The sequence below is a fragment of the Prosopis cineraria genome, unplaced genomic scaffold (assembly GCF_029017545.1).
Source record: "Prosopis cineraria cultivar Desert tree isolate PC_DT_omini unplaced genomic scaffold, ASM2901754v1 PC6, whole genome shotgun sequence".
NCBI classification, from domain to species: domain Eukaryota; kingdom Viridiplantae; phylum Streptophyta; class Magnoliopsida; order Fabales; family Fabaceae; genus Prosopis; species Prosopis cineraria.
The window spans coordinates 2,878,748-2,945,331 of record NW_026555337.1 but is presented as its reverse complement, the minus strand read 5'-3'; the positions used below and the strand labels follow the sequence as shown (position 1 = coordinate 2,945,331).

General features: G+C 34.7%; 4 protein-coding genes across 6 annotated transcripts in view; 3 read left to right on the top strand and 1 right to left on the bottom strand.

The window, feature by feature from the left end:
- Positions 1–7,889: 7,889 nt before the first annotated feature.
- On the top strand, positions 7,890–37,833 carry LOC129313424 (uncharacterized). 3 transcript variants are annotated; one of them, XR_008593939.1, is made up of 17 exons: positions 7,890–8,184; positions 9,054–9,569; positions 9,920–10,095; positions 12,517–12,659; positions 21,313–21,506; positions 21,681–21,814; positions 21,929–22,213; positions 23,564–23,710; positions 23,885–24,139; positions 24,354–24,494; positions 24,583–24,891; positions 25,986–26,159; positions 26,806–27,724; positions 27,859–27,879; positions 28,006–28,127; positions 31,898–32,059; positions 34,588–34,695. XR_008593939.1 is itself a non-coding variant. In XM_054956507.1 (17 exons), the coding sequence occupies exons 2-17, from the start codon at positions 9,062–9,064 to the stop codon at positions 37,831–37,833; spliced, it is 4,314 nt and encodes a 1,437-aa protein (XP_054812482.1). In that variant the 5' UTR covers positions 7,890–8,184; positions 9,054–9,061. The 3 variants fall into 3 exon arrangements, 2 of the variants coding, with proteins under 2 accessions (XP_054812482.1, XP_054812483.1); XM_054956507.1 differs by lacking the exon at positions 31,898–32,059 and adding an exon at positions 37,156–37,833; XM_054956508.1 differs by lacking the exon at positions 31,898–32,059 and adding an exon at positions 37,156–37,327 and having other exon boundaries at positions 34,588–34,703.
- Positions 37,834–37,841: 8 nt separating this feature from the next.
- On the top strand, positions 37,842–42,003 carry LOC129313425 (uncharacterized). The gene is made up of 4 exons (XM_054956509.1): positions 37,842–38,548; positions 39,058–39,933; positions 40,049–40,262; positions 40,978–42,003. Exons 1-4 carry the CDS (start codon positions 37,895–37,897, stop codon positions 41,760–41,762), a joined length of 2,529 nt encoding a protein of 842 aa, XP_054812484.1. The 5' UTR covers positions 37,842–37,894; the 3' UTR covers positions 41,763–42,003.
- A 785-nt stretch (positions 42,004–42,788) lies between these two features.
- On the bottom strand, positions 42,789–46,182 carry LOC129313365 (phenylalanine ammonia-lyase-like). The gene is made up of 2 exons (XM_054956389.1): positions 45,568–46,182; positions 42,789–44,643 (listed from the first exon to the last, which is right to left on the bottom strand). Exons 1-2 carry the CDS (start codon positions 45,963–45,965, stop codon positions 42,894–42,896), a joined length of 2,148 nt encoding a protein of 715 aa, XP_054812364.1. The 5' UTR covers positions 45,966–46,182; the 3' UTR covers positions 42,789–42,893.
- A 19,806-nt stretch (positions 46,183–65,988) lies between these two features.
- The window catches only part of LOC129313348 (E3 ubiquitin-protein ligase WAV3-like), a 5,439-nt gene continuing 4,843 nt past the window's right edge, over positions 65,989–66,584 (top strand). The window contains exon 1 of the mRNA XM_054956351.1: positions 65,989–66,584. This exon is cut by the window's right edge and continues 73 nt beyond it. Coding sequence (XP_054812326.1) covers positions 66,427–66,584 — 158 coding nt within the window. The 5' untranslated portion in view covers positions 65,989–66,426.

Below are 66,584 nucleotides of genomic sequence, written 5' to 3'. Positions count from 1 at the left end.
TTCCCCGATGTCCTCTGTAGCTTAGAGTCTTTCCTTTTCGTTATTCTCCTCATTTCATCTATGTTTTCTATAGGGACGTTTTATACTAATGCTATGAGTTGTTGCTACACTCATAGTCAAAGTAAAGGGTAGTCTGATTGGATGGATTTTGCTCTTTTATTATTTTTTTTTTCTTATTAAACTTAATATTTTGTCTATGAGATTTTGATGTTTTTATTTATATTTGTCTCTTGTTTTAATTACTTTTCATATAAATGGCCACTATATAGATTGTTGAGGATTGTTTTGATGAATTGAAAAATGAAAAACTTACTTAAACTTAAAGAGATAGACATGGATAACTAGATTATAAATAATTTATGAATCTGTGGTGGTTTAGATCATAACTTTATAGTTTAGTTAGATGGTAAAATTTAGTAAGAACTAAATTTAACTTTTATTAAATACATTTTAATTTACTAAAAAGTAATTAGGCCATCTTAAAAACAGTTGTCACTATGAAAGAAGGGATGACAATTAACTGAATTAGAATAATCTATCTTATTAGATAAATCTTGATTTTTGACATTCGTTTGATTGGTTGGGTCATTATTTTCATCACTTTTATTATTTTTTTCTTACTTGCATTATTTAAATTAGTTACCATTTTTAAAGGGAGAAATTACACCTAGGTCTCTTCTATGGAACCTGGGTGTAATTTTTTCCTTTTAAAACTATTTTTTGCCTAGGTGTAATTTTTCCATTTTAAAACTATTTTTTGCTTTCGTGAAATGTTAACAAAGTTAGTTGCTTTCCTCTGGGTCTAACTCTTGAGATATTTCAAGATTTACTATTACATTAATCTCATGCACTTGTGAAGCCGATCAGCTATATAAAGTATGTTAAAAAAGATCATTTTTTTGAGACGTGAGGTAGCATTCATAATAGAATCGAGCATGACTGCAAGGCATGCAAGTTGATTAAACGGTGTCATTTCAGACACGGAATTTAATGTTGATGGAGGCCATTTTGCACTATATTTCCAAACTCGTATCATCTCCCTTAACCTGCATTACCAAATATCTTCCATCCTAGAGGTGTGTGTAGGCAGGGTTAGCCTGGGCTGATGACAAGCTCGAAGCCTAACCCTAAAAATGAACAAGCTATGTTTGTTAGTTCAATACCCAACCATGCTTAAAGATTACCCGAGATTTTTAAGGTCAAGTACCAGAGCATGGTAAGGTTGATAAGTATGTCTAGTCTAGCTTCTATTTTTTTCTTCTATTTTTAAGAAGTTTAGTGCTTTAGGCTATAAAATCATTGGACCAAAATCATATAAATGGAAGGGAAGTGGACCAACTTAGGCCGTATGCACTATACTTGTGATTGGACTTGAAAGAGAAGCAACAAATTTAAATAAAAAAAGCAAACACTAAGCTTAAAAATATAATGAAAATCTAAACCTTAAAGCAAAAACAAAAAAAAAAACTTTGTTGGCATTTATGACATTAAAATTTGCGAATGGCATGACAAGTTCCTTATTTCCATAAATTTTCTAGATGTGCTTGTACAACAGAACTCCTTTTGCTCCTGCACACAATTAGCAAAACTCCCAATATTATTTCATTAGCCTCAAAACTCTCAAAATAAAGTCATCCATTAACAAAAAAGCATCTCCTTAATCAGCATGAAGAAGCAGAAGAAGAAGAAGAAGAAGACATGCAAAATGTTGACTTTTTTAACAATAAAGCATCTAATCGGCACAAAAAAAAAGTAGAAGAAGAATAATACTAACCAGTAAGGCCAATAGCAACTAGAAGGAAGAGGCAACAACCATGAATTGATAAAGAGGTGAAGATGACACCTATAAACGAGAGACAGTGACGAACTGAGGTGGAGATAGAGATGGTGACTGGTTAACGATATCATTGTCCCAAATTTGGCAAATGCAAACGATGAATAAGAGACTAGGGGTAAGAATGATAGTACTTGGAGTAACATGAGTGGAGAGAAATTAGGGCATAAATGGGGGGTAGTGAAATGGTTAGTAGATAAATGAGTAAAAAAAATTGAACCCTTGCCAAAGCTCCTAAAATGGCATAGCATGCCCCTATCTTCTTATTTTTACATTTGTAGTTTATTCCTCCAGTTTGGTTGGCCATGATTTTCCAAAAACTTGACCTTAACCTTGGCCTTACCCGATGATTGTCTAAAAGCTTTAGGCATCTTTTTCTCCCACTTGGTTGGGTATTTTTTGGTCAAGCCAAGGTCAGGTGAACTGGGTTTTTAGGCATCTTGAACAACCCTACCATCCCAAAAGCCTCTTCTATAATTTTGTGCACTTAATGGTTGTCTACACATTTTGATGCCATCTTCGTTTCTCTAGCAACATGATGTCCCCTTGCTCTATTTATATAATGAAGAGAACTACATCATCTATGGTTAGAGAGAACAAATTCTTCTTTTATTATGGGTGAGAGATGATGATCCAAAATAAAGGGGGCATGTAATGAGAATTATATTTGATTTAATTTAAGGTTTATTAAGATTTGATTTAATATCTAAAAATTATTATTATTATTTTAGGATCTTAAATTTATTTTATATTTAAGTATTATCTTAAATAAAATAAAATATCTAGCCTAACTAAATATCTTATCTTCATCTTTTAGCTTATGACTTGATTTAGATTTAAATTTTTTATTATTTTTATTATTTCCAAAGCTCTATAAATAGTTATAGAGTTCTTCAATTGTATTCAGTTTTTTGCATTTAAATAAGAATTATGCAGCTTTTTTCTTCCTCCTCCTTTGTTCTCTTCTCTCTCTTCCCCTCTCCTCTTTCTTATTTCACATCAGTATGCCTACCATCTTTTTTTATGCTTCTAGTTTCAGATAGAATGTGCTTTTAAAAAATGCATTTCTATCTTGTGATGAAAATTTTTTACCAACAAACTGCATAGTATGATCCTGTACACCTTGCACTAAATCCTTACCCTGTGACTAATGCCTTATGGTGTGTTTGGTTCATGAGAGAAAAGAGGAGGGAAGAAAGTTAATAATGCCTTGTTCCCATAAGACTTTAACTTTTTAATTTTCAAAGGAAAATTTCTTTTGCAAGTCTAAAAATAAATGAAAAATTAGTATTAAAAATTGGGTAAACTAGCTAATTAAACAATAAATATTTGAACAAGTACATAAATTGATTCAATGAAATATTTTATTTATGATTAGCTTAATACAATTTTAATAATTAACTCTTAAACTAATATCTTAAATGATTTGTTTGATTGATTTTTTAAGTATATTGTTAGAAAGTTCCTCTCGTTAGTTTACACTCTTTTTTTTTAATTTGTGGCAGGTTAACCCATATAAAACATCTTTGATTTAATTTAATTGTATTAATGTTACTAATACTGGCATTAAATCAATATTTAATATTACTGATATTAGCATTAAATTAATTATAATTATAATTAGACTATATAAGTGAAATAGGTACCCCCATCATATTAGTAGGTGAATATTGATTTATGGGAAAACATAATATTTGGTTCTTGCAGTTTCATGGTGTTTTGTTTTTAGTTCTTATATCCTCTAGTTTCTAATGTTAGTCCTTCTAGTTATTCATAGTGTTAAATTTGTTGAGGTGTAATTAACATCGTTAAATATTATGCTAAGATGTTAAATTTTGTCCAATTGGCACCTAGCTTAGCATTTGTATTGAATACAAAATAAAAAAGAAAAAAAACAAATTGGATTGAACTGTAATGAAAAGAAGAACCAAAATTTGTAACATCTTGAAAACTTAACCCTGGTTAGTTAAGTTAAATAAGGTTAACTAAGAGAATTAACACGATGTGTGGTTACAAAGAGCCAATGAATGTTTTGAGTTGTAATTTTAACCTTAAAATTGAGTTTGGAGTGGATTTATCCTTAAAAAAGGAGAAAAACAAGGAAAAGTACCTTTATGCCACATGTCACGGTGTGTGCACAGAATGTTGTGGTGCACAGGACTTAGAAATGTGAAGCTTATCTCTTTATACCACATGCTGCTACATGGTCAATTTTCTATAATAATAAGAGTGTGGATTACTTTGAAAAATATAAACAAATAAAGGGAAAAATGAATAATGCATGTTAAGCTCTAAAGGGCTTACTACTTTAAGGGATTAAAGGCAATTTGGAGCTTGATAACACCTAAGGTAAGTGTACCAAGCTCCCTCTTTCCTTTCTCTTTCATTTTTCTCTAGGATTTCAGTTGAGGAAGTGATTTTTGGTCTATAGTGACTATGGGTTTAAACTCATTAACTTAAATGAAGCTAATAAGAGTTATTTAAGGAATTTAAATATAGCATTTATGGCTTTGCTTGTTTTTAGTATATGGGTGCCATAAATGTCCAAAAATAAGCACTCAATAAGATGGTTGAGATTAGTAAATGCCATTACTGGTGATGTAAAAGCTTAATGAAGCTAATATGAGCTAAAGAGAGCTAATGAACCCAATGTATATACCTATATGTGAGAAATTAGAGCTTTAAATATTATAAAGTGTTGAGTTAGGGAGTTGGGATTCTAGTTAATGAGACATTAATGATATTTGATTTGGTTAACCTATTGGCACAATTCAAGATAGTCAGAGCTTTATAAGCATTTACTATTACAAGATAAACCTTTGACCTCTTAAAATTTGAGATAACTAGGGAAAATTTAGCTTGTGATTAAATTTAGCTTGTGCATTTGTTTATTGATTAGTTATATACGTTATAACTTATTTTGAAAAGGATGGGCATGCTCTGAACATGTATTAAATGCAAACAGGGCATAAATCATTAATTAAGTCTTAGTGATGTGATCATGTATCTGAATTTTTTATAAGTGACTTGTTTGAGTATAAACATGATAACATGCATGAAAAATATGATATATCGATAATGCAATGCAAGTGAGATTGAGAAGAGAGTGTTGAAATTGTGAAAATTGAAAAAAATGTTATAATAGCAAAGTTACATGACTAAATTGATGATTAAATGTGCATACCATGAAATTAATACTTGAAAACTTGTAAACTGAGAGTTGATGTATAAACGCATGCATATTATGAGTTGAGCATATGTTTATTACATGATCACTTGAAGCAGGAGTTCGCCAATAGTGAGAATGGTAGATATTTTTAAATCGACATGGCAAGGTCACTATTCAAAGCTTGATGTCTTGCCCTTTTTTTTCGTTATCACACTTATTTTTCAAGGAACTGTCTTACTTGTTCATTAAGGGACTTGAACTCAACTAGTCTCCACCAATTTATGAGGAAGCTAACTTAAGGATACGACAATTGTTAGTATTGGGGAAAATCATAACTTATAAGTGAGTATAGTAGTCTTAATCGAGCAGCTTCTCAAAAGTGAAAGGCTTAGGCAGTTTGATTCCATTGACAAATCTTTCATACTAGAGATATCAGGGGGTATAAGGATGACAATGATCATACATATCATAATATGATCACATAGTTGTTAATGATGTGGTCTTGCATATTTTTGTATAGGACACATGGTTGTTATTGTTGTGCTTCCTTGTGTTAATTGATATTTGACCTCAATGTATAAAATGTTTTATGTTGTGCCAGGCTGTATGGTTTCTAGTGTTATGGTCGTGGCTAGTGATTTAAAAAAAGAGAAGTATAAACTTATGAAGGGTGTATATATGCTACTTGTATTATTATAATAGATTAACATGCATTTGTATAGGCTGTATTAACCTTGATTATTGAGTAGTTATACTCATCCCTCTCTCTTCAATATTTACAAGACCAAGCTCAGGCCAAGATAGGGGAATAGTGTCAAAGGCTTAGCAAATTGGTTTATAATTTATAGACCTCTATTGTTTTGTAATGTATATTTTAATTTGATAATTGCCAACTAGGTTATCATATTATCTTGACTTACTTGCACTATTAGTTGATTTGATTTAAATGTGTATTTTGGGTCCTAAAATATATATGACATGTTTGCAAAGCCTAAATAGAGTCGAAATACCATTGTAAGTAAGGAAACATGTATGCATGGATGTGATGGTTTATTAGTTAACTTGTGAGAATTCATCTCCCCTACTATTTTTGAGATATAGGGGTTGAATATTGAAAATGTATTATATATGTTATAGGACTATTATGATGTATTGCACAGGTGTGTTTTAGTTTATGAGGATGATCAAATGGTAATTGTGAGCTTATAGCATTTGGTAGTGATATTTGATACCTTAACTGTGTTTCAAAAGCTAAAAAGAGTAAGTTTGCATTTAAGTGTCCATCTTTCGATTGGTAAATAATTTGTGAGTGAAATTAATACCATTAGTTAGATCTCTGAAAGGAATTTCTACAGATATCTAAATAAATCCAATTGGACATCAGATAGAAAAATGAGGCATATTAAAAATTCGTCCCATTTGCTGTCAAATGACAACAATATTGTTGTTAAATTTGTGCAGTGCGTCGTGGCACATGAAACATTGAGAGATGTGCTATGGCACGTGGGATGAATGCCATGGTGCACCTTTGTGTCTTTATACTAAATCATTGTGTTTTTAACTATAGCGCATGAATCGTTGCTAGGACACATGGGATGAATGCCGCGGTGCACCTCTATATCTTTATACTAAATCATTGTTTTCTAACTTGAATGCAAATGCTTTGATACAATTTGATATCCCATACTTCTGCAAACATAATTGACTCTGCTTTTTTTATTTATAATAGTATATTAGAGTGTTTTTGAAAGCTCAAAAATTTGGAATTCCATTTATGTGATTTTACAAACTTGGTGATCCTCTTAGATTAATCCTATAATTGCCTTGGTTTTGGAGTTAAGTGTAAATTAGTAAGAAACGGTATAGAATCGACCTCTTATTCGCTTGAAGACGCATTACGGCACTCAACTAGTGGACCCTTACAACTGAAGTTAAGTTGGATCTTAGAGAGGTCACCAGATAGAGATGGAAACTTGTCGTAATGATGAATTTCATTCCTACAATTTTGTCTCGCATTCTCCCATTTCTCATTTATGAAGTCACTATTTTCTGCATTTCATTTCTGTTATAAAGGATAAAAGAGAACAACCTAAAATGTTCTAATTAAAATTATCACTTTTGAATTATGATCCATATCCCTACTTTTCATCCCATGAACACTGGATTCGACACTATAAAGAGGGGATCAAATTAATTCCTTGGACTAAAAAATGATGTAGCATTACTTCTCAAAAGTCAAAAAATTTTTCTTTACGTTTCTTTGATGGTTCCAGCAACCATCAAACCTAGCATTGATGAATAAAACAACCACAAAACAAAGCAAAATAAAAAAAGGAAAGAGAACAATAAATAGTTCGAATCATTTCCAACTGCAACAAATTAGATTGAAGAGCACTCAATAAAGAGGCAGAAGAGGATAGAAGAACTAGGTAGAAGAGGACAAAATCAAATCTAAACAATGGCAACATACTTAATCGGTGTGACAATCTCCACTGCCTTGGTTTGGTGTATCTTCTCCACTACCCAATTCGTGTTTGCTCTTGCAACTTGCCATTTTGAATCGTGTTCTCCTTTATCTTAGATGAGAGAAACACATGGCTCAATCTAATTTGTTTTTCTTCTTTTTATTTGTTATCCAAAACAAATGTCGAGTCATGTGCTAGCTTGATAAAATTTAACATCTCAACATGATATTTAATGGTGTTAATTACACCTTAATAAATTTAACACCATTAATAGTTGGAGAGATTAACATTTCGGATAATAAAAACTAAAAGGATTGATTACAGTGAAAAAAATTATAAAAATTAAAAGTAAAACATGATGAAATTAAGGGTATTATGTTTTCCGTTGATTTATTGGTTATTGTCGAACAGTACAATTGACACAGTGTCAGGACAAATCCGTCGTGCAATGGACTTGCTTCCGGCGCCGATAGTTTCCGAAGCCGTAAACTGATTCACTTAAAATCACCTCATGCGTCGAGTGTCGTGTGACATCCCTTTGGTTTCGTTATTTGCTATTGGCCTAATCGCATTTGCCGCGGTTTCTCGGCATATTAGCTCCTGATTTTTCTGCCAAACTTGCTAGTGAACATCATAATTTTTTTGCCTTCGGCGACAAATTGTTTATATTTGTGGAACAAGAGAAAAATTGTTTATTGCTCGAATTTTACATGCAGGTCAGCATTCTACATTACTGCTACATGTTTCATGAACCTCAATTTTTGATTAATTAGGGTTAGGTTTCAAATATTAAGTGGAACTTGGGGAAGCGCAAGTGTTTGTGTTCGTTTCTAGTGCATCGTCAAGATTTACCCTAAAAATGCCGAAGTTCTCTTGCATTGTGCTTCCGTGACTTATACCGTGATCGGGATCACATTGTATTTGTGCCGTTCCATGTCAGCTAACGTCTTCATTTTTGTGAAATGTCCTAAGTTTCAACTTTTCTCTGAAGACTCTTGCTTAGCGTATAAGGTTTTTTATTTTTGAGTTCTTTACTCTTGGGGTTAGCTGTAAATGCTCTGGTAATTGAGTCATGAAGCATTCTTGATTTTTGTAGCATGGATGATCCATTTACTGCGGAATGGCGACAAATCTTTAAACTTAGATATTAGATTGGATTACAGGAAACACCGTCTACTTCTTGGGTATGCCATTGATGTCTGGATTAAGGACGTTTGCTCATAGAGATGGACGGATTAGTATATGTGGTTTACATATTGATTTACTTCTGTTGCATGTTTATCTTAAATAAACATGTTCTGTTAAATTACCAGATCAAATTTAGAGGGAAATTTTAATTTTTCTTGGAGGATATTAGTATTTAGATCAAGATGACAATGAAACTTTTGTGTGCCGGTATGGTAGTGCCTCAGTAAATCTCGTTCAGAGAGTGGTTTTCATTTGTTTATATAGTTGTAGTTCCATCTTTAATGGTACCATTCTGTATAATTAATATTAATGAAGTTTCTAAATATGTTGTTGACATTTGTACTTTGATTTTCTCATGTTAATCTAATTTTTTATCTGTTGGTCTCACAATGAACAGCTGAATATATGGCAAATTCTACAAGTTCTGATCGTAGGGATAAGGCTGATGAAAATAACAATGGAAGGTGTCTCAATGAGATGGGCAGAATCAACTCAGGCTCTTCTATGAAAGATGCCACTGGTCCTAGAAGGTCTATCAGAGAAACTTCATCAAAGAAGACGACTCCTAGTCCCTCAAGTACTCGAAAGTCTGAACGACTTGGAAAGAGTACACCACTAAATCCTCCTGTCAGAAGGAAGTCTGAAAGGGTTGAGAAACAGAAGATGCCAAATTCTTTGAGGAGATCTAAAAGAACTAAGAATCACTCTGATATAGCTTCTTCAGGTTCTAAGGGCTTTGACTCGTTAGCTCAAAAGCAGAAAAAGAAAAAAAAACACAAGAGTGTAAAAAAATTAACATTTGAAGCTGAAAAAGCTGAAAATGAAGAATGTGAAGGAGAAACTTCTCAGGTAAAGAGGAAGAGAATGAATGCTCGTGCTTACCGGGCCATGATAAAGAAAAAGCCAAAAATAGGTAGATAGCCTGTTGAACAGTGTCATTATTTTACCTATTTCTTTCAACAAATGAATTTATTCTTCTTCTTTCAGCTTTGCCGTCCTTTACTCAGCAATATTTGTTGCCTATTCATGCAAATTTTCAGACGGGGTATGGTGTGAAAAGCATTGTATATTCACTTTATAAAAAGAAAGTATTTGAAGGTGCTAATAATCATGTGGCTTGTCTTGCATTAAGATACCCTGGTGGCTTTTTTTTTTTTCTTGTGGAAGTGTAAATACTTAGGAATGCTGCTTTCTAACATATCCTGATGATTGTTGCTGTTGTTAACATTACTAGTTTATTGATTTTAATTGCTTGATTTACAGATTGTCCTGAGGAGACAAATGGTAAAGGTAATTTAATTCCAGGTGGTGGCAACAATGTTGAGGGCAAGATTGATGAACGCTTCAAAGGAAGTAATTTAGTTTGTAAAGAAGCTGCCAAGAATGAAATGCTACCATCTGATGATGCCAAGGAGTTAGCTAACCTTTCTGCTATTAAGGTTAGTTGGATTTTTGTTTTCCTCATCCATACATATATGTATATAATTATTTTGTCTAAAGATTTTTTCCTGTTTAGTTCTTTGGTTGGTATTTGGTTTATTAGGATTGTGAATAAGCTGTGAGCTAAAACTTATAGGGAAAAGCTTCATTGTGCATATCAAGCTTAACTTAAACTAACATTGAGTATACTTGTGGATTATAAGGGTGAATGAAATACAAAACACTGTTTCAAGATATTAAATTGGTTAACAATTGAAATAGGGTTAAGAAACATTCCTCCAAAGAAACTGAACAAATAGGGAACTGAAGTCTAGAAATCTGCCAGTGCTGATAGGAGGAAACTGGAATAGTGAACTTTTGTCACGATCACGTTTTGATTCCCTAGCAGGTAACCAACAACTTGTTTGGTTTCTAGCTAGATACAGGATTTTGCAACTTTCAAGACAGTGTTAGTCTTCTTTAGTCAAAACCAACAGGTTTCCAAACACACACTAAATAACCTTTCTTTTTTTTTTACAAGCTTCAGTAGTATAATATCTGTAAACATGCATATTGGCTCTTATCTAAGAAGCACTGATGTTAGAGAATGCATATGGTGGAGTAGAAAATATTGGGTTTGAGAAGAGATCCTATATGGGAAGGAATAAGGATAAAAGAAATATTAAGCAAGGGAAGAATGAGGTGGCAGCAGAGGGTGACACAATATTGGTTTTGCTAGTAACTAACATAGTGGCTAGTTGGTTGGTGGTAGGGGTTAGTTAGAGGTGGCTTGGGACTACAGGGACAATATAATTGTTCTGAGGGAAGGATGAATTTCGGCTTGTTTTGGGAGAGACCCAGCATCTCAAGAGCCTGAGGAGCAATTCTTTCTTGTATTTCTATCATTCTTATTTTCTCCACACCTCTATCATTTCCCTTATGTCTATATTGGTTTGTGGAATATTTTTATGGGAATGGGAATGAGAATAGGAATAAGGTTTGATGGAATAAGATAAGTATGTTTGATATGTCTTGGAAAGGAATGAACATTGGTGTTTCATTAGTTGGACAATAATGCCCCTAAAATAAAAATATATTAGAAAATATATTATTATTTTCTAGTTATTAAAATTAGTGTGTAACATCTATTTAATAAAAAAATAATTTTTTAAGAATTTTGTGATGCTGTAAAGTGAAATTCTATCCGTAGGATGATCACAACATTTGTAGATATGAACCTTAGACAGGGAAACTAGGATCTGGCTGAGATTATAGGGATTAGAAATCAGCAGAACAAGTCAGATTAAATCCTCCTAAGATAAGCAAAAGTAACGTGTAAACAAAGGAGAGTAATAAATGAATAAAAAGCACAAGGTGTTTTGGCCCATTGAGCCCTTTAATCGCACCAACAATTTTATATAAATATTTTACTTATAAATTATTACTTATTTTTACTAAGAATAAATAGAAAATAAACAAGAAGAAATGCTTGCTTAAATACCCTGAGCAAGAGAGTTGCTTTTAATAAGATGAGATATCTTAATGGTTCCCCTTTTTGCATGAGTTGCATCATGTTAAAATGTATTAATGGGAAAAAATGGCCATAAATTTTTATAGGGGCACTTTGGAGATCACTGCCTCAATTCCTAAGAGTGCCTCACACTACATGGTTTAGATAAGGATTGGCTTTGCCTAAAGGTGTTAGAATCTTGATTTGCATGGAAATAAAAATTGAAAGAAGCAACCAAACAAACTTGGGATGGGAATCTTGTTTTTATGAAATTACGATGAAATTGATGATGTTATGCATAAGATACAAAGAAGGTGAATGAAATGGAGAAATAGATTAGGGGTTCTTTGTGATCGCAAGGTTCCTTGAGGTTATGGGGAAGTTTTATTGGCTTGCTAAAAGACTTATGATGAACATGAGCATAAATGAGGGTAGCAAAAATGAGAATTTTGAGATGGATGCGTGGCTATACAATAAAAGATAATATGTGTAATAATTATATAAGAGGGCAAGCTGGCGCGGCATCTATTGAGAAAAAAAGGTAAACAACTATTTAAGATGGTTAGGTCATGTGTAAAGGAGGTCATTAGAGGTGCCAATTAGGAGGAGGAATAGATGGTATTTAGCCCTATGAAGAGAAATAGAGAAGGACCAAGGACACTTAAGAGAGTCATTGATTAAGATTTCCTTGTTAATGGCTTATTAAAAGAGTTGGTTTTTGACATAGCACAATAGCGTCATATCATCCATGTAGTCAGCCTCATTTAGTGGGATAAAGTTGTTAATGTTGTCGTCATTGTTTGTTTGGTGCTTGTTTATGGTTTCCATGAGATTGTGCTTGCATTTGAGATCTTCTCTCTCCCATTCTATGATGTTTAGTTTTATCTATGCTTCTGTTATTAATCTTCTTTTACATTGTTATTTGCATTAGGTTAGAGTTGAAATTGAAGCCACCTTTGCTGCAGAAATTTCTGAGAAAGGTGTTGACTGCTCGCCTTCAAACGATGTCTCTATAGAGATCCAATCAGATGATGGAAAAATATGTCTCATTTGCCAATGTGGTGGGCAGCTCTTGTGAGTAACCTTTTCACATTTGTTTACCTGTCGTTATGAGTGCCAAGTGCCATGAGTTCATAACTGTTGTAATTTGCATCATAGAGTGACTTTATTTTCTTGTGCATTCATTTTTGTCTATTAAATGGCTTTCAGTTTTTTGGTGCCTATTGATTTTAGGCTTGCCACAATATGCTTGGTCAATGGCTTAGATGTGTTTAATATTAATTGTTGGATTATGTTTGTAAAGCTTAGTTAAGTATTGATTCAAAAGAAGAGCTTCTAATTGATTGAGTGAATTAGGTAAGTTGTAATGTAATATGATTGTGGTGAAATACATATGTAACATTTTACACCTAAACAATTGGATGCTAGTTGGTTAGTGTTTGCCCCTAATCTTTTAATCAAACATTCTATTTTTTGTTCCCTTATGTATTGTACCTAACTACAATGGCATTGATGCAGTAATTTGATGTTCTATTTTTCTATTGTACTGTGAGCATTTGCATAGTGATGTGATGTAAAACACAAACACTCACGCTCACACTGATTTGAACAGAATAGGATAAGGGAGAAAAAACAGAAACAGAGAGTGGAAGGTGGAGGGGAAGTGAAAACAGAGAAGGTGAAAAGAGAGAAAAGTGACTGAAATATGAGAGGAAGAACAGAAGAGAGATGCAAAACTGAAGAGAGAGAGGGAGCTTTCAGAAAATCATAATGCTTCAAACATTCATTCCCCTTCCTCAATACAAGTCATGCTATTTATAAGCATATGAGGTTTCCTTCCTAACAAGGAAACATCCACTTGCTGCCTAGTTTCCTTCACAAGAAGGAAACTTACAAAAGTTAATAAAATAAGAATTCACTTGCTGCTTGGTTTCCTTCACAATAAGGAAACTTACAAAAGTTAAATGAAAAACAACAAAACCAATAAAGTAATGAAAGGCAATAAGAAATAATAAATTATTTCCTCCTAAAGTAATATTTGTCATATTTTCTATCAATTCCCCCCTGCTGCAAAGAACTCTCCTCCGGAGAGGTAGAGAGTTGATAGGCTTCTAGCAAGGCAGGATTAAGTTGTTGGAATTCATCTTTTGAAATCCAGGTGGCATCTTCATCAGATCGACCTCTCCAACGAACCAAATAACGACGGATGGGCCCCTTAGAGGTAAAGACCATTTGATCATCCATAATGGTCTCGATTTCATCAACTGATGGTGAGACAGCAGGCAATGATGGAATTGGCACTTGTGAAGGCTGAGTACCTGCAAAATCATCAGAAAGCAAAGGGGGAGGCTCAAAAGTTCCCCGGTAAGGCATAAGATCCTCTACATTAAAAACTGGACTAATGGCCATATCAGAAGGTAATTCTAAAAGATAAGCATTAGGTCCTAATTTCTTTGTTATGCGAAAAGGTCCCGAAGCTCGAGCATGCAACTTTTTAAAAGCGTGTTTAGGGTAACGTTCTGGACGAATGCGAGCCATAACATAATCACCTATTTCGAAGCTTTGAAATCGGCGATGAGTATTAGCAGATAATTTATATTGATCATTACTCGTTGCTAATTTGCGCCTAATTTCAGCATGTAATTCATGAAGGCGATTGGCGAAAGATTCCGCAGATTCAGAGATGCGAAATGTCAACGGGATTGGCAGGAGGTCAATAGGCTGTTTAGGATTAAAACCTTGAACAATCTGAAAGGGACTCATGCCTGTAGATCTATTCACTGAATTATTATATGCAAACTCTGCAGTGGGTGGAACCAAATCCCAATTCTTTGGCCCATCTCCAACTAAACTCCGAAGCAAATTACCCAAATTGCGATTAGTGACTTCAGTTTGCCCATCAGTTTGAGGGTGAAAAGCAGAAGAGAACTTCAATTGGGTACCAAAAAGTTTCCATAGGGTCTTCCAAAAGTAGCTAACAAACTTGACATCTCTATCAGATACGATAGTGGTAGGTAACCCATGTAGACGTACAATCTCCTTGAAGAACAACTTTGCTAGATGTGAAGCATCCGTAGTTTTGCTACAAGGAATAAAGTGAGCCATCTTTGAAAACCTGTCCACAACAACTAATACAGAGTCATGACCTCTAGCTGTGCGAGGCAATCCTAAGACAAAATCCATACTCAAGTCTTTGCAAGGTGCCTCGGGAATCGGCAAAGGAGTATACCAACCGGTATTCTATCGCCTGGCTTTAGAAGTTTGACAATTTCGACATTGAGACACTATGCGAGCCACATCACGCTTGAGTGAAGGCCAGTAGAACGTATCTTCGACTAACGCCATTGTCTTGTTAACCCCGAAATGACCAGCTAAACCTCCAGCGTGTAACTCCCATATAAGAAAATCTCGCATAGAAGTACGTGAGATGCACAGTTTGCTCCCACGAAAGAGATGACTGTCTTTAAGGATGAAATCAACATGCTCATGACGATTATCACTGCGAACTTCTTGGTATATTATCCCAAAATCTGGACATGAAGCATAGTCGTCCTTCAAGTTTTCAAAACCAACAACACTAACGCTCATAGTGTGCAACAAGTTGACCCGACGGCTCAGGGCATCAGCCACTTTATTTTCTGTTCCTGAACGATGCTTGACCACAAAAGTGAATTCCTGAATATACTCAACCCATTTAGCATGTTTAGCATTTAAGTGCCGCTGAGAGTTGATAAACCTAAGCGCCTGATGATCAGAGTATAGAACAAATTGTTGCGGAAGAAGGTAGTACTTCCAATGCTCAAGGGATCTCACAATCGCATAAAATTCTTTATCATAAGTGGAGTATTTTTGTTTGGCATCATTGAGCTTTTCACTGAAGAAAGCCACAGGGTGACCTTCTTGGCTTAGTACACCTCCGATTCCTGTCCCAGACGCATCACAAGCAACTTCGAAACACTTTGTAAAATCAGGTAAAGACAAGACTGGAGCTTGGGAAAGCTTCTTCTTAATATCTTGGAAAGCCATGGAAGCTGTAGATGTCCACTGAAACTTGTCTTGTTTTAAGCAATCAGTGATAGGAGCCATAATGGTACTGAAGTTTCTAATGAAGCGTCTATAGAAAGAAGCAAGGCCATGAAAACTCCGTACTTTATGAAGAGATTGTGGCTCAGGCCATTCTTGAATGGCTTGGACTTTCTCAGGGTCAGCTGCTAAACCCCTTTCAGAAACTATGAAACCTAAGAAGATGACTTGATTTTGAAGAAATGAACACTTAGGCAAGTTAACATAAAACTGTTCTTGACGCAAGGTGAGAAAAATTAACTCGAGATGTCCCAAGTGTTCTTCTCTTGACTTGCTAAAAACTAGTATGTCATCAAAGTATACCACCAAAAACTTTCCCAAGTAAGAGCGAAAGAGGTGAGTCATTACTCTCATGAATGTACTTGGTGCATTTGATAACCCAAAAGGCATGACAAGCCATTCAAACAACCCATCTTGCGTTTTAAAAGCAGTCTTCCACTCATCTCCAGGCCTAATCCTGATCTGATGATAACCACTTCTGAGGTCAATTTTTGAAAACCAACTAGATCCAGACACTAAATCAAGCATGTCATCAAGTCTAGGAATGGGAAACCTATACTTGATGGTGATCTTGTTGATGGCTCTGCTGTCTACACACATTCTCCAAGAGCCGTCTTTCTTTGGGGTTAAAAGAGCAGGTACTGCACAAGGACTCATACTATGCTGGATATAACCCTTTTCCAACAATCCACTGACTTGTCGGTTAAGCTCTGCTCTATCTTTAGGGTTCATCCTGTAGTGTGGTAGATTGGGGAGTTGTGAACCTGGAATGAAATCAATTGTATGTTGGATCTCTCTCATTGGTGGTAATTCAGATGGAAGCTCATCGGGAGTGATATCCCGAAATTGTTGTAAGAGCTGTTGCACTTCCTCTGGCATTTTTGAAGTAGTAGCAATTCGTTGCGAGATCTTGGATACCAAAATAAACACGATCGTACTCTCTCTGCTTTCTTGTACAAATTGTTTTTCTGTCAGAAGATGCAAATTGTGGGTTTTGGGTTTTGTGCCCTTTGATTTACTTGAGCCTTTGCCTTCGTTGTCAGGCTTAGCAGGACGTAACAGGATCGTCTTGCCTCCATGCTTGAATGTATAGGTATTCTCACGACCATGATTGATAACATTGTGGTCATAAAGCCACGGTCGACCAAGTAAAATGTGAGCAACATCCATTGGAAGAACATCACAAATAATCTCTTCTTTATAGTCACCTAAGTGAAGAGGAACGTGACATTGTTGGGTGACTGGTAAAGAAGTTTTGTCGACCCATGCAACACGAAAAGGTTCTGGGTGAGGTTCTGTCTTGAGATTGAGTCGGGCTACTCCTTGACTAGAAATAACGTTTCTAGAACTCCCTCCATCAATCACCAATTTGCAAGCTTTATCTCCACACTTCACAAAAGTATGGAAAATACTTGTTCGCTTCCATGAATCACTAGGCAGAGGGACAGATAGAATGCATCGCATAACTCCAACACGACGTGTCTCACACCCATGTTCATCAATGATGATGTCCTCATCGACATCTGAAGGACACTCAACTGGATCTACGACAACGTCAGCATTTGCATTGTCTTCCTCACCTTCATATTGTGAGTCAATAACTAGAGTACGCTGTGGGCAATTTGACGCAATATGACCCTTTGAGTGACAGCGAAAACACTCGACAAAGGAATTGTTATGGCGGGAAGCAGGAACTATAGCCTCACTAGGTTGCTTAGAAGTATTACCCCTTAACCCAATTGCTTGAGTAGGTGTAAAAGACGAGCTAGGCCTAGATGTAAGTGCTCCTGTTGGTCGTTCAGACAAACTGGAAGTTCGTGCTTGTCTAAACTGATTGCTCTGCAGATCGATACGCTTTGCAGACGAGTACTGTGATAGAGACTCTACTTCCAAAGTCTTATGATAAGCTTCTTCAAGAGACTCTGGAAAGTTTAACTTGAGCTCCTTTTGTATATATGGCTTGAGACCATTAACAAACTTGGTAATGGTGCGCCATTCCTCTTCATCCACGTCACATCTAATCATAAGGTCATCGAATTGAGAAATATACTCGGAAGCTATGGAGATTTGCCTCAAATTAAGGTATTTGTCATACAATTGACTCTTATAATGAGTCGGCACATATTTTTCTTTCAGCTTGGCCTTCATTTCATCCCACATCTCAATCGGTGGATAACCTTGTCGCTCAATGTTCCTTTGGACATTTTGCCAGTATTTCCTAGCAGATCCCACGTGCTTCATCTTCGTAAACCGAACTCGCTGAATTTCTCTCATGTCATACCATTCAAAATAATCTTCCATGCTGGCTAACCAATCCAGGAATGCACTAGGATTCAATCGTCCATCAAACTCAGGAGCTTCAACTTTAACCTTTTTGGTGATGTCATCAATATGTGTCCTTCTAAGGCCTTCTCTACCATTTCTATGGACTAACTGGTATGGTCTATGATGTTGATCTTCAGGCCCTTGCCCATCCCAAGTATCATCTATGTCATTAGAATCATGATTGGTAAACTCATGAGGAAATGTTCTAATGTGTCTTTCACCTATAGCTCTAGAGGAATGACCAATCCTAAGGGAATTACCTCTAAGTTGATTGCGGACTGGGAATTGTTCATTTTTAAGACTTGACTCTCCTCTAATGATAGGTCTTTCGAGTATCCCTTCAGTTGTTTTCCCTGTATCTTGTCTGTATGTCAACTGAATTGCACTCATTATCTCTTCAAATTTATTGTCCATAAATTCTTTAATTTCTTCTAGCCGCTGGTCCACATATGCCCTTTGAGTCTTTTCAGATTCCTCAAGATGATTTTGGGTGATGTGGGAGTTATTAGCCATGGCAGATTTTAGGGCAGTAATTTCTTGGTCTAATAAAGCTTGCTTATCGTATAAATCATGAATGGTCATACAATGACAAAGATGGTATGGTAAAGTGCAAATTTGGAGTGGATTTAATAACTTAAGGAAGAAAGGCCCCAAAGTTGCCCTCACCTAAATAGGTGAAGTCTCTTCTTTAACAACACTAACCCTCTTAGAATTCAAAAATTCCACAGGGATCGTATGCTAAATAGGTAACAACTCGAGTGAAGTCTTCATAGAAATCTCTGAAGGTTCAAAAACCTCTCAGAAAAACCGTTAGAAACTTCAACCAACCTAGGGTAATTTTTGGACACAGGTATATGGTAGGATTGTGTGTGAGGTAGGTGTCTTAGGTTATATGAACACTGCTATCAAAAGTCACAAATTAACAACATAATGATCAATGTAAATTTTTCCTTTTTTTTTTATATATATATTTTCAAAATATTAAAACATGATTAAAAAAATAAATAAAAATAAAATAAAAATTGCAATGCTCAAAGAAACCAAAGTACCACACAACAAAGATTTCAGAACTAGCTATGAATGAAACACCTTCCTTTAAGAACCAAATAAGCCAGTTAAATGAGAGGGTCGTCAGCCTTACCAGCGTTGCTTTAGGAGCTCAAAACAAAAAGTTTTACCCCCAACTAAGTTTTAGATGATGACTTGTGCCCCTCAGCTCCTTCAAAGTCGAACAAAATCCGTGAAAACACACAGAAAACACTGAAATCACGTTCTGGCGGCGACTGTACGGACGGTGCGTGAGGAGCGTGAAGACCACGTGTAGAAGCTCCACCGGTGCGTGACGGCGCGTGTAGCTTCGGGCGGAGGTGGTTTTTCTGGTTCTGACCGGATTTTCCCTTCTGAGCACGATGGTAGCGTCCGTTTTTGGATCTGATGTCGGGAAATGTGATTCTGGTTGCTGGCAGCGTGAACAGAGTATGCTGAGCTCCCCTGAGAGTTTTCCTTCGATCTCTGGCCGCGGAAACAGCCTAGGAACGTTCAGAACCAGGCTCTGGTACCAAGTTGATGTAAAACACAAACACTCACGCTCACACTGATTTGAACAGAATAGCATAAGGGAGAAAAAACAGAAACAGAGAGTGGAAGGTGGAGGGGAAGTGAAAACAGAGAAGGTGAAAAGAGAGAAAAGTGACTGAAATATGAGAGGAAGAACAGAAGAGAGATGCAGAACTAAAGAGAGAGAGGGAGCTTTCAGAAAATCATAATGCTTCAAACATTCATTCCCCTTCCTCAATACAAGTCATGCTATTTATAAGCATATGAGGTTTCCTTCCTAACAAGGAAACATCCACTTGCTGCCTAGTTTCCTTCACAAGAAGGAAACTTACAAAAGTTAATAAAATAAGAATCCACTTGCTGCTTGGTTTCCTTCACAATAAGGAAACTTACAAAAGTTAAATGAAAAACAACAAAACCAATAAAGTAATGAAAGGCAATAAGAAATAATAAATTATTTCCTCCTAAAGTAATATTTGCCATATTTTCTATCATGATGTTTGTTGGTCCTGCAAGTGTACGGGTTCGATGTAGTTAAAATCCAGAATATTTGGATCGTACCCAGAGGAGACTAGAGATAACTGTTGTTATTTAAAGAAACAAATAAAAGTTTTGAAAAGGATTTAATAACTAATAATGCAAATAAAAATGATAACAAGCAATGAACCAACCAATTAGACAATCACCAGGGATCAGGAATTATCTACTGAGATGATTTACTCTAATTTAGTTAATTATTTTCCCTTTATTTATAGTGACAATCGTTACTAAGGTAGCCTAATTACTTCTCAGTATGATAAGGTGTATTTATTTAAGATTGAATTGGCTTTCACTAATCCTATTGAGGCTTTAAATAAACTATAAAGCTACATTCTAAGCCACCATGGATTCTAAATTATCTCTAATTTAGTTATCTATGTTTATCTCTTTAGGTTTAGGCTAACTCTTTACCTCTCAGTTCTTCAAATAACCCATAAATAGATATAAGTATAAACAAAAATTCTCATAGACAAGAAATTAAGTTCAATGGGAAAAATAAATAAAACCAAATAAAAGATCAAAAACGTATTCCAACTAGGCTACTCTGTACCCTAATTGGGAGTTCAAAAAGAATTCATAGAGTTAAAATTACAATCCCAGATAAAAACATAAATAGAATTTAACGAAGAAGAACAAGAACGAAACTCTCCTAGCTTGGAAGAACTCCTCTGGAACCTGTAATATGCTTCCCAACCTTTAGATATGAGATTGGATGATTTGAGAGGCTTTTGGGAGGTTTATTTATAATTAATTCTTCATCTTTGGGTTCAGAATCCGAATAGATCACGCCTCATCTTATTTGATTAGTTGATATCTTATTCTTGAATATCTAATTTAAATTAAATTTAGATATTAAATTTTAGCCAGCTTTCTATATTTTCTTCAATTGATTTATTCTTTTTTCTTGCATGATATAAAAACAAGAAGATATGTGTAGATTTTGTAGTAAAAATTCTTCCTTCTCTTATTATTAAGTAATAAGATGAAAATATATAAAAATTAGTTAAATAGGTATAAAATGTTAATAAATATAATCAAATATAATCCAAAATCTATACCTGTTTATCTGTAAAATATACCCTTCTCAATATCTTATTCACATTCTTTCATAAATTTCTGCATTTATCCATGATTATACATTTCTCATTCTTTATTACTTTGACAAGTGAGCGTCACTCCATCAAAGCCTATATCTTCATAATATGTCCACTTAATTTAACAGATTTTGCGATGGAAAAGAATGTGATGGATGCTACCATTTTTCTTGTCTTGAACCTCCCATGGTGGATGCTCCCCTTGGAGTTTGGCATTGTAACCTCTGCTTGAAGAAGAAGATAGAGTTTGGTGTATATTCTGTGTCTGAGGGAGTAGAATCAATTTGGGATACCAGAGAAGTCAAGGTGTCTCATGCTGAGGGTAGTGTATAATGCAAAATCTCATTTGTTTGAACTATTCTCAATTCCTCTTGGATTTTCCCATATTTTCTTAATATATTAGAGCTTTTCTGTTTGTTGTCCCTACATGCTGCATGTTTGTGCTGCATTATACGTTGTCTAACATTAATTGTCTGTTGTGTGGTTTTTGTTCCAGGATTGACAACTGAGAAACATTTTCTCGTGAAGTATAAAGGCCTTGCTCATGTTCACAACCGTTGGGTCTCAGAAAGTCAGTTACTTCTTGAAGCTCCTCCGTTGTTGCTTGAGAAATTTAATCAGAAAGATCAGGTCTTAAATTTCTTAGCTCTTATTTTGCAGTTCATGTTAGGTAAACCAGTAAAATAAGCTTTATGGTTGTCATGTTTGAATTTGTGTAAATTGCTGAGAGTTTCATTACTTCAGGCCCTAAAGTGGAAGCTAGAATGGAGCATACCTCATCGCTTGCTTCAGAAGAGAGCATTAATCTTTGCCAATGATGGTCATCCCAGGAGTGGCCAAGCTGTTGGCAATTCTCAATGTCATTATGAATGGCTTGTTAAATGGCATGGTCTTGGTTATGAAGATGCATCATGGGAGCTGGACAATGCTCCGTTTCTTCGTTCACTTGAAGGTCAGAGGCTAATTAAAGACTATGAAGATCGTCATCAGAGGGCAAAGAGAGTTCCTTTATCATCCAAAGCAGATAAGGTGGTTTTGATTATGAGATTAGACATTTCTATTGCTTATATAATGGGGAAGATATGGGGATGGTTTTTTTAAAAACTAATTAAATTGGTAAATGTGGGCAGTTATTTGAGAGTCCATAAGATCAGGCCTATTAACTCCCAAATCTGATTTTATATTGCTGTCATTATTCTTTCCAAATTTGGTGTTTTTTTTTTTAATTTGTATCAGATTTTTTTGATGATTCTATTTGGGAAAATTACACTGAATTTCATGCAAGGAAATTAATTACTTATAGGTCTTATAAAATTGAGTTATTGCCAATAGATCCCCTTAAAGAACTTGTGCAAAAAAGACAGAGGATAAGTTGTAAATTTACAAAGTAAAGGGCAGAAGGCTGTAAAAAGTGGCTCGACTGCTACTGTGCTCTTATGCTGAAAAGCACCTCTTATGATCTTATCCGCCCTAAATGCTATAATTGCAATGCAAGAAAGCTAAAATTTCAGTGAAATCCTGGTTGGTGCAGTGAAGTTCCTCCCGGCATTCATAGATCAATCACTAGCTAACAGTTTTGAGGATTGAACCTCCTTTGTGGGAGGTGAAAAGTTTGATTGTTAGGACACTACTGAGTCTGATGGCTGGGAGAGGTTATTAGACTCTCGACTAGTTGGAGAGCAAGAGCCATTACTACCATGTTCCAATGTTCTAAACTTCTAATATAAAGAAAGATATTAATGTCACTAGCAGATTTCCCTATACTCAATGAATTGTCTAAGTAAGATCAAAGGAGCATGAATGGCTACTCAATTCCTCCTCTAATATTTGCGAGTAAAACTAAGAAATTTATGACTTATTCTGTTTTTTGCTTGCACAGGTTCTTCAAGGGGACCTATTATTAATTAATTTTCTTGCTTAGGACTTCTGTTATTTACCATTTTATTTCCTTTTTTTTTTATAATTTTACTTTACCATATTTTTGCCTATAATTGCAGTAGCTGAGGGCTGACCTGTAGCTACCTGGATTGTTTATTCAGATTAATGGAAAAAAACCTATTCTTGAATTGTCCAGTAAAAATTATTTGAATAGACTGTCTCTGGGACTAGGATTGTGTGCCAATATGTCACTATAAGTAGACAAGAGAGTGGAGCTCATTAGCATTACATGGACTAGATTTAACACAATAGGTTGATCAGAAACATTAAAGTTATGTAGTTAATATTGTGACCCTTGAACACGAAATATTATCCTTGTATTTGAACCCTATTTTAGCCAACTTTCTTTTTTAAGAAAAAGCCTTGGATCTCTTGTGAAGGTTATATTCATATCTCGTCCTCATTCCTGAATGTTCTTGGTCTAATGTCAATTATCTGCAGAAACTAGACCGCATAAGTTCTTTTAGCAAATTATCTCAGACACCTGGTGGATTTCCGCCTGGATTTGGTGTAAACAATTTGGATGCAGTTAACAAGCTACGTGAGCATTGGCATAAGGGTCAGAATGCTGTTATATTTGATGACCATGTGAGCTTGAATATATTATTATCTTTTGCCTTCATGCTATTGAATGAATATACTTTTGGCTGTTACAAGTTATATATTTTAATTTAGCGTCTCAATTGGGGAGACATTTGAGGTTATGTTTTGGAAATTATGCTTCTAGAAAACTTATGTCTATTATAATGATGAATTTTGCAGGACAGAATGGTGAAAGTGGTTGCATTTATCTTATCTTTGGACTCTAATACTTGTCAACCTTTTCTCATTATCTCAACCTCAGCTGCTCTCCATTTATGGGAGGATGAGTTTTCTTGTTGGGCACCATCTCTCAATGTTATTATTTACGGTGGAAACAAAGAGATTCGTAGAAGTATTCGGAAACTAGAATTTTATGGGGAAGGAGGCTGTTTGCTTTTCCAAGTACTTATAGTACTTCCAGAGATCATCATCGAGGTGCGTGCAAGAATCTGGTGTTGGTATTGTTGAGTGCTTTATTTGTCCCCCGGGGGGGGGGTGGGTTTGAGATTGAGTTTGTTATAGATGAGTTGTGATTCATTTGGACTTTTTTTCCTGTCATGTTATTTATTTTTCATATCCAGCTGACAAATGCGGTTAAATTTTAAACTTAAATGTGACGTTTGTTAATTTGGTTGATGATGTTCTGCAGGATCTAGAGGTTTTAGAAGGCATAGAATTTGAAGCAATCTTAGTTGATGAGTGCCAGTGCTCAAAGATCTCATCTTATTCGAAACAAATTAAAATGTTAAAGACAGATTTGTGGATTCTTCTTCTTAGTGGCCAACTAAAGGTTTGTTTCTTTCCATGCCGAGGTTTCACTTTTTTTTAATTATCTCAAATTGTTATGTTGCCAAACATCAACTTATTCGGTTTTGCAGGATAGTGTTGTAGAATATCACGATATCCTGGCACTTCTTCATCATCGGAATTACAATGAAAAGAATGATGATTTAATCTCCAATTCCAGTGATATTGGTCAACTGAAGGATAAACTATCAAGTTTTGTTGCATATAGATGCAAATCAGACTCCTTTAGGTTTGTTGAGTATTGGATTCCTGTAAATATATCCAATGTGCAACTTGAGCAGTATTGTGCTGCTTTACTTTCAAACTCTTCAATACTCCGTTCTCAATCGAAATCTCATGTTGTTGGGGCGCTTCATGATATTCTTGTTACTACCCGGAAGGTAAGGTTGAAATCGGCATTAGTCGCATCACTTGCTTGATTGGCAATAGACCAAAGGTGTTAACGTTTGATTTAATATTTTGACATCTTATCCTTCAATGCCTGTATTGCACATCTTAATTGTGAGAATTTCTTGCTGGGAACCTGTTGCCCATGCTATCTCGACATGTCTGTGAAACGTACTTTATGTTCATTACTCTTAGCTAGTTATAATCAATTGTTAATAATCCCTTCCTAATCTTGAGCGGAAGATTTTTAACATGAAGCCTTGTATATAGATAGAAAAACTGGGTCCATGATCAATTCATCTTTGAGAAGTAATAAAATTAAATTGTGGTTGTCTTTGATATTGTTGGAAAACTTGTTTTTAAGCTGGGGAACCGATAGCTGAAATGATGGAACCAAAGCAGCAAATTTACTGCAATCTGGGGAATAGTCTAAGCAAACACTCATTATATTAATATTTAAACTGCTCTCCTCTTACGTAGGAAGAAAGAGAAATTACGGCAGAAATAAGATTACACACAATGGAAATAAGCCAAGGGAAATGAAAGGAACATGCACAGACACACAAAGTTCACTAACAACAAAACACACAAAAAAAGCAGAAAAGATGATGACGAAGAAAGAAGCCTTTGTCCACCACCATCTTGGTATTCAAGAGACTAGGTACCCTCCCTAACAAAACAACTTACTGTCTTAAACTTTCATTGAATCGTCACTTCACAATATATATCCAACAGTCTCCCCTGCCTTGCGCATGTACACACACCTCACACACCCGTGGGAGTTAGTCTTGATCCATTAACGAGGACCAATCAGATGTATTTTTAATATCTTCGGTTTAATTCTTTTGATGTGTGCGTGTTGGATCTGATTTAGCATTCCTTTTCATGTGTGTGTTCAAAAGTTAGGTTCAGAATCTTCTCATTTATGTGATTTTATGCTTTCATTTGATTTGCTAATCACTTACACTTAATTGACTTCTATGTTCTGTTTGTCTGAACAATAGTTGACTATATGTGAGTGCTACTAGCTATTTGATGGTTGCAAATTTTCATGTTTTCATTTTTTGGCTGTGGTATCTCATGACAGTGTTGTAATCACCCCTACCTTGTTGATGAATCCCTACAAAGTTTACTTATCAAAGATCTTCCACCAGCTGAGATCCTGGATGTTGGAATAAAAGCAAGTGCGAAGCTGCAACTTCTTGATTCCATGCTCATGGAATTGAAAAAACAAGGTTTGAGGGTGCTTATTCTTTTCCAGGTACACATCTTGTGGAATATCCTGTTGTTAAATTTTTCTAAAACTTTTGCTTGTTTAGTTGTTTTCAATGCTTTGGCATTCTATATATTTAGAGTTTCATCATATGGATGTTAAGATTGCATTCTTTAATGGTGATCCCAAGACGTCATATATGAGGGGTTCTGTTAATTGAATTCTAGTTTAAATATTCCACTTCCAATTTAGTTTAAATAATTAAAAAAAAATATAATCCCACTTGATCTGATCATGATTTTCCAGTATGTCAAGGAATCAATAACGCCATACTTAGGCAGTTGCTCAGAAAGAGAAACTTGGCATGAAGGGAGTAGTCTACAATTTTACAGCTTGCATGTTGGGTTGGCCTAGAAACGAAGGTTTCTTGGCCTATCTTTTTTCTCTGATCTGTCTTTATCTTTAGCACGTTTATCAAGCCAATGATCAGAATCCAAAGCATTAAACTGATGGTCTATATCTGAGTTGTCTATTTCTTCTTCTTACTTGCTCTGTTTTAGTTGCTCTCTCTTGTTTCCCCTCCATTATATACTTGTGTGCGGTTGATCAGGTGCATGAGTACAATGATCAACGCATCTCTTGTAATAATTTAGTGAGTTATATTCGCACTTTTATTGAAAACTTTGATCTTCAGTTTTTAGGTGGTTCTGGGAAGGTTTCAATTGGAGATATTTTGGATGACTTAATACGTCAAAGATTTGGTCCAGATTCTTATGAAAGAATTGACAAAGGTGTTTTGAATTCTAAGAAGCAAAGTGCTCTGAAAATGTTTAACAACAAGGACCACGGGAGATTTGTATTTTTATTGGAGGCCAATGCTTGCCATCAAAGCATCAAATTGTCATCAGTTGATACCATTATCATATTTGATAGTGATTGGAACCCATTGAATGATATAAGATCCCTTCAGAAAATAACACTTGATTCACAGTTGGAACAGATTAAAATATTTCGGTTATATTCATCTTTCACTGTTGAAGAAAGAGCCCTAGTCCTTGCTAAGCAGGATAGACCACTTGATACCAAATTTGACATAAGTTGGAGTACCAGTCACACACTATTGATGTGGGGGGCATCGTCTTTATTTGATGATTTAAAAGCTTTTCATGATGGTAAAACTGATTTCTTAAGTGTGGATTCCTTATCTGGACAATTATCTTTAAAACATGCTCTACATGAATTTTCATTCGTACTTAAGCAAAATGGTGAAGATAATGATGCAAGGGACTGCTCCTTTTTATTGAAAGTCAAGCAAAATGGAGTAAAATACCACCCAAATTTTTCTTTGCTTGGTGAGTGGAAATTTAAATCACTGGATTTAGAGCCATGCCACTTGTTTTGGACAAAAGTTTTGGAGGGAAAAAATCCACGGTGGAAATACTCATGTGGTTCATCTCAAAGGAGCCGAAAAAGGGTTCAGCATTTTGATTCAGGAAATAGACCTGACCTTGAGAATGAAGAGGTAGTGAAAAAGCGTTCAAAACTGATAAATAATGCTGATCAGCCTTATTCAAAACATGAAGGTGAACAATTATCTGCCAGAAACAAGGAAGGTTAGTGATTTCTGCTTTTAATAAGTCCATCTTGTTTTCAACATTGTAGTTTAATTGAGTTGAGAGATTGTTGGAATTCTTGCAACCTTTGTGGTTTCTCATAGTAATTTCTGATACATCACATACTTTTGCAGGAAATTCTGGAGAACCAATGGGTAATGTTTCTAAATTCATTTCTCATTCAACTGCCTGCTTTAGTTTTTGGCCCAAAAATGAAACTGCTTGCTTTAATGATACACTGCATGTCGATTATTCTTGCTCTGTTTAAATTTGAATTTCAGAAAGACCTCAAGGCAATGATGTTGAATTCTTGAAAGCAAGGAAGTCACGTAATGAGCAGAGGAGCTTACATCTTTCTCTGAAGTCAGAAATAGCTAAGCTTTGTGAAATCCTACATGTCCCAGTATGATACCTGTTTCCTTAGATTCTGTACCTTCCCATGTTGTTTTCTTATCAGCAGAAGTGCAATCTATTTGCCAGATTATTTTTGTACTGATAAAATGTGCTTTTTTTAGGATCACAATATGATAATCATATTTGGTTGTTTGTCAGTGTTGATCAATTTGCTGAAAAAATGTCGCTTAAAGGCTATTTACTTTTTGGCCATTTGAATTGAGACTGTTTCAACACCACAAAAGTGGAAAATATATGCAGTTCAACAATATTTGGTTATAAGGCCTTCAGAGGACTTTATTTTCTTTGTTGCTGTGGAGTTTTAACCGTCCTATTATTAATGTAATATTGCAGATTTTACAGTTAAAAACTTGTGATTTTAGGTGAGAGATGGGTGAAGTTGATCTTTGTTATTTCAATTTCTGATTCTGGTGATTTGGGTCTGATAGGACCTGCAGATGTTCAACACAATTTAAATGGAAATGCAACTGGTATCCTCTATTACCGTAGGGAAAATGTAGAGAATACAATCACTAATGGCTATGCCAGCTACTTCAGCAACTATGAAATAAAACCTCACGATGGAAAATAACCTTATTCCACCTGGTTTTCAAGAGACCAGACCCTCTCCCCAAAGATGATTCTAATTGCCTACCTCCTAATGCCTTTCCTCCCGCCTAAATAACGCTCACCCACTAACCTGACCATGTCAGAACACTCTACAGTTTAGTACCCTGACTGTTTTGCCCTTCTGGACCCTCTGGACTTTGCTCACTGCTTTGGGCCTGTTTCCCTTTGTGTCTCCTCTCATAAACACGGCCCCAAAGTGCAGAAAGCCTATCATTTCCCCTGTCTGCAAGAATTTCCTTGTCCTTGAGGTGGAATTGAGGGTACTGGGAACGAATGGTGTCTTCTTCCTCCCAAGTGTTCTCACATTTTGGTAAATCCTTCCATTTGATCAAGAGCTGCAGTTTTTTCCCCTTGAATGCTCGAACTGCCATGAGCTTCTAAGGCTGCACTTTGAGTTCCAATGCCTCGGTCAAACCTTTGGGTAAGGGTTGACCCTGTGCTGTGGTTTTAAGGGCCCATTTCAGCTGAGAAACATGAAAAACATTGTGGATCTTGGCTGTATCTAGCAATGCCAGCCGTTATGCAACCTTCCCTATCTTTTCAATAATAGTAAATGGGCCATAGTATCTCAGGGAAAGTTTTTCGTTTCGTTTTCTTGCAAGTGACCTGTACTTGTAGGGCTTCAACTTAAAGTATACAACATCCCCTACTTCGAATTGCAGCTCCCTATGATGTTGGTCTGCCTGGTTCCTCATTTGGTTTTGGGCCTTTTCAAGCTGGTTCTTGAGTTCTCCTAAGATCAGGTTTTGCTCTTGAATTTGTTCGTCTACATCTGGCACCCTTAAGGGTTGATCCTTCCATTTCAGCAGTGTTGGTGGGTCCCAATAGCATTGTATAAGTCGTATTGTACCAAAATTCAGCCTAAGGTATGATTCTGGCCCATTTCTTAGGCGTGTTTCTGGCGAAACATCTCAGATAAGTCTCAAAGGTCTTGTTGACCACTTCAGTTTGGCCCATTTCTTAGGTGTGTTTCCAGCAAAACATCTCAAATAAGTCTTAAGGGTCCTATTGACCACTCCAATTCGGCCATTAGTTTTAGGGTGGTAGGATGAACTATATTTCAAAGTTGTCCCTGCCATACTGAATAACTCTTTCCAAAAATGGCTAGCGAAGACTCAATCTCTATCAGTTACAATAGAGGTTGGGAACCCATGGAACTTGATTACCTCCCTCACAAATGTCTCTGTCACATCCTTGGCACTATAGGGGTGAGAAAGACAAATGAAATGACTATATTTGATTAATCTGTCAACCACAACTAATAGTGTCAAAATGATTACTCTTGGGCATCCCTCCTTTGAAGTCCACGCTCACATCCTCCCAAGACGCACAGGGTATTAGTAAGGGTTGTAATAGCCCGGTAAGGCTCAAAGCTTCATACTTATTCCTTTGACATATGTCACATTGTACCATATACTCTTGAATGTCTTTTTTCATTCCTTCCTAGTAGGCCACAACTAATAAACGCTTATATGTTCTTAAGTATCCTAAGTGCCCTCCTATAAAGGAGTCATAGAACTCCTTAATCAATCCCTTGGTCTTCTCTGAAAATCTTGGTAGCACTATTCGCCCTTCATGATAAAGGACTCCATTTTTTACACTGTATCCACTTGGAATAGAGTCCCCTTTAATGATGTTCTGCACCGGCTTCTTGAGTTGTGGGTCTTTATGAATTTCAAATGCTAGCTCCTCAATACCATCATATTGCCACATAGAAATGGCCTTAAACTCCACCTCAAAATCTCAACGAGATAATGCGTTAGCCACTCTATTCTCTTTCCCTGGCTTGTATTGTATTTGGAACTTGTACCCCATCAACTTGGTGACCACTTCTTCTAGTCGAGGGCAATGACTCACCGCTCTAGGAGATATTTGAGTGCTCTCTGATCTGTTCTCATCACAAACGATTGGCTTGACAGGTAGGGTTGCCACTTGAGCACTTCTTAATTGCTAGCACGATAGCCATGAGTTCTCTCCCATAAATGGAGCTCAGCTAGTGCCTCTCCAATAGCTTTTGACTAAAATAGGCTATGGATTGACCTTTTTGCATCAATACAACCCTATCTCCTTGCTCGAAGCATCGGCCTTAATCTCAAATGGGATGCTAAAATTAGGCATAGCCAAGACAGGCACCATTGTCGTGGCTTTCTTTAGCTGTTCAACAGCCCTTTGCACTTCGTCATCCCATCTGAAAGAGTCCTTCAAAAGTTGAGTTAAAGGAGAAGCTGTCTGGCTGTATCCTTTATCAAACTTTCTATAGTAACCAGTAAGACCCAAGAATCCCCTAAGGGTCTTCAAATTATGGGGTTTGCTTTGACTCCCTCAGCTGAAATAATGTGGCCCAAGTACTCAATCTATGGTTGGCTGAACACATATTTCCTTAGATTAACCACTAGCTGGTGCTTCTTGAGTATTTCTAAGGCTATCTTCAAATGCTCTCGATGGGTTTCCTTATCTTTGCTATACATGAGAATATCGTAAAAAAAAGTGTGAATTTTGACAAATATTCTTCGAATATATTATTCATAAGAGACTGAAAAGTAGAAGGTGCATTCATTAACCTGAAAGGCATAACCTTGAACTCGTAGTGCCCATCATGCATTCAGAGGGTTGTCTTTGGCTCATCACCTTCTTTGATTCGTATTTGGTGGTAGCTCGATTTCAAGTCCAACTTTGTAAACATTATGGCTCCCCCTAACTCGTCCAATAACTTGTCTATGGCCGATAATGAGTACTTGTGTGGAACAATGATGCTATTCAGGGCTTGATAGTCTACACAAAACCTCCAGCTCCCATCCTTCTTCTTGACTAGTAGCACTAGACTCGAGTAAGGACTGGTGCTTGGTTGTATGACCTCCGCAAGCAACATCTCCTTAACTAATCTTTCAATTTCTGCCTTCTGAGTGTATGCATATCGGTGTAGATGCATATTAGCTGGTTGAGCCCTTTCCTTGATGGTTATTGCATGATCTTGAGCCCTCCTCGAGGGTAGCCTGGTCATCGTTGTACATACCTTGGGGTATTCGTCTAGTATCGCGGCCATATCATCACTTGTTTTGGTTCGGCATCCCTTTCTTCCTGTTGTAATGCTATTAATGTCACGAAGCACCCAACTCTCTCCTCTTTAATTGTTTTCTGAATTGCTTTCAGGGAGACTTGCGCTTGGGTGAGTGACGGGTCACCTCGGAGGCATATCCACTTCCCATCCATCTTTATCTTCATATACAACTATCGCCAATTCATGCATGTTTCACCTAGAGATTCCAACCACTCTACTCCCAATATCAAGTCAACATCTCCAAGACTGAACAGGTAAAAAGGTTGTTCGATTTTCAAGCCTTGTATTTTGAGTTTTACATCGGAGCACTTATAGTTTGAATGAATCCGTCTCCCATCACCCACTGTGATTGAATACCTTCTGACTTGCGTGGATAAACCCAGTTTCAACATGAGTTCGGGGGCAATATGTGGGTTGCCCCACAATCAATTAGGACTAAAACCTCCTGCCCTTGAGTCGTCCCTTTCATTTTAAGGGTTCTTTTTCCAGTCAGCCCATTGGCAGTGGTTATGGACAATTTCATTGTGGTAATCTCTCCTTCCTTTTAGGCTTGGTCCTATATGGGCCTCTCCTTTTCTTCTTTTAGGCCCTCATCCTCCTCATCAATTACTATGAGTTTAGGCTTCTTGTTTTTACACTTGTGGTTTGGGCTGAACTTTTCTTCACATTTGAAACATATGCCCAACTCTCTGTGTCTGTTAATTTTGGCCTCAATAAGTCTCCTATGTGGTGCATTGTTTTTCGTGCTGGCAACTGAAGTGGTGCCTGAGTTCATCGTCCTGGAAGGGGTCGACTTCATTTCTTCATTAGTCCTTTCCCCATATTCCTTCATTCTTGATGGCGTACTGAAGCTCTTGAAATTCTCGACTGTGCTAAATTTGGGAATCAAGGGTTTGTAATCACTCTATAAGTTGCTCACAGTGGACTTTGCTGCTCTGCTCCGTTTCTCCTCTACAGCCCTTTCCTTTGCCTTATTTCAATCTTCTACTTGGCCCGCATAATCCATCAATATCTTTAGATTTCCAATGTGCATCAAACGGACATCTGCTCTAATTTCCTTTGTCAGCCCATTCAAGAAAGCCCCCACTAGCATCTCATCTGGCACATCACTTAAGGGAGCTGAGAGGAGCTTGAATTTCTCCCTGAATTCCTATATAGTACCCTCTTTCAACGCCAAGAGGCGTTTATGTTCACCACCAAGCTGCCTATAATGAAATCAGTCCGTTACTTCTCGCTTAAATTCAGGCCACGTTCTTATTGGTGTCCTTGTTTCAAGCCGTTGGAACCATGCCAAGGCCTCCCCTATAGATTGACGACTGCTGCGTTTGACTTCTCATTCTCCCCTACTCCATTAACTGTGAAATATCACTCTACTCTAAAGATCCACCCTAGCACCTCCTCCCCTTTAAATAATGGTAGTTTTAGTTCATGGTACTTAAACCCATCACTTTACCCCATTCCTTTATTGTCTCTATTGTTCGTCTCCCTTCTTGCTCCTTCTTCCAGTATGGGTATCTCAGTTTCTAGAGTGTGGTTACCTTGCCTTTCTGGTGGCGGGGGCGGGGGTGGGGGTATTGGCCATTCCTAGGAATATACTCACTTTGATACTAATATGATAGGAACCGGCAGATGTTCAACACAATTTAAATGGAAATGCAACTGGTATCCTCTGTTATAGTAGGGAAAATGTAGAGAATACAATCACTAATGGCTGTGCCAGCTACTTCAGCAACAATGGAATAAAACCTCACGATAGAAAATAACCTCGTTCCACCTAGTTTTTGAGAGACTAAGCCCTCTACCCAAAGATGATTCTAATTGCCTACCTCGAAATGCCTTTCCTCCCGCCTAAATAACGCTCGCCCACTAACCTGACCATGTCAGAACACTCTACAGTTTAGTACCCTGACCATTTTGCCCTTCTGGACCCTCTGGACTTTGTTCACTGCTTTGGGCCTATTTCCCTTTGTGTCTCCTCATAAACACGGCCCCAAAATGCAGAAACCCTATCAGGGTTTCTTTGTTATAATGGCAACCAATGAGTCATAGGAGAAATCTTGAAACTAGAATATTAGCAGATGGCAGATTGATATGAAGATATTGCTACTAGAAAGAATTAAATGGTCAGTAACGGCTGCCATGGAAAATGAGAGAATAAGCGCCATTCAAAAACTTAATGAGCAAAGATAAAGAGGTCAATTGGTTTTGGATCCAATATTTTCTTTATTGATCGTTTGAGATGGTTTGGACATATACAAAGAAGACTGTGGGAGGCACCAGTGAGAAGAATGGAACATATAACTTTAAGCCCTGTTAAGAGGGGTAGAGGAAGGCTTAAGAGAACACTTTTGAAAGTTATTGAACGCGATCTTTTAATTAATAATATTTCTAATAGCTTGATAAATAATAGAGCATAATAGCGTCTTGCAATCTATATAGCTGACCCCACCTAGTGGGATAAAGGCTTGTTGTTGTTGTTGTTGAACAATTGTTGTGACTTTATTACGGAATACCAGTTAGACACATGCCTAGATTACGATTGAAGTTAATAAAAAGGGGGGGGGCATTGTCATATGTTGTAGGCTTGACCTTTTTGCTATTAAACGAGGCTTCAAGGTCATGAAACCTAAGGTATTTTAGAACTAATGCAGGGTGCATACCTTTTATGCTGCAGTCAAATATTTACTTCAACCTGGAGTTTCCATGGGGATTCATATCTGAAAATTGTGCATTGAATGTGTATTAATCTGGTGGTATATTAACACAAATTTATGTGATGCAGGATAATGTCAGGAGGATGGCTGATGAATTTCTTGAGTATGTCATGGGCAACCACCATGTGAATAGTACTCTTCCAAAGTCAATACTGGAGGCTTTTCAAATTTCTCTGGTCAGAATGTACTCTTCCATTTTCTTTCATTTAATCCTTTTTCTTCCTTGCTTTCTTCCCCTCATGCTGCCTGGCATCAGATGTAATTGTGTTCCAAAAGGATGCTGGTATTTCATTCTCTCTATGTATATTTAACTGTTGGCAAGCCAAGGTCAGACGGATGATCTTTGTGGTAGTTACAGTTTTGTCCTGACATTTACGCCAGTATTATGGCTGTCAAGATGGGATAAGTGGACTCATGAAACTGAAAAAGGAAAGACGGGCCAGGGAGTGATGTTCAATAGACACGATAAACCTAGAAAAAGAGTTGGTTAAGACAAGAAACTAGTGAAGTGATCGAGTCTTTGGTAGAACCTTGCGCCTGAATATTATTTATATTACCTGAATTGATACGTCTCATCCAATATATATGGAGGAGGAAGGACAATCCAGCAGCTACCTACAGCACTATGCGGAAGAAAGAAGAAAATGAATGGCAATGGTAATGATGCTCACTTTCAAGAGTACAGGATTTCCCAACTAACCAGATTTTTCATACCCCCTTCCCTTCCTCTCTTCTTCCTTTACTAGATTCTTCTCTACAGATTCACTTTCCTCCCTACCCCACATCCTTCTCACGAGACAAAGTTAGCTGCATTAGGGTTTCCCTCATTTACCCCTGCACCTATTTGATTTCTCTGGACTCACCCATTTCTTTGTCTGACTTCAACCTTCCCTATATTGTCTGGCCGTTGCCTTCTTTGAGAGTAGGTCAGATCCGCTTTTCTGTTGGGCTCATCAGTCTCCAGTCATCTACAAATTATTGTTGCTTTGCAAAAAATTATCATAATTCTATAAACTTCATGCTGAGTCTTCAAGATAATTTGAAATGCAACATTTGGCTGGACACAAACAGCTGGATTTCACACTGGTTAACCAGTTTATACTCCGTTTACAAGATCTTTACCAAGCCTCTTGCAAGTTGACGTGACTTACCTTTCCATATCCTTGACTGATACAAGTTTACTAGTTAAATCAAGAGTTTACACTGGGTTCAATCAAGGAAGTGTGGGAATTACACAGAACTGTGCTAGTGCAGCTGAGTGAACACTCTTGGAAGTTGTTGAACGTGATCTCTTAATTAATAATATTTCTAAAAGCTTAATAAATGATAGAGCACAATGGCGTCTTGCAATCCATGTAGCCGACCCCACCTAGTGGGATAAAGGCTTGTTGTTGTTGTTGTTGTTGTTGTTGTGCTAGTGCAGCTGAAATATTGTCATGAAGAAGCAACATTTTCCCAATCGCCTCAGAGCTTTTATTTTTCCCTTTTGAATGATTGCTACTTATTCTTTTCTCTTGCTCATGAGCTATATAGTTCTCATTTCAACAACCCATTTGATTGTGATAGAATCCTACTGTTACATTTTGCAAGGTTACTCATACATGTGTTTTAAATATATTTTGATTTGATAGATCTTGTTATGTAATCATAATTGGAAATGGGACGATACAGTGGTTAGTTGGTTAGTTAATTTGGGCAGAGACATGGGGCCTGTAAATAAAAGGAGACGCAATGTATTCTGACTCAGTATTGTGACAGTTAATAAGATTCATTTCTCTGATTCTTGTCGTCTATCTCTCTGTTTCCTCATTCCCTGTTCCTGTTCTTCTCTCCCCCTTCCTCTCTCTTCTCTTCATACTACAGTTATGTATCAGATCCCAACCTGCCCCCTAAATATACTGGAGACAGAAAGGGGGAACAAGAGGGAGAAAAGAAGGAGCAAATGGAAGAAACAGAGGGGCTGAAGGGAGAGTGGAAGTGTGCGTACGGAAATTGACAATGAAAAAGTGGAGAAGGTAGTTGTGAATAAGTTGAGCGAATATCTTAAAAGTTAAAACACGACGACTGACAAAAGAGGCAACAGTGGAGTGTGAATTCATCTAGTTACAGTTATAGGACTAATCTAATTCTTTATAAGAATGACTATTTTGAAACTATAAACTATATTAATGAAATTATATAAATCTTTTAAATAAATAAATAAATTTATTTGAATCGACTTGTTAAAGAGTTTTGGGAGTGGTTTTTGAGTAGGGAGAACTCGCCCCTTGTAAGCTAGCTGTGAGTACTGTTCCATTGTAGTGTTAGGAAGCATTGGGATGTTATTTGGTGTAAGTGGTTGTGTATGAGGTACTTGAGGGTATCTGTTTGCTAAGAGAGAGGTTCAACTTAAATGTGAATCATAAACTCTTGCTGAATAGCCTATTCATAATAGCATAATCTCTACCATTTTGGACATTTTGATGGATTGTGTGAGTTGCATGAGTTGTATTTGCTAGCAGAGTCCTATTATCATCTAATAGACAGCATTTCAATCACTCATGCTTTCTAGTAGGCAAAGTTGTTATTTAGCTCTTGTTTATCTGTGATGCTCACATGATCTGACAAGCTTTTTTCATCTACATTGCAAATTTCAGTGTTGGACTGCAGCTGCTTTGGTAAAGCACAAGATTGACCATGAAGCTTCCCTCATGCTTGCAAAACAGAATTTAAAATTTGGTTGCAGGAAGGATGAGGCAAACTTAATTTATTCAATGTTGCGGTGTCTGAAGAATATATTTTTGCATCGAACAGGAAACTACAATGTCACTGGCTCTCCAAAAGCTTCTGGATCTGAATTATCTGGTAAGAATTATTCCTGTATGGGCTTGGCGCTAGAGGTTGAATTGGCTAAGAAAGATGTCTCAAAAAGCATCAAAGAAATTCAAAAGAAGTGCCAAAAGAAGTTGAGGAAGTTACTCCTTAAGCATCAAGAAGAAAAGAAGAAGTTGGACGCAACATATGAGGAAAAAAGGGCTGATCTTGAGAAAAAATACAAAATAGAATCAGCCGTTATTCGATCCTCTTCTCCCAATGATGTGATGAGATCAGAAAAGCTTAAGGCTTTAGATATTGAATATACTGGAAGAATTGAAGATTTGAAGCATCAGCATCAAATACATCTCAAAGATCTTGAGGATGACCTATTGAAAGCAAGGCAAACGTTACAAAATTGGCAGGCTACTTGGGTGGAAGATGTGAAGTCTTGGGCACAAGATGAATTGTTAAACACACTTCCTTTGAAAGAACGTGAGAATAGCATACTTGAGGACTAGTGAGCATACTTGAGGACTAGTGAGCAAGTTGAGCCACAGCAATCCAAAGAATAGGTGCCTTATGTCCAATCTTGTTGCTGAGGGTACAAATTTTGATGGAATAGTTGAAGCCATGACAGGAAATGGGATTGGATTATCTAGAACTCCAGAAATCACGTCCCCTGTGGCTCTACAGTGCAGTAGTCCAGTTGAAGCGCAAACTCCTCCAGTTGAGCCCGCTAGTGCTTATGAGGGCCCTGATAGAGCTCAAGATGCATGTGACAGTCGAGGGAAAATGATCTCTGTGCATTCCCATTCCAAAGAACATAATGTCAATGGAGCCACATGCATGATGAACGAAGGGGAAGGCCATAATATTTTTTATGATGGTCGCAGGGAGAAAATTCTGCTTGAGGATTCGGATAAGGATATAACTGTAGATCCTCCTTCATCCAGGGAACTAATTTCTTATGGAAGTCCGTTGAATGTTTCAGATAGAGAGTTATCAAGACAATGTGAAAGTCCGCTCTTTCCAGATCAGCAAACTTCTGATGGAGTCTCATTACACATGCACGATGGACAGGTTCCACTTGAAGTGCCTGGAACTAGTCGTGAAATAGCTCAATGTTATAATGGCAGAGAATGCCGAACAGAGGTGGTAGTGTTGGATCGAACTGTCACATCAGAGGAGCAGGAACAAATGCATAGTACTATGAACAATAACAACTTGTCCCAGGTGACAGCATTATTATTAAGCTTTCCTTCAATGTAGCCTTTAATTGTACTGTGCAGAGTCCTGTACTATGGCAATAGTGCTGTGTTATCAATCTCTGCATGCTTTAGTAAACTAGAATGGTATCTTCAGCTAATGAGCTTATCCTTTGGAAGACATAAATATTAAATGTATAATACTGTGTGAGTTGCATCCAGTCATGGACAACATGAAAGATATTCTGGAATCTGCACTTATATAAATATTTTTTATTTTTGGAGAATTCTTTTGTATCTCGGTGGTTACGAGTCATTGGTTACTTTTCCTAGAATTTCTAGCACTTGTTGATTGTCCTTTTAAGCTCTTAGGAAGTTGGGTTATTACTTTGTTAGGACGAGTTTAGTGTGCTTGTGCTTGCTGATTTATCTTTGTTGATGGATGCTGTATGAAATTTACAACTATAATGTCTTGGATATCTTTTAGAATTATAGATATATCTTACACCACGTTCACTTTTATTTTTTGCCTGCCAGGCACTACAAGATTCGCAAGCCTCTTTATTAACATCCCCCAGAATGGTTGATAAAGATGCAACAGTTGGAGAAAGACAGAACTCGTCCGGACCAGCTGAACTGGTATCTGGTCCAGTTGATGTTATTCCAGCAGATCAATCAAATCCCCAGTCAGTCATGGAGCCTCTTGAGCAGGTGCAGCAATTACCATCTGCAGAGTCCCTTGCTTCCAACCAGGGCACAGGTGGAGAAATGCAGATCTCCGCTTCGCAAGTTGAGGCGGTGTCTAGTCCTACTGATGCTTTACCAGCTGGTCAATTTAGTCATGACCCAGTCGTGGAGCCTCTAGAGCAAGTACAGCAATTAGCTTCTGCAGAGTCCCTTGCTTCTAACCCGGACACTTCTGGAGAAATGCTTAACTCTTCCCAGCGAGTTGAGCCAGTATGTTGTCAAATTGATGTGACACAATCTAATGGATTGAATCATGAGTCACTGGTCGGGGAGCTTCTGCAGCAAATGCAGCAATTTCCACCTGCAGAGTCCCCTAATTCCAACCATTATCCATCTATGGCAACTGGAATTGAACTTCGGTCAAACAGTGAAGATTCTCTTTCTGGCCGTATTCCACCTGCACAAATGGAGGTTGCGAATCAGACCGTTGTTCATCCTGCCTCAAATTCTGATCTTGTTTCGCATGCACCTCTTGGTGCATTCAGAACGCAATCATTAGACACAAGAAATGTTTTCACACCTTCAGAGATCAATAATCATCTTAGACAAACTGCAACCCAATCGATGAACAGGATGCATTCACCTTTGGTCATTGATCCATTAAAAAATGAATTGGACAGATTACGTAAAGAATCAGAGCAAACCTTGAAATACTATGAAGATACGGTTAGTTTGTGTTGCACCTAAATTATTTTGCTTTTGCTATGCATGATCTATGTTTTTTTTTTTTATCTTTATCTCTTCACTTCTTTTGTTGTAACTATTTATGTTATTTGAGCAGAAACTGCAGTTGAAATCTGATTGTGAGAGGGAAATCGAGGAAATTCGCAGGAAGTATGATATCAAGTTACAGGAGAGTGAGGTTGAGTTTCAACTGAAAAGGAAGACCCTGGATACAAGTCTCAACTTAGTTCAAATGAATCAGGCATGGGCTGAGGCTTTTAGGTCTAAATGCATGGATCTTAGAGTATCTGGGGCATCAGGAACGCAGCAAGGTACATTACTTGTATTCGGAAATGTTGAAACTTTTTTATTTCGTTTTATATCTGGTGCGTGGAGGCATGTGCTCTGTGGCCTTAGGGCCAAGATGGATTTCGTGACACCCATCAACTGGGGTCTCGCCTGATCTGGAGGTTGGATGCATGTGCTCTTGCCTTTCATGAACAACAATAACTCTTAAATTTTAGCAATGTTTTTTGAGTTGATTTAAGTGGCAGAGGGAATGCTTGGAATGTTAACCTTGCCTTGATTTGATACCACTTGATGTATAAGTGATAATAAAAATAGTTATAGGGGGCATAGACAAGGTTAAGGGGGGAGATGTAGACAAGTGAGATGAATTAGGGAAAGAGATGATAACAAGCCAAGAGAACTTTATTAAAATTAATTGGTTAACAAGAAGCTGCCCTACTCTGACTTTAATCACTAAAGGAAGCTTTATGTGGAACCCAAGAGGTAACTCTTAATAAGATGATTGACAATGACACTTTAGCTGAACAAAACGATGATGAAATTCAAAATAAAATCAATCAATTAAATCTTTTTTAATTCCTAAGTTCATTTTTAAACCTAATTTTCTGTTCCATTTCTCCATTGATGTGTATGCTTTTGAATCATTCACATCACCCCACTCATTATCTGAGTTTACAGATCATGAATATGCACACGTCATATCCTAAGGTTTTTCTTAACCATTATTTTTATTATCAGATCCAAGTTTCGCGCAGCAATTGGTTTGGTTTTCAAGACAGCAAAGAGATATGAGGCCTCCCCTTGTTGCAAGTCCGCCTCTTGGGCCTCCTGCATCTACCCTGCAGCATTTTGCCACTGCCGCTGGCTCTCAGACCATGGTGCCACTTGTATCCAGTATGCAGCCCTTCTCCCCTCCAGCGAGCTCACAGATTTTGGGGACACCTATGCCTGCTCCGGCTAGCTCTTCACCCATGGTGCTACCTATATCGACTACAACTATCTCACAGACCATGGCGCCACCTCTACTAGCTGCTTACAATGCAGCTCCAAGGCCACCTCATATCAGCTCCATTCCTCCATTAGCAAATCATCAAGCTGGTAGTGGGTTCCGTACCACTCCACCCCATCTCCAGCATTACAGACCCTCAACATCTTTGCCTGATTCTGGTCTCCCTACACCTGCGCATGGTGTGTCGAGTCAACAAGCCCCTAATAGCATTCCTGTAATTCCCTCATTGCCTAACCATTCTCGACCTACACTTTCAACCAATATATCTGATCCTCGTAATAGAGTGCACCGGCCTGAAATTCCTGCAGCGTTAACCAGTCCTAACTTATCGGCCAGGGAGCCAGCTATGGATGGTAATTGTCAACCCGGTTTGAATCTGCGAAATTCTCTATTACGTTCGTCAAATGTGACATCATTGCAGCAATCTGAGTTTGGTACTTCTAGTAGCGTGCAGGATGACTCTGTCCGTCCAGCTATGTCGGCTGACATAGTCTGTTTGTCAGATGATGACTAACCAAAGAGAGAGTTTGGTTTTCAGCTATTTTGTCCTAACACGATACGTAGCCGGCTGTAAGTTTTGCTTTAGGTTTGTGTTTCAGAGGCCTCTGATTTGGGATGGCTATTATGTGCTGTAAGGCAGTTATATTAGCTTTTGACGTTTGTCAAAATACGCTATTGTAATTGACTATTTGATATTAAAATGTACATATATGTAATTAATTGCCTTGGTAAAAATAAAAAGTAATTGTCTTGAATTTGGTTCTGTGGGCTGATATGGATTCGGCATCTGCTTTTGAGCATGATCTGGAGCATGGTGGAAGCAGCTAGATCTAAAAAGATGCTTGTTATTTGTCGAGCTGTTTTGAGATTCAACAAATTTTGGTGGAAAATTCTCGAGGTAAAACTTTGAAGTCCATTTCTATTTCTTCAGGAAAAAATTTCCCCTTCTGTTGAAAAAGTCCTTTCCTTGAGGATATCATAGTGTACTCGTTGGGGATAAACATACTGCAGTGGATAACTTTACTCTTGAAAAGGGAGATGCATTCATTTACATTCATGACCAATAATATTTTGACTGAGACACTTGAGTTACACTTGCTTACTAAAATAGAATAGAATGGAATGGATTAAAAAAATAGAAGTAAAAATAAGATGATAAAAAAAGATAGGTAAGTACATTCATAAAAAAAAAAAGGTAATTTAATTTATGGGATTAGAAATTATAATTTATAAGATTTTTTAATAGTATGATGATTCTTACATTTATAGTATATATTAATAAATTTTATCATGTTTATGATAAGGAGAAAGGTGATTTATTTTTTTTATATTAATTTATTTAATTCATTCTATTTTATTATATTTTAGTAAGCAAACGTGATTTTGAAAATTTTCAATTTAGAAATTGCTTTAAGCAGAAATTTTTTTTAGTACTTTGTTTAGGGAAAATATATATATATATATATATATAGGTTGAAGCTAGGCTTAATTGCTTGCTATACATAATTACATGATAGAACACACATGAATCATCAATCACTTGAGAATAAACCGTAATAGGATCATATTGCTTACCATTCAAGAAACAAACAGCTTTACCAAAAAGACTAATAGAGAGTACTAGTTAAGTTCACTCACTGGGTTCTTAACATAGTGGAAGAGGTGCACCATCCCAATCCTTTAAGCATTCAAACATGGGATCAATCAACTTCCCTTCACTGATTGCAGTGAAAACTTTATCAAAATCTTCTCCTGGGGACCGACTTTTCTCTCCAGTTAAAAACTGTGCCCCCAACTCCTCCCTGACGAACTTGTAAAGTGGATAGGACCTGCACTCTATAATCTTGTTAGGGATTGCTGAAATCCCCTTCTCAAAGGCATTTCTTGCAGACTCAACTTCATTGGGCAACACTGCCTTCAGTTCCTCTTCAAAGGCACCGATCTTGAGGAATATGGAAGCATATCCACTTTCCAAGCCAACATTATTCATCAATGCATGTTCTACAAGCACTCGCCTTAGTTTCTCCATCAGAGGGTAAGCAGCATTACACGGGTCATCAACATATCCAAATACATGCTCCCGATCAACCACCTTGAGCAAATCTCTCTCACAAAATCTTGAAGGACGAAGCTCTCCGTTAGCACCCACGGTTAGGACCTTCTTAGCCGCTTGGCTCACTGTATTCTTGACCGTATTCTTTAAGTTTTCCTCCAAATGCCTCAAATCTATGGCTTGACAAAGAGCAATCAAGTAGGTTGAAGTCATGAGCTTCAATATCTCAACAGCTTCAGCTGTCTTCCTGGCAGAGATTAGTCCTAATGAGTTCACATCTTGATTGTGCTGTTCTGCACTTTGGACGTGATTTGTGACTGGGTTTGCTAGATACTGAAGTTCAGAACAATATGAAGCCATTGCTATCTCACCACCCTTGAATCCGTAGTCTAAGCTCGGACAACGTCCCCCGGACAGATTTGAAGGCAAGCCATTGTTGTAGAAATCATTAACCAGCTCAGACATTTGAGCAAAAAGGAGCTTTCCAATGGCAGCCAAAGCCAATCTTGTGTTGTCCATGGAAACGCCAACTGGGGTGCCCTGGAAATTGCCACCATGAAGAGCTTTGTTCCTCGATACATCAATCAAAGGGTTATCATTCACAGAGTTGATCTCCCTCTCAATGGATTTTGTTGACGACCTGATAACTTCAATCTGAGGACCTAGCCACTGAGGGGAAGTTCGAAGAGCATACCTATCTTGCTTAGGCTTTTGGAAAGGATCAATCTCGTGCAACTTTTGCGCAGCTTTGACATAAGCACTTCCATCCAAGATGTGTTCCATTATTGCCGCTGCTTCGATCTGCCCAGGATGATGTTTCAATCTGTGTGTCAAATGGTCTGTAAACTCCGGCTTGCCGTGCATTACTTCAGCGAAAATTGCAGACATGACTTCAGATAGGACTGTTAAAGTGTTAGCCTCAAAAAGAACTATGGAAGCCAAACCAGCTCCAACCCCAGTTCCATTAACAAGCGCAAGACCCTCCTTTGGCTGCAACTCGAAGAAGCCTTCATGGATACCGGCTAGATGGAAGGCTTCCGACGGACTTAGGGACTCACCGTTGGGGCCAATGGCCTTTGAATTAGGCCTTCCTGTCAGAAGTCCAGCAATGTATGAAAATGGGACCAAGTCCCCAGAGGCTGAAATGGAACCACGCAAGGGCAAGCATGGAGTGATGCTGTGGTTGAGTAGTTTTGCAATGGCCTCGAGTATGTTATATCTGATGCCAGAATAACCTTGGAGGAGCGTGTTGATTCTGACCAGCATCGCTGCTCTTGATGCACTGCGTGGCAAAGTATGGCAAGCTTCTGCTCCCTTCCCAAATATTCCCGCATTCAGAAACCTGTTTTCATTTTTCAAGCGTCGTTTATTTTATAATTTATATTATGGCTCACAATTTAGCCAACATGTGTTTAGACTTCAGACTATTAAAAATTATTAAATAAATAATTCGACATAAATGTGTTTAAAAAATTTAATTATTAAAGTTTAATGATGTATATTAAATTTATCTTCAATAACTTAAATTTTTTTTTTAAAATAATATCTATATATTAAAGAAGGGTGATCTAACATATGATTTAGTGTCAGCAGTTAATCCGCGATCAGATGAATAAAAAATAATAGAATCTCAAAAATAAAAGAAAAGTTTGTATTATATAGCTTTTTATTATCATTTGTATTGTATAATATATAACTATAGTAAAATAAAGGAAAAGTCAATTCTATGGTGTCCTCTGAAATTGAGCGAACTTAAAACTAATCATATAATTTTATATGTTTTCTCGGAATGATGTATAATAATTATAGAGATATTAATTAAATTTGGATATACAATTCGGGTCTTTTCTGGCTTTAATGTATATTAAAGAAATTAAAATTTGTACCCATTTAAAAACATTTCAAAATTTGTAAAAATATGGCTTAAAATAAATTTAAACTTCTTACGTGTTATTTGCAGTAAAATAAATTTTTGATCGAGCAATGACAGTAGAGAGATTAAAACAAAACTGCAATTTTTCTGTGTACCAAAAAATATTGTAAGTTTTTTTAATTAAATTGTAAGTTGTTTTAGGTTTTTCTGTTTTGATACAGTTGTTTTGGGATTGGGGAACAAAGCAAAGCCCAGCAAAGGGACACCAAGAGATTAACAAACAAAAAAGGCAAGTTTAAGAAAAGAAGAGGCTCTCGTAAGTCGTAAGTCGTAAGTCGTAACGAAATGGAAAAGCCGAAGGCGAAAGCATCTGAACACGAGTGTCAGGTTCACCTTATAAGCTCAGCTTGCAGCGCCACCCCTCGGCCGGTTCTCCGGTGCGACGTCGCACCGAACCCCGTCGTCACTCCATAACTGTCCATCCCTTTCTTTACGCTCTCAATCACCCACGCGCTGCTCGCCTCCACTCCCTCCCTCTTCCCCTCCTCCAGCTCCGCCTTCGCCTTCGCCTCGGCCACCGCAGCCACCTGCCCCACCGTCAGCGATTCCCCTCCCACCCTCACCACCTTCCTCCTGTAATCCTTCACCATGCCCTTCACTTCCTCCACGTGGCACCCCCTCGTCGACTCCGCCGCTTCACCCCACTTCAACGGATCGGCCTCATTCTCCTGCCTCCTCTTGTCGTTTTCCGCCATTAAAGCAACGCCGTGATAGCTGCAGTGCCGCAACATTGCTGATTTGGTGGGACAAAATGTGAAACGAGACGACTGATGAATTGCCAGTGAAGAGTGAAGAACTCGGGGATGGTGAGAAGAGCAAAGAGGGTAAACAGGATTCAGGTTGTTTGGTTTTGAAGGAAAGTGGGAGGAGGATGACGAGAGAGATGTTTATGGTCACTAAAGAAATCGAGAGACAAAACGCAGTCAGTGAATTTGGGTGAGGTTTTGGTCACCCGTCCGGTGGTTCTTTAAATAGAGAAATCAACGTTAGTTACGAAGAGAGTTGGGCATGAAGCGAGCTGGGCGCCGTCGGATCTGTCTTCCATTTGGAGGGGCGGGATGGTGACACGTGCAAGAGCATGTGGCAATGAGAGTTGCATGATGGGCTCTGCCTGGATTCTGACGTGTCCTTATTCAACTGATAGACGCGGGATGGGTGGGAAAAAGAGAGGATGGATTTAAGGGCAGGCAAGTTGATTAATTAAACAGAATAACCAAAATAAATTAAATTAAATATAAGAATAATGTACATATAGCAAATCGCATTATATATGATTCACTGTGGACAATGGTATGAAAGACTTGCCTAATTTGATGCAGGAGTTGAACAGGGGAAAAAGCAAATCAGTGGCGTGGAGCAATATAAATATATAATGTAATAATGCATTTGAGCTTCAAGGTTGAATGCGAATGACGTGAACCTTAATTGGATGCGATAAATAAGAGGTAAATGAGGAGGGAGTAAGGGAAGAAACATGCAGCAGTGTAGCATGGGTGATATTATATACCTAGAGGACGTGACGTACATGGAAACAAGCTGAGGCGTTTTATATAGTGTGGTCGGACGATGAAGAATAAATGGGCAAGAGGATTTTATTGTTGACTTTGCATGCCTGAGTTGGATTGGACCGTATATCTGTGTGTTTGGATATGGTTTAGAATCAATTTTTTAGGTTAAAAAACCGATTCTGCACAAAATTATTCAAACACCCAAAGTTTTTTGTTAATCGATTTTTGGCCCAAAGATAAACTCTTTCTGCGAGCTGATAATCCGAGCGTTTGTGGAAAAGTTTGCCAAAAAGCATTGGAGAAAATTACAAAGAAATGTCCAAAAAAAAATTTTAAAGAGAGCACATAGTTTAATAAAAATAAAACCAAACTCTCTTTTTTTCTTTTTTTTTGATAAAATTTGAACTTTGTATCTTCAAAAAATTAGTATTTAGTATTTAAAAAATAAATTATATAGTAATTTATATAGCTAAAATTGATTCTAATTAAATTATCCAAACATCTTTAATTCTGTTAAAATTAATTTTAAAAAAATAATATCTAAACAGATTGCATTATAATATAATCAATTATGATTAAAATCTATCATTTAATCAATTATTTTTATAATTTATTATACACAATTGAAATCTAAACGGACACTATATCAATCTCAAACAAATTGGCATACATTCATTATTAAGTATGCCAATGTTAAGTAGGGGCAGGAAGTTCTACCTTAAAATATGAATGAAACTAAAATTTTTTCCTCTCTTGAATGCCTTAAAAATTGTGTCATCTTATTTGAATTGGCATAAGATAAGATTGGGATATCCTAATAAAATATGTAAAATGTAGGAAGAGAGGTATAAATAACAACACTTGTTAAATTACAAAACTTACCTATAAGTTCAAAACAAAAACAATACAAATATGTAAATTTAACTATTGAGTTGCAAAAAATATAATTTAAAGTAAAAGAACGTAATCACAACAAACATAACTTAAAATAACAACCATAAATGGCCTTTAAGCTATAAACATAACAATAATAAAATCAAAGTTACACAACTTAAGCTAATCAAGCACGCTTCAAGTCATGAGTTCTTCCTCTTTAATTGAGATATTTGAAGTTATAATAACTCTTTTGCAACCAAAGCAAGAGATACAAGATAAACAAAGATTATTAGATAAATAAATATAAAAATAAATTATATATAATTAATATGTTGTAAAAAATGAAACAAAAAAAAAAGATTATATTGTCAGCACTAAGAAAATGGTTATGTAACTAAAAAAATATATACTATTAAATAAATGAAGAATTAATATATTTGGGGCGGGATGTCCTAATGGTGTCCTTAATCTTAGCACATCCCAAATATATTTTTATCCCATCTCACAAAATCCCTTCTTGTCCATTATGAGCTGAAATAGACCTATCCCAACATCATCAGGACAAAACTGGACTGACTGGAACGTGGACAAGCATGAATTCTTCTAGAGGAAATAACATGGTTGAACATAAACAGTGATTTGTAATCTGTTTTGAACATGAATAAAATTTGAAATATTCGTGCAAAAATTTACGCAACTCAGTTTTTTGGTGTGAGATTTAATAGAGAATCAGTGGAAGTGGCTAGCTTTCTTACTATATAGGAATAGGAGTATATTCGAATGTGTGTGATAGGGAAGCATCATGTGCGAAATTGAACGGTACCTAGTTGGCTTAGTTAATTAACCCACTTTAGCATTCATCAAACTTTGCCTGCCCATGAGTAGAAAACTTTCTTTCAAACTCTTTTTCAATTCTATAAGGAAGAATATAATTTACGTGCTCATCAAATAACATTATAATTCAACAGGTTGGAGAAAGTATTTGTTAATTAAAGAACAATAATCTATGGCCCTGCACAAAAACACAACTCTGCTTCGTTTGGCAAACAGATCGTTTCAATTTTATTAAATGGTTCGAATCTAAATTACTATTTTCCAAATATATAGTTAAAAGATGTTCAATTATTATACATCATGCTTCATTCAAAATCAAAAGTAGACAAAATAAATATCATATAATTAATAGTAAGATTTAATTCAAACCATAAAAATTAATAAACTCGCACAATATAAAAGGTTCACATCCTTCAAGATGTCATAGATGTAACACCTTAATTAAAAAGTATAAAATATTTTTAATTAAATCTCACTCTTAATAAATTAATTAATTATTTTTAAATTAATATAATATTTTTATATTTTAACCGAATCTCACTTCTAATAAATTAGTTCTTTGACATCTTGCCCTTTTCATTAATGATGGACTAAGACATTAAATGATCATAATATTGCCAATACATATAAGAGGATATTTCATCTTTCTTGTTTCTTTGATTATTGCGCATAGCAATGTGATGAATGATAAACAAAATCTACAAAAAGAAGAAGAAAGAAAGTGCATTGACATTTGACAGAACAACGCTTAAAAATGAAAGATTGGCGATGGATAGGATAGCAATTCAACTACGGATGACTCGTACAAAGCAAAAGGCAGATATCTATGTGTAACTTGTACCTCGCGACCTTCAATTTTTCGTGCACTAATTTGTTACGTCTGGTTCTCTCTGTGTGTAAACTCTTTCTTTTCCCAGATAATTAAATGGCAACACACTCACACACTTGAGGATGTTGTAATTGGCAGCCATTTATTAAGTAAGTAGAGATGTTAGTTAACATAATATATAGGCACATGATGATGATACAGGATCTTACATTGTAGACAACGTTCAAGTATGTGCTCATAATTTTAAGCAAATGGAAAACCACTCGCGTGATGTGCAAGCCAAGGGGTGGGTGAGCTGAAACCACTTTTATCGACTTTGAAAACGGGACGTAATAAATAATCCTCTTTAAAGTGCGTCTGCTTCTTTTGCTTCGCATGTGTCTATCTCCAACCATACTCTCCTTCCTAGCTGTGATGTAACCCTTCACACACTTAGTTTCAGTTCGTTCCGTTCCGTTTTGTCGATCAGTTTATTAAGTTCTTCCATTTTTTTTTAATCCTCTCTGTTTTTCCTGCTAATTAAATACGTGAGGCACGAGGGCTGTCTCATCTCAAACACATCAACGATACGTGTGAGATTTTGTTTGTTTTAATCTGTACGTAAGTGGTGTTTTATTTTTTAAAAAAAATACCATGTCTCTAAAAACTAAAATGATAAATTTTATTTGGCTGGGTTGGTTCCACCGCTCGATTAAATAAGTATGGAGTTTATATATCCATGCGTTGTGGATGTCAGCGAATGAGCAGAGGGAGCGTTGCAAATCTCTAAACTCTCTCTCAACAGACAAATGTGTTTTATGTACATAAGAAATCATGTTTATATTGAGATAGAAAAATATTACAAATAAATATAATTGTGTATGGAATTTGTATTTTTTATATTATTTTATTTTTATCTATGTTCAATGGCATTGTATGTTAAAATTATAATAATGAATAATTTGTAAATGTTCCTGAACCTAAAAGCATGTCCTGTGTCTCTTGGTGATTGAAAAAAAAAAAAATTGTAACAAACTAACGATGCATGATTTGTAGAGATTCGTCGCAGTGAAGTAGAGTGACAACTGACAAGATCAGCGTGGTGGCCCACACATGGCTCTCCTTGAGGATCATTCTTTTAATTGGGCTCTTTGTGGCTGCCCATTAAAGCCGTTTTCGGCCTCTTAAAAAGCCCACTTAGTCATCACAGCAACAAAAGCCTGCCTATTTGGCTATTTTCATTGCTCTCCAAAAAACTCAACGCATCTTAGGAACCCGAGGGAGAGAAGGGTGGGGGGGGGATTATTTTGATTAAAAAACCCGTAGTCTTTGACATGCTTAAATTAAGGAAAGCACGTAAATGTTAGTGACAAGTTGTCTTAGTGACAACACAACGACTTTATGCGTTTAAGGTCTGGGATTAGAACCTTACATTAACACATGCACATGAGTTGTAAATATTAAATTGATTTTTTTTTAAAAAAAATAAAGATTACAAAATAATATTTAAATCGTGACTAGCACTCTGCATAGGTTGGAGTGGGACAACGGATCCGCCTAATTAAGATAGGGTGGATGAGAACATCGCACGAGTTCTTTTATCAAGTTGACAAATGGATGCCCCAATTCTAGAACAAACAAATTTGGAATTCAAACCAAACCCACTTAACTTGTCCCTTCCTTTGTTTTATATTCCTTTTGTTGTTTTTGGGGAGGAAAAATGCATATTAACGGGGTCAGTTTATTCAGCAATAATTGAATAAATTTGTAATATGTTGTGATCATGACACTGAGGAAAGCATATAGAATTAAACATTGAATTGAACGTTCAAATGGGCGATCCAAGTGTCGTGTGCGTTACAGTTTTTGTAAATTATATGTTGGATTTGATAATTAAATTCAGTCATGTAATCATCTCCTGATTTCATAACATAGATTAATATAATACTTAGTGATTTACAACCGTAGAGAGTATGACGAATCATGATCTCTTTTGGGACAATCGATCACGAGTTTGAATATATCACACAAGCAAACTGGTGTTTCAAAATTCATATCATCCTATTGTTCCAAGCTGCTGGTATTTGATTTGTTCCGTTGCCCCTTTTTATAATTTTAGACTTTAAGCCGGTCACTTAAAGTTTTAAAAATAATTTTCTTCAATCATTTCTTGTTTTGAACTAATTTCTAGCTACGCTGCCTTTTATTTATTTTTTGTCAACTAGTTTCAACAGTGCCTTGATTCCTTCCTCATACATGTTTTATAGAAAGGTTAAGGAAAAAAATCATGGATTGACTTTTTCCCTTGTATTTGGATTTCATAACTATATATACAGTCTTTTTTTCATTGGTAATGTATCCTGATAAATATCATAAAACAATTCAAGCTCATTTGATTTGATTCTGCCGCTCATCCTTGAAGCTAGAAGTGGGAATCAAAACAGGCTTGATTTTTATGGACTAGGCTTTTAAAAGTTCAAGTTCTAAAACCTGATTATCTAAAATTAAAACTAATTTTAAAATTCAATTCTTATTTACAAGGCTTAGGGCATATTTTTCAAAAAAAATAATATTTTAATTTAAACAGAATATTCTAAAGTTTAATATAAAATAAAATAAAGTCTCACATAAAATTTAAAAAATATTTAAAATTTTAAATTTAAGATAAAATTTTTTAATCCTCATCAATGTAAATATAAATTCTCCTCATCATTATTTAAAAATAAAATATTGTATCTCTCAAATATAAGTCCACTTGTTAAAGATAAATGTGGAGATTTAATGTCAATCATTTATGTAACTTCTTCTTCATTACCTATAATAACTATTGATTAAGTTGTATCATTGTCAGTCAAATATATGTATGTATGTGTGTACATATATATAAAATAACCTGACTTATCAAAATTGTTAGGATCTAAGCTTTTTTTTATAGAACTTAACAGAGTTAGGCTTTTAAGCTTGATTATTTAAACAAATTAATTTTTAATGCTTAAATTTTTATTTAAATAAAATTTCTAGGCTCGATCTTTATTCCTCGTTCCATTTGAAGCGAGACTCCACTAAAACTTATAGAAGAGAACACGTAATCTTCTGTGAACTCACGTGCAGTCGCAAAAATCGAAGATATTTTCATTTTCGCATCGGAATAGTTGAACAAGGTCAAAACATTGCATGTGACCCTAGCTACAATTCAGAATTGTGGCCAACAGAGATGTTTATTTATTTATTATACACACACACACGCATAAGAAATCAAGGAACAGAATGGTCAGAGGAGGGTTAAGCAGGCCATAATAATCAAATGCTATGCCGTCATTTTTTTTTTTTTTGGGGTCTTGTTTGTTTTACTTTTTTTTTTTTGGGACTGAAGAACTGAAACCAATATATAACCGAGAAAAAAGTTACAATGTTTGCTTTGTTCTTGGAATCGCCTTATACATCCCTTTCACGCATATCGTAGGACCTGTTTGGTTTTTATTTTTATTTTTATTTTTTATTTTTTATTTTTAAAATTATTTTGTAATATAATTTTTAAAATTATTTTTAAAACAAAATAAGATGAGAACTCGTTTAGTTATGTTAACTTAAAAACAGTTTTAAAATTAAAAAATAGACTAATATTGATAGTTATAAGCATTTAATAATTGTGATTAATAATAAAAATTAGTCAAGATAATTATAATTTATAATAATCAAATGTAGTTTATTTTAAAAATAAAATAAAAACAACTTAAATTTTTTTTTATTTTTTTAAAATAAAAACAGTTTTAAAAATAATTAAATGAAAGACACTTATCCAAATAACATTTTAAATTTTTTCTATTTTTTAAAAACAGAAAACAATTTTTAAAAACAAAAAACAAATGAGTCCTTAGATTTTGACGAAATTTAGTTTTGATTTTATTTGACACCAGAGGGATCGGTCCAGTGAGAGCGAAACATGATCAATCAATATCCAAATGAATTTGATTGGAGCTTGTTCGCCACTCAATCATTTTCGTTTTTGTTTGACTCTTCCTTCTATACGACTATTCAAACATGACCAAATCCTCCTTGTTTGTACTATTAAGAGAAAATTGGGCAGCATATCATCTGGATAGTGAATTTAGATAAAAGCTTTTCAGGATTAAGATGGATTATACTGGACATGAATGGATCAGTTGACTATAGAGAAGGGAAGCGACTTGTGAAGGCCAAATAATTGAGGATAAAAATTAAACAGAATTTGGAAAGGCTTATTCGCGAAGAGAAGTTAGGATACATCCCTAACACTCAGCTGAATTTAATTATGAGAATTCTTGACGAGCTGAAACTCCTTCAAACTTGGAGGTATATGAAAGTGGAAGCCTTATAATAACTTATTTTTATAAAAAAAAAAGAACTTATTTTTAAAATATATATATTTACTAACATTTTTTAAATTTTTTTAAAATAATCAAAATAAAAAAAAATATTTTTAATTATCTTATTTTTAAGAAACTATTCTAGATAGGTTCTTAAAATGCAGGATATACAAATATATGATAAAATTTTAAAATAATTACATAATAAATTATATTTGTAGAACAGAAATCAAGAAATATATCATAAAATTAAAAATTAATTAATAATAAATTTGTATGATTATAAATAAGCATAAAATAATATCTATTTTTTTATAAAATTCTTACAAAATAAATCATTTTTTACAAATCTACAAACTATCTAAAAATTATTATTTTTATAAGATAATATATATAGATATGATAATAAATTCTCCCTCCATCCTTATATATAATATATTTTCAACTTAATTATACAAGCTAATAAAAATTAATTATTTAATTAAAAGCACAACAACATTTCAATTTTACCCTTAATTATTGTAAATAAAAAATAAATTTTTTTAAAATAAATTAATGAAAGTGTTTATATTCTTATTAAATTAAAAAAATACTAACAATCTATTATTATATTTAAGAATAAACAAAAATTAAAAGATTTTTCACATGTAAAGATTGAGGGAGTAAGTTATGACCTCCCCTCCCCCTTAGCTACTCTGTTAAACCAAACACAGTCCAAGTGCATGCATTTAACTGCATGAGGACCAATCCGCAGAAGATCTGCTTAGTGATTGAACGTGTCTCCATCATCAACCGTATGACGTGTACTTCTCATCAACTTGCATCCACGGGATTGGGATGATTTTTTGTTCATGTTCACTTCCAGTCTCCATCTATTCTTTTCCTGTTTATATATATATATATATATATATATCTACTAGAAGTCTAGAATATTTTCTCAAATAAGCCCTGTGCATTTTATTTTTAATAAAATATTAATTACTAGATAATATTAACAATTAAAAAAACCTGGATTCATTTGCAAAATTACGATAATATGTGCTTGTTTTACTGACTAATTAAAATTTGTCGAGCAAGAAAATAAAAAATATGTGATACTATGTTATTTTCAAAATCAGGTATGTATACTTTATTATTATACAATAATATTTACTCTCTTTATTAAAAAATATAAAGATATTTTTAATCAAATCTCACCCTCCAATAAAGTAGTTACATACTTTTCAACTAACCTTATTTTTTTATATTTATCTCTATTAAATACTCTACAATAAATATAAAATTATTATTAATAGGGGTGCTTTTGAAAAAAAAAGACAATGATTACACTTTAAAAGATTAAAAATATTTTATATTTTTAAACATCTAACCTTGTAAAAAATATTTTATATTTTTAACTGAAGAGAATATTATTTTTTATTTTTTTTTAAAAAGAGTACAATAATATAATATCTTGCATTTTTGAAATTATTTCACTTTACATTAATGCTCGGTGCTTACCAAACACACAATAAATGGTGACAAGTCATTCCATGGTGGGTGAGCACGCCAGCTATCATGCTCGTGCCTTTTGAAACTTTAATCTTTATTGCTTACCATCAAAATTTGCCTCCTTTATTTGCCTTTCCCTTCAATTTCACAACGACCACACACTCCCACACCCCACCCCACCATCAATTTTTTGCCCACTTACCTATTCCGACAAATTTTAGATGTGCGCTTGCTTTTTAGATTTACATCTTTTACTCATTTTATAAAAGACCTTTAAATTACACTCCCACTATTTTTATTTATAAAAAAAGTATTACTTTTAATTTTTTTATATAAGTAAAATTACATTTTTAATAAACATATCGTTCATAATTTTATCATTCATAGTTATAAGAAACATTTAATAAAGAGTATTATAGTTTAATTTTTTTATTTTTAGATATAATTAATATAGTTAATTGGTTTTTTTAAATTGTATGATACAATTTTTTTCTCCTATAAATAAAAATAGAGAGAGTACTTTCTCTAATTTTATTTATAAATTACTTCCAGAATGTTTCAATAGAATCAAGAAAAATTTTAAATTTTATTAATTTTATATTAAAATTTAATAATTTTCTACCTTTATCTTTAATAAATATTCTTAAATTTCATTGCTATCATTTTTTGTCAAAGCATTAATAACGACAGATATATAAAGAAAAGCATTTGACAAATATCTTATAAATAGAACTTTTTTTTTTCTCTTTATGCCCTATAAATAGGATCAAGGCACTATCGTCTCAACATTAACGTCTTGTCTTAAACTCATAGCATTAAATTTCTTGTCTTAAACTTATAGCATTAAAATCGTACATTTAAACTTTTTTATTTTTATTTTATATATATTTTATTTTCACATGGGAGAGGGTTAATTTTTAGGATACATGGTAACATGATTTGGCTAGCTTGAGCATTTTTATCAAAGGGAACGATATAATTTACTTGAAGATTTATGATCTAAAAATGTCAACGAATTTAGTTGTTCTAGGTCTATATCAAAACATGTTTCATTTGTTGAATCTGTTACAAACTAATCCCTGATCTCCTATACTTAATCTGGTATCAATTATGAAGAATAAAAAATATATATACTATCAATAACATTTGATTTAAATAATTTGAGCACTTGTTCTCTTAAGCAAGGTTTGATTTCCCGTTTTGTAAATCGGAAAAAAAAAATTGTTATGGGAAAAACTCAGACACGTACCTAATCTCAATGTTGTGATCCTCCTATACATCGATTTGTATGTTTTGAAACATGGAATTTTCCGATATTTACATATATGACCAACCCCCTTATTGAATTTCATTACAGAGTGGCACACCTTAATAGAACGAACCATTGCCTTCTGTGACGCTGACCCATATCTAACCCCACAACCCCCCCCCCCAAAAAAAAAAAGACTACAAGCATTAAAAAATTATGTATAAATTTTATAAAGTAAATTTATTTACAAATAAATCTCTTGACATTTATAACCTATAACAAAATCTCTTGAAATTCAAGTATAATTTAAAATTAAAACACAAATATAATATTATATATCTTTATATTGCATGATTAATTTAATTATTGAATGTGAAGTTATAATTATAAAACATTGAAGTGGTAGTTGTAAGTTATTAATGAAGTAGTTGTAAATAATTAGTGTTAAATTTTATTAATAATATGTGATTAGTTTAACTATTACGTATGTAAGCAATGAGTATTAAACTGCTATATATGAACGGTTTAACTATTATATATGTAAAGCCATAATTAAAATATTGAGATAATGGTTGTAAATTAGTGATGAGATAATTGTATGCTATCAATATTAAACTCATAACAATATAATTAGTTTTAATTATTAGATATATGAAATTACATTTATAAAAAGTTAAAGTGATCATTGTAAATTACTTAATTGATATAATATATTTTTAATAAGGGTAATATTATCTTTACACCTTAATTTTAAATTATACTTAAGTTTTAAAAGGTCTTGACCATAATTTTTAAATTTTATAAAATTTATTTATAAATAAGTCTGCTCTACATGATTTATATGTAATTTTTTCTTAAAAAATAAAAAATAAAAAATAAAAGGAAGCCTTAGGAATTTGTATCATGTCCGATGTAAAACTTAAAAGACGTCGTCAAAAAATAAAAACAGCATAATTATGAAAAGGCGCATATATGATATACAATCATGCCTTTTAATATACTTTTCCTTCGTATACCTAAAATTGACACACTTTATAGGGCAAGTCAACAAAAAGTAAAAGGCAAGGAAACCAATAATTCTGTCTATATTTCATCCTTAGCTAGCTAGATCGCAAAATTACGAAAAGGACCCCGGAGTCGTATTTTGTTCGTTGCGCTTCTTGACTAAACATCTAAATGTATCTTCCTGGCCAGGGGAAAAAAAAAATCTGGACATATATATGTATATATATATCAACATTAATTTTTGTTGAATCTGTTAATAAATTCCTTTACATTAAATTTAGACAAAATAACAAATGAATTTCTCTAAAATAAAAAAATAATAATTTAATCTCATAAAATATAATAATGTATTTTAAGTTTCAATGGATTCAATTGCCATTAAAGTTTTAAATAAAATATCAAAACTATCTCTTAATTTAAGAAATTGTAATAAAATTTTTTCGTTTCACAATTGAAGTTTTGAAATTCACAATTATAATTGAGCAAATAACTAAAATGGTTTATATATTTATAATTTTTTCTCACCATTTTCTTCAATTGACAAAGTACAACCAAATTCTTTATGTTCACAACTTTGGTTTTAAAATTCATAGCTTTAATTCAATAAATGATTATAGTGGTTTAGGCATTCATAATTTTTTTTTATCATTTTTCTTCAATTAGTGAAGTGCAATAAAGCTTCTTCTTTCTTCTCGTTCACAACTTTGATTATAAAATTCACAAGCTTAGTTCAATAAATGACTAAAGTAATTTAGATATTTATAACTTCTCTTACAATTTTTCTTTACTTTTGTTAAAAAAATTGAGAGGTATTTGTAACATTCTAGAAATTTAAATTTGAATTAATTAAGTTTAATGAGGGCAACTAAGTGAATTAACGTGATGTGTAATCAAAAAGATGTAATTGGTGTAATTGATTATGATTTTAGCCCTAAATGCAGGCCCGAAGTGAAGTTGGGCCACTCAAGCATTAAAAGTGAAGAAAAAGGTGAAAAAGGATTTTATGTGTCACATGTCGTGACGTGAGAAATATTCATCATACAGCACATAAGCAAACCAGCATGAGTTGAGCCTCTCTGTGACATTTGCTGTAGTACAAGACTACGTGCACTGCAGCACACGGCCAAATTTATGCATAATTTGGTTCATGTTTGTGTGAAAAATTATAAGAGAGGCAAAGGAAAAAACAAAAGACATGAAGTTTACTCTGCTATGGCACGTATTTAGAAACCATACAACGAGGCTAGAATTAATACCACAAATAATATTCATTTGATCATCAATTACAGTCTCCATATAACTCAAGGCATCATCCATGCAACGAGGACCGGAAGAAGTAAATAGAGACTGAAAGAAATTTGCAACATTCCTCGAGATATCTTCTTTATTTGTCAACCAAAGACCTGAATCATCTTTGAGACTAAGAATGCTGTTATACTGTCTCCATTTCAAAGTTGTCAAGTGAAAGAATTTAGAATTCCGATCACCAGCCTTCAGCCAATTAATACGAGAACGCTGCCACCAGTACTGTTCCTCTTGATCAAGAGCCCATTCAATTTCCAACTTTAACTCATTAGCTTTTCTAATGGATTCTGCAGTTTGTGTGTCTTGAGTGCACTCAGCCAATTGCCATTTTAAAATTTCCACTAAGTTTTTAAAATTAGGAAATGCAATTCGACTCTATTTGAGTAATTCATTTCTGCAGTCATTCAAATAAGAAACGAAAATCTTGAGGCTAGAATTCAAACCTACAGATTTGGTGAGCCGACTACCCTGAATAATCTTGCAATAATCACTATGAGAAGTCCAGCTCGCTTCAAACTTGAATGCTTTCTTCCTTCTGGTTTGATCATAGCAGCAATCAATCAATAATAAGTGATGATCTTGTGTTATAATAATAAAAATAATACAAGAGACATATCCTGCCTCCAAATAAGAATCGCACGATTTATCTCTTCCTTATTTTTCAGGGGAGGAAAAAAACACAAGCAAAGTAGTCATGACACAAAAAAATAATAACGGACTCATTTTCTTACAACTACATGAAAAACAATAATAATAAAAATAGTTACCAGACCATAATATAACTGGGTTAAGCAAAATAGGAGTATTAGTTTACCGAGAAAATATAATAAATTTCACCAAAATATATAGATAATAATTAAGTCCCTTGAAATACCATAATTCCTTTAAAATTTTTAGGTATTCTTTTAACATTAATAATTTTATGTTAAATAATTAAATTTCCTTTTATTTAAAATAAAGAATATGTTCACGTGAAAAGTTGTGATTTCTTATTCAATTCTTATGATTTACAGAATAAAAATTGTGATTGTTTAAATAAAATTTATAGTAATTAATTATTTTTAAAACTTGAATTTCAATAATAAAAGATATTTCACATGAAAATGTATAATTTCTTATTTAATTCTTTTTAATTTACAAAAAAAAATTATTATTGCTTAAATAAAAGTTATTATTGATTATTTTCATAATTTGGACTTCAATGATAAAAAAATTACATAAAAAATTGTGATTTTCATTTAATTTTTGTTATTTACAAAATTAATATTGTAATTGTTTAAACAAAAATTTGTCATTGGAGCGAGTTATTTTCAAAACTTATTTATCAATCATAAAAAAATTAATATAAAAAAATGATTTATGGTTCAATTTTTTACAATTCATAGAAAAGAAATTGTGGTTACTTAAATAAAAATTATAATTAAAAAATAGAGCCAGTCCTATCATTTTTATTTTTATTTTAAATAGAATAAAACTTACTCCTACTTAAATGAAAGTTATGATTAATTATTTTCATAATTTAGATTTTAATGATAAAAAAATTATATAAAAAATTATAATTTTTATTTAATTTTTATTTTTTACAAAATTATTATTGTGATGGTTTAAAGAAAGGTTTGTGATTGAAACGAGTTATTTTTAGAATTTATTTATCAATTATAAAATAAATTTAATGTAAAAAATTATGATTTATGGTTCAATTTTTTGTGATTCATAAAAAAAATTATGATTATTTAAATAAAACTTGAAATTGAGAAAATAGAGCCAAACTTGTCATTTTTATTTTAAACAAAAGATAATTTAGTTATTTAATTTAAAATTATTAATATCAAAGAAATACTCAGAGATTTTAAAAAAATTATAGTATTTTGAACAACCTGATTTATATATTTGGGTGAAATTTTGAAGGAAAGTGTCCAATAGAAATACTTTTGTAACATTCGGAAAAAACTAGATAGAAAAACAGAGGAGATAATCTCTGAATGCGCAAAAACCAGACCAGACGAGGCTATGGACGGAAGCACGCAGTATATGAGTCCACCTGGATGAGGAAAAGGACCTGTCAATACTCAATAGTGGTTGGTCCCACTCTCTTCGATGCATCTCATCATCTTGTATTTATCTTCGTCCTAAATAAAATATCTGTGTCGTTGTTCACAAAATCAAGATTCAAAAATTGACCAGTCTCTCATGCTCTCCCCAAACCCTCAATCTGGTTCGCCCTCTTGGTTAAGAATCATTTTTTTTAATTTAATTGGTTGATAATTAAGACTATACATCAATCTATTTTTACATCAAGAGAGTTTGAAAATTTCAAATTTAAATTATCTAAATTATTGTCTACACAATTATCTTGTATTTAATAATACTTGAATAACTTAAATTCAAGTATTATTGAGTCTGGTAAAAGTAGTTCTCTCACTTTATCCCATCATATTTGAACGAATATTACTCACTCCCTTCCGAACTATATTTACATGTTGGATTTTTATTAGTAGTTTGCATGACTTTTACAGAAATGATTTAATTAATCAGCTTTTCTTGTCTATGGGTCTCGGTGTGACTTCGATAGTCGAAAATGTAGAGACAACCATTGGCATTCTCTATTTTGACCAAACTCTATAAAACAAGTTATAAACAAGGATTATGACAGATAAATACGGCTTAAATAGGCAAATGACCAAAAAAAAAAAAGGCACAAAATGGGGTAATTCTTTTAAAATCTTTAGAAACTTATCTGATATTTTTTTTTTCAAAAAATGATCATAATGCTCCTAAAAGTAAATGGCAAGTTGAGGGTATCACATGACTACTTTTATCAAGTGAGTAACTAAAATTTATAAAAGTGATATTTTTATTTAAATTAAATGACAATTTAAACTTTAAATTATAAATTCATAGATAATTTAAATTTTAAACTCGTATTTGATATATTTTAAATTTTAAAATATCAAACCCATGGCAATATTCAAATAAAAATATATTGATTGTGAACCATTTATTTTCTCTCTCTCTCCCCTTCTATTCTCTCCTCTCTTGCATCCACCATGGCTGGCAAGTCTGGTTTTAGTGCTTATCATTTGTTGAACATCTGGATTCTAGATGGTCTAGATTTTATAGAATTTATTTTTTATTTTATTATAAAAAAGTGTAACATTTTAATAAATTTATTTTATCATTAATCTGAACAATACATATTTAATCTAAATCTAATTTAATATTATTTTTAATTTTTATAAATTAACTATCTAGATGTACTTTGGGCAGACTAGATCCAAAGTACATTTGGATAGTCAATTTATAAAAAAATTAATATTAAATTAGATTATTCAGATTAAATTTATATTATCCAGATTGATAATAAAATAAATTTATTAAAATTTTATATTTTAATTAATATATAATAAAATGGATAAATCTGGACCCTAATTATTGGTAGTAGATAGCAAATTTAGCTTGATGTGCCCAATGATACTATACTTAAGACCTATTCCAGCACACTGGTATGCTCACACCAACAGCCATTCAGGATTGAACAGGCTTGTGTTGCAAAACAAGCAGGGGCAACAGGACTACAGAGTCTAATGAGAACTAACTTAGGCAACACAGTACATGAGGAGGAAGAAAGAATCGGTTGGAAAACTCAAGAGCCACGCAAAGTGGTTCCGTCCTCATGCAAGCTTGTATATAGGCTGAGATCTTGGACATGTCTGTTATGACTTTAAACACTGGATTAATCTACCATAAAGCATCGATTACAAGTGAATAAACTCTCATCAAGCACTTTGTTTGGAGTCATTGGAAGACATTGACAAAATTCATTTAATAAAATCAGTTTAAGCAATACATTTACTCAAAAAATGGTTAAAGTTGAGATTCAAAATTCAAACAGCCAAAATATAATGTCTTTGGGTAAGCAAATTTAAATAAATAATTATTTATTTTTTAAAAAATAATCCAATAAAAGAACCCAGTGCCTTTTTGACTCGCATGCAAGAGGCAAATTAATTGTTTTCAACTACGATTGTCCTAAGTTAGTTTGTCTCGTGTGTGTGAGCTCTCTTCTCTTTCAAGGCCATTTTATTCCTTAATATATATACACTAGGAGATCTTCTTATTTGAGCAATATGGGATTTGTCATTTTGACACACCACTTTAAATATCACAACACAGATTGCTCATCAGGTGATGAGCACCATGTCACCTGATAAGCACAATGGTGCTTATCACCTGATGAGTATCAAAATTGAACTCTATAGCTAGCCCTTTCCTATTATTCTGTGGCATTTTCTCTTGCCTTCTTTTCAAGCACGTCACCCTTAATTCCTCCTAGTGAAGCTCCCATGAGGATCTCTTCCTCTAACGCCAGCACGCCTCCCCTACCAAGTATGTCGTCTTCCCCCCATCAAATATCATCTTGGCCTATTTTCCTAACTTTCAAGCATGTGTGCAAAGGATACAACAGGTGCACCCATAGACATGGGCAAGGGTACTTAGCCATCAAGCAAGTATAGTGATTCAACAAAGACCCCATGACTATGGAAGTGAATTATAGGGGAGCCCACACCTATGAGCTCGCCTCCATTGCCTTTCTTTTGTCTCAAGAACAACTCATGAACTTGTGTGGCCTAAAGGTGCTAACTAAGAATTTGAATGCCTTTGACCAAACTTATTTTGCTTCGTTCCTATTGCCTTCAACCTCTAACATGAAACCTCGCAACCTTAAGTCCATGCAATGTGCCGCGATAAAAAACTTGAAACCTTCAATTCCCTCCCTACATGTCCCTTACCACATATATAATGTCCCACTTTTTAATGTCCTCAACAGAGCTCTATAGCTTCAGAGGGCACTTGAGTTTGCTTGCTTCTACTCTGGTGTTAAGGACACGATCTCTCTTGCAAGTGCTCGCGTTGGTGCTTCCAAGTTTGCATTTGACCCTTTTGAATTTGAAGGCTACAGCTTCACATTTCAAGACCCAGATGCTTCTAATTGAAACATGTATTCACATGTACAACCATAGATAGATGGTGGGTGCAAGAGAGGAGAAAGAGGTGGGTAGGGAGGGAAAGGGGAGAAAGTAGATGAGGAGAGAGAATATTTATTAGCCTATGATTAATAGATGTTTATTTGAAATTAACAATACTAAATAAGAGTTTAAGGTTTAAATCACCTTCAACCTATAGTTTAGGATTTAAATTGCCATTCAACTCTTGTTATTTCTAATTAAATTTTATAGGTATTGAATCCTAAAGGTAGATGACATGTTTGGAGTGGTAAATAACTATTTGCATTAAGCAAGTAATTAAAAATAGTGTGGAAAATGACTACTTATATTTCTCAAATTCATTTTACAAGTATTGAGTCTTGAAGGCAAATGATTACTTTGATTAAACGAGCCACTAACATACTGTAGGAAATGACCAAGTCACTTTGTGAATAATGTGAAACAAGCTTCTAGGAGCTTTAGAATAATTGTGGTCCTTTTTATCATTGCCTTTTTGGCTCAAATTTACTTGTCATTTTTCCTGAATCTTATTAATTTTACAATTTTACAAGTTTATTTACTGCTCGGAGATATACAAGCTTGCTTTGAGAATGTAGTAGTTAGAGAACTCAAATTTAATAGCAAGAGCAATTTGATCAATGAAATTTTTTGAAAGAATCACATACAAGACTTGCTCAATAACATAATTTCTCTACACGTCTCATAGATTTTGATGTTTTTTTACACGCCCAAAGGCCTTCAAATTCTAATATAATTATTTTTAAAGATAAAAAGACCAAATTACCCTTAATAAGCGAGGATATATGTACCCAAAAGAAATTAATAATAAAAGTCTGTAAATAATAAGGAAAATTCACTTATTTGCATTACTAAATTCGTTTATTTACAAGAGTTCATGTTACTTACACCTATACTTGAAAAAATTTACAAATTAACTAAATAAAATTAATAACAAAAGGTTCAAAAATAGAAAGAAAAGTCCAATTATTTACAACATTTTTTTATTTACAAGAGTTTATGTGGGTTTGCATTTATACTTGAAGAAAAAAATTACAAGTTAACTGAATGAAATTAACAATAAAATGTCCGGAAATAACAAGAAAAGTTTAATTATGTACAACAAAGAATCCATTTGTTTACTCCATGTAAGTTCCTTTCCACTCATTAAAGGGAATTAGTTTATTCCAACAAGGAAAATGATCATAATTGATGCCTTTGAATCCATAAAGGAATAATCTATTAGGTCTGCAAAAAAAAAAAAAAACGTTCTTGGGACGAATTTGTATGAAATTCTCCCTAATTTTTTCAGCTGAGAAGGACGTTGGTCTTCTAAAATAATTTTAGAAATTTGCAATTTTTCGGTATAAAATATATTCTGATTTCAGTCTCTAACGTAATTTTTAAAAAGAGAAATACGGTACATTATTAAATAAATAATAAATAATTCAAAAAAAAGTTGGTAGAGGAGCAATATCGTACAAATTCATGTAGAAATGGGGCCCAAAAATGGGAATGGAGCGGGTCATGCATGATTATTGCGCCTGCAAGCAAAAACAAATGTGAAATTATTGAATGGATGATAATGAAAAGGAAGAAACGTAAGATTTAATTGAGGATAACATTTGAGCGGTTTCCTTGTATTTATTCTTTATCATGGATGTTTACAAGATAAGATAGGACAGATACACTTTCATCTTATATTTGTCTCAAAAAAATGATCGGGACTTAAAAAATTTTGTTCAATATTTCATTTTGTCTTGTTTTAGTACAAGTCAGAGATAGGATTAAAATACCTCAATAATCACTCTTACTTACATTTTCAAATAATTAATAATATTCAACAGTTGAGTTTTTACACACACACATAGAGACAAGAGACACCTCAATATAATAGTCCCAATGCACATATAAATTATTTGATTAGAACCTATTATAAACTTAAATTACAATAAGCAGCAACAACTAGGTCTCAGGTATAGGCTTAAAAGATCGACTTATCAGATTATTTGAATAGCAACAAACCTGTGTTTGTATTTTTAATTTCTTTTATCAATATTAATAATTATAAAAAAAAAATCTAACAACTTGGTTAGTTAGATTGAGTGTCACAGAGTAATACAAAATTAAATAAAATAAAAATAAACAAATAAAGAATAAAATAATATAATAATTTACGTATATGATAAAAGATTATATATACATATATAAAATATCAGGGCGGGGCGGGATCTCTCCAAGGGTAGCATGAGTCCCGTCTCGTCTCGCAGATGTTCAGTCTTGATTTTTTTTTGAGTCGAAACAAGCCCGTCTCAAATATAACCAGGATAAGTACCTGTGGACCAGAATATAGACAATACTGAATACCTTATTTTCCAGTATTCCGTTCGTGGTTTTTATGATAATAGACCGCAATCCCGGGGGCAGTTCTGACCCAGAGGTGTTAAAATATTATGCTAATTATAGTACAAGCACTTCAATTTTAGTTTTGTTTTCTCAACTCCACTTGCTATCATTTTATCTCTGCACAGCCTTCTGCTTGACAAATTCGCTTTCCCTTTTTTCAGTTTTTCTTCTTGCTCCTTCCTCTGTTTGCCCTTGCTTCTGTTAATTTTTAGTTCATGCAATCTCCCGCAGTTTCTTCACCCTGTCCGGCATGTTTCGTCTTGGGTTCAATATCATTAAAATCACTCGTACATTTCACTCTGAGTATCGCAGCCTTGAGGGTCACTGCTTAAATATCTAATTCTCGATCTTTTTGAAGAATATGGGAAGCAAATGGAGAAAGCTGAAGCTGGCTCTTGGATTGAATATTTGTGTTCATGTTCCTAGAGATATAGACAATTCGTCGTCTCTCAACTCCGCAACAAGATTTATCGATTCGTGCTCGCCATCTGATGTTTCTCCGGCCGGTGATAGCTCCGG

Coding starts and splice junctions, on each gene's coding strand:
- LOC129313424 (XM_054956507.1), top strand. CDS start 9,062: ATGGCAAATTCTACAAGTTCTGATCGTAGGGATAAGGCTGATGAAAAT. Junction 22,214..23,563: donor TATCATCCAAAGCAGATAAG/GTGGTTTTGATT, acceptor AATTATCTGCAG/AAACTAGACCGCATAAGTTC. Junction 27,725..27,858: donor ATCTGCCAGAAACAAGGAAG/GTTAGTGATTTC, acceptor ATACTTTTGCAG/GAAATTCTGGAGAACCAATG.
- LOC129313425 (XM_054956509.1), top strand. CDS start 37,895: ATGTCCAATCTTGTTGCTGAGGGTACAAATTTTGATGGAATAGTTGAA. Junction 38,549..39,057: donor ACAATAACAACTTGTCCCAG/GTGACAGCATTA, acceptor TTTGCCTGCCAG/GCACTACAAGATTCGCAAGC. Junction 40,263..40,977: donor GGCATCAGGAACGCAGCAAG/GTACATTACTTG, acceptor TTTTATTATCAG/ATCCAAGTTTCGCGCAGCAA.
- LOC129313365 (XM_054956389.1), bottom strand. CDS start 45,965: ATGTTGCGGCACTGCAGCTATCACGGCGTTGCTTTAATGGCGGAAAAC. Junction 44,644..45,567: donor CTGCAAGCTGAGCTTATAAG/GTGAACCTGACA, acceptor AAATGAAAACAG/GTTTCTGAATGCGGGAATAT.